The 55,612-nt window shown below is 46.0% G+C and overlaps 2 protein-coding genes across 3 annotated transcripts; both read right to left on the bottom strand.

Moving 5' to 3' along the window:
• Positions 1–12,790: 12,790 nt before the first annotated feature.
• LOC116438417 (urea transporter 2-like) lies at positions 12,791–30,211 on the bottom strand. 2 transcript variants are annotated; one of them, XM_032097307.1, is made up of 9 exons: positions 30,046–30,211; positions 21,076–21,238; positions 20,172–20,361; positions 19,645–19,773; positions 18,363–18,555; positions 16,592–16,739; positions 15,860–15,994; positions 14,858–14,907; positions 12,791–13,839 (listed from the first exon to the last, which is right to left on the bottom strand). In XM_032097307.1, the coding sequence occupies exons 1-9, from the start codon at positions 30,169–30,171 to the stop codon at positions 13,663–13,665; spliced, it is 1,311 nt and encodes a 436-aa protein (XP_031953198.1). In that variant the 5' UTR covers positions 30,172–30,211; the 3' UTR covers positions 12,791–13,662. The 2 variants fall into 2 exon arrangements, with proteins under 2 accessions (XP_031953198.1, XP_031953199.1); XM_032097308.1 differs by lacking the exon at positions 30,046–30,211 and adding an exon at positions 27,257–27,375.
• Positions 30,212–40,381: 10,170 nt separating this feature from the next.
• On the bottom strand, positions 40,382–52,318 carry LOC116438418 (urea transporter 2-like). The gene is made up of 8 exons (XM_032097309.1): positions 52,137–52,318; positions 50,032–50,221; positions 49,482–49,610; positions 46,977–47,169; positions 45,229–45,376; positions 43,625–43,759; positions 42,318–42,367; positions 40,382–41,060 (listed from the first exon to the last, which is right to left on the bottom strand). Exons 1-8 carry the CDS (start codon positions 52,300–52,302, stop codon positions 40,791–40,793), a joined length of 1,281 nt encoding a protein of 426 aa, XP_031953200.1. The 5' UTR covers positions 52,303–52,318; the 3' UTR covers positions 40,382–40,790.
• Positions 52,319–55,612: the final 3,294 nt, after the last annotated feature.

Raw genomic sequence — 55,612 nt, 5'->3', positions numbered from 1 at the left:
GTAGCCTGGTGGTCTCTGCTTTGCCCATACTAAGACAGGTCAGAGCCATTAAGGGGATGATCCTGGGGCCGAGTTAATGCTGGTGCTCACCTCCTCCAGACTGGTCCTGGTCCGGAGCCCAGCCAGCAGTGTAGATACACCTGCTCTAACCACTGCTTCACGCTGACGAGCCTGAGGTGGCCGCAGCAGAGAGACCTTTGACTCACAAGGGATCTGTACCAACTTGCTTAATGACAGCTGTGGAACGTTTTAGGACTGCCAACACTCCTCAGACCCCTGCCAGCTTACCAGCCACTGAGTGTCCTCTCCTGGCCTGGCCATTCTGTCACCCAGAGGGTCTGGCCTGGTCTCTGTGTGACGCTGGGATTAGCCTGAGCCAGGGGCTGAGCAAGCTGGCAGGACAGATACGCTGCACATCCCTCTAGACTAATCCAAATCATGTGTCTGATTAAAGGCACTTGAAATGCCACCAGAACAGAAGTCCCTGCCCACCCTTCCTGCTGAAAGAGAGCCTTTGGAGATTTTTGTGCTCTGTCTTTCCCTGCTGAATGGGCACAGCTGGTGATTTAAGAGGTTTATGCTCCTCTGGTTGTAGATTCCATAGCTCTTCCCTTGGATGAGAGCTGCTCTCCTTTGGGAGGGAGCGTGGGCTGGTTTTATCCACCAGGCCACACAATATCTGAAGCACATCCTGAACTTTCCCTTGACAGGACACTCTTGGTCAGTGAAGGGGTGGGTCTGGTGCATGGTCTGAGCTTTGATCACTTGTGTACTGCCTTGCTTCACAGGCTCTAAACAGATTCAAAAGCACTTAGAATGAGATCTGTGGTGATGAATGTGGGCACCTGTCTAGGATGTGCCTCTGGAGAATAACTTTACACCTCTTGCTGTCACTCACTCATTCAGACCCTGCCTTGCCTGAGATCCTGTGCCCTTTAGAGTGACATTTATTGTGGCATCTTCTCTGAGAAATGTTCCGTCCTGTTGTCCTTTGTCCTTCCTAATCTGTGGTAGCCTGTAGTGTTTTCACTGATTTAAAGGCAAAATTTAATCAGAATGTTGTCACGGTTTTTGGTTGGTTGTTGTTCCTTAGTTTGTGGGATTTTTTGTTGGGTTTGGGGTTTTTTTGGAACTTTGGTGGTTAAATCTGGGCTGTTCAGCCATTTCCCCTTGCTGGTGAACTTCAGCTGAATTTCTCCACTTGGCATTACCTGTTGCTGTGTGGCTCCACAAGTGCTTTGACTGCTCCTCAGCATCTGTAAGCATCATCCACAGGTTTTCCACCTTGCAAGGCTACCTCACCATCATCTCTACTCTTAAAATATGACCCAGCATGTGTTTGAAACTAATAAAGGCCAGCGGACACCACTGCATCCGCTAATCTGTTCTGCTGTGTAATTTCTAGCATAGCATAGAGAGTTTTCATCCTTTTTCTCCTGAACTGAATTCCAAACCTTGGATCTGACCTGGGTGTTGAGTTAGCACGTGCGGTAGGAAGGAGTGAGGAAAGGCACAGCTCCCACAGCCCCTGCACTGGGCAAGTGTGGGAGGAAAGCTGCAGGCCTGAAGCCAAGCTGTTGAGATAACAAATGAGGCAAGGCTGAGTGACCACTCTTCCCTAGGGACTGTGTCCAGAGGCAATATTCATTGACAGCCTTGGCCTGATTGTCCCTGGATCGTCTATGCTGCTGTTAAATCTGCAGCTGAGTTATAAGCAGAGGCAAGAGTATTTTAATGGCATTGTAGAGACTTGTGCCTTTAAGGAGACCACTACAAATAATTTTTGTAGGTAGCACATGACCTGGGGGAAGAGTAAGCAGTGTTCTGAACTACTATTGAAGCAGGAGACCTTGACTGGAATTCTTGGCAGAGCCTGTCAGTGCAAGATCAGCTCCTTTCTAGCTGGGACAGGAATTAGATGAGGGAGATGCAGGCATCAACTTCCCTTGCCCTGGTGGAGTTATTTGCCTCTGGCAGAGCCAAGAGAAGGAGTAATTTTTGCCCCATGGCAGGGGTTCCCCAGAAAGCAGTTTGATGGTGGGATTCTCTTGCAGTTTAACTTTCCTTGGGGTTGTTCTTAGAGTTTGGTTTTCTCAGTGGGTGTGATTTTCTGACTGATACAGGCAGCAGGGCTACAGAGGACATACTAAATCAAAATCACAGAAATATGGATTCACAGAATCAGAGTTACTTCTTTACTTTAGCCTCAGGAAACATTTCTGGTAGAAAATGGAAATTTTAGAGGGAGTAGATGGCAAAATGTGGGTAAGTGTCCAAATCCAGCTGTTTCTGTGTTGCTGGTACTGGTATCTGCTGGGTCAGGATGTCCCAGAAGTTGAAGTGACATGTGAATTGTAGCATGTAACAATGCATATATAGACTCAGAGAATGAGTTGGGTTAGGGTAGAAGGGACCCTAAAGATCACCTAGTTCCAACCTGCCTGCCAGGTATGGGGACACCTTCCACTAGTCTAGGTTGCTCCAAGCCCAATCCAAACTGGCCTGGAGCCCTTCCAGGGAGGGGGCAGCCACAGCTTATCTGGGTAACCTATGTCAGTCAGTACCTCACCACCCTCACAGGGAAGAATTTTTTCCTAAACCTACTCTTTTTCAGTTTGAAGACAACTTTTCATTTTTTCTTTTGCTTCCTCTGGTCTCTGATGGCACAGAAGTGTTCCCAAAAAGCCGGTGCTAACCCTTTCAGGCCAGTGTAACCTTTACTTAATTGCACGACTGACACAACCTCATGTAGCTCTTGAGATACAGAGTGAGATAAGGCCCCTGCCTAGGGGAGCTCGCTCTCATTAACAGTGATGGATGATGGCATTGACTCCTGGGATTAAGATCACACGCTGATAAGGTAGAAGAGAAGTGCTGTGGGGAGTGCATTGTTCATATCAGCTCTCACCTCATGCGGGTTGGAGCAAACAATAGATAACTTACATTCCTCAATACTCCTAGCTCACAACCGTGTGTGCACGTGGGCTGTTGGCTCCCTGGCAGCAGCTTGCTGGAAGCCCTGTGTTCTTGTCCAGGCAGGATTGGAAAGGGAAGCTTCACCAGAGGAGGGAAGACGCTTGACACAGAGGTGGCAAAATGAGGGAAGCTGAGGAAGCGTGGTGGGAAAGTGGGGTGAAGGAGAGGGTGCAGCCTGGGGCTGGAGGTGATGCTGCAGTGTCAGGGAACAGCAGAGCCTGGGAGCTGAGGGCAGGATGGACCCTTGCAGGAGGATGCTTCAGAGAATATCTTGAGCTGGGAGGGACCCACCAGGATCATTGAGTCCAGCCCTGCACAGACACCCCAGAAATCCCCTCTGTGCATCCCTGGCAGCGCTGTCCAAATGCTCCTGGAGCTCTGGGAGCCTCGAGGCTGTGCCCATTCCCTGGGGAGCCTGGGCAGTGCCCAGCACCCTCTGGGGGAAGAACCTTTCCCTGACATCCAACCTAAACCTTGCTGGCACAGCTCCAACTGTTCCCTGGGTCCTGTCCCTGCTCACAGAGAGCAGAGATCAGTGCCTGCCATTTCCATATAGTGATTTCTCTGCTCTCTGGTCCTGAGCCCCCTTTATGGATTGTGACCTTTGTGAAGAGACTGCCTTAAAGCACAGCAGGATGGAGCCAAGGCACCAGCGCGATGAAATTTTGTCACGCTGCAGGGTAGATAAAATACTGGTAGTCTGAAGCTGGGGTCAGGCAAAGCAGGTGGTGAAGGGACTGTGCTGGTTAGGAGTGGACATGATGGATGGAAAGAGCAGTTAATGGCACTTCTTGGCAGACAGGGCAGGCAGGTTTCTCACAACGCTCTGCTTCTCATGTGACATCCTCAGAGACCTTGGTGCAGTTAACCAGAGAGGCTCTGCAGTCCCTGGAGGAAAACTCTTCCTGGGGTTTCCACAATCCAGTGGGTTGGGTGTGGGCTTACCCTGGGGAGCTGGAAAATCCCTCTGCCATGTTGCAGTATGTCCTTAAGCATGCAAACAGTTAAAAACATGCGAACCTGGATTGCCCATGTTGTATTTCCCACCACATGAGACGGGAAAGGAGGTTTCTCTTTCCATTGGGGAGCTGGGTGACTAAGGCCATCCACAGGCAGGCTTTTAAGGAGTAGAATGCAGGTCATGGCATCATAGAATAGTTTGGGTTGGAAAGAACCTTTAAAGCTCATCCAGTCCCACACCCTGCCATGGGCAAGGACACCTTCCACTGTCCCAGGCTGCTCCAAGCCCTGTCCAACCTGGCCTTGGACACTGCCAGGGTTGGGGCAGACACAGCTTCTCTGGGCAACCCATGCCAGTATGGTCATAGAGAGAAATTTTGATTAAGCCCATGTTGATGAAACAGAGCCAAGTTCTTGTAAAAAAAGGGCATTGCTTTGTAACAGATAATCATACTGTGGAAAGATTAGCCCATGATTTAGCAAGGAGAGGAAGAACAGACATGTACATCCTCTGAGGTGCAATCATTCATTTGTCTGTCAGGTTCAGTTATTTTGAATAGTCAGGGCTTTTGCCCTTTTTTCTCTGAGTATATAAACAATTCTGAGTTATCTTTTGAATGCTTTTGGATAAGTTCCCAGGAGAACTTAAATCTTGGATGGATTTGTAACATGCCTGTAGGCAGCTGTCTTCTCCTGTACTCAGGTTTGTGGTTACCCCTCCTGTGACCAGTGGAAAATTTGGTTATGTGTACATGGGGAGCACAGGAGCAGCCCCACATGTCTGAGGTCAGACTCTTTGGGTGCTTTTTTTTTTGTTGCTTCCTCACAGCTTCATCTAAAAGCGCACATTTCTGCAAGACTTACAAATAACCATCCCTCTTTGGAAGGAAAATGGAACAAAGGAATGGGCAAAAATTGCTGGCACGATTATCATCATCACAAATGGGGCTTCTGTTGCTTCCTTAGGTTTATTACCTAAACCTTGCATACAAGTTAGGAGGCTCCTCTGGGACAAGCATTGTTGTATGGACAATGTGACTCTCCTGCACGGAGTTCTTGTGGACATTCCTCCTCAGCTATTTGGGCTTCAAAATTCCCTGGCCTGCCACATGCTCTAGCTTGAAGGGTGGCACTGGTTTTGCCTGGATGGTGTATGTGAGCCTGGTGGATTCCCTGCAGAATTCCCACCCTGGGAGGCAGTGACGTGCTTGCAGCTGAGATTTCCAGCACTGTGAAGGACCTGATGGATGGTTTGATTTGCTGTGAAGGACCATCCCACAAAGTATCAGTAGAGTTTAGGCTGCAGCTGTGCAGATTGCATCCCTCGTGTGTAATTCCTCCTTTGACACTTGCTGATGCTGAAGATGAGAGACAACTCCCGCTTTCAGGAGGTTTGAGTCGGGGGGAAAATGTTCTTCTGGAATTTTCACTGAAGTCAAAATATGAAACAATGAACACTTCTGTAATAAAGAAAAAAGCCTTTGATACTCAGTGGGGAAAGCTTGGATGTCTCAGTCTCACTCAGCCTGTGTCTCTTGCACGTTAGATGTAACTCATTTCTGTGACACCTCCCTCGCTGCTTCTCAGCACATCTGCCAACACCTCAGGGACAAGCACAGATCTCCTTTTCTGCTCTGTTCCTGCTATTCTGCTCTTATTCCCCGGTAGGGCTTTCAGTTCACAATGTAAAATCATAGAATCATTAAGGCTGGAAAAGAACTCTGAGATCATAGAGTTCAACCCTTAACCTGAATTAGCACTGAATTCACCTCTAAACCATGTCCCCGAGTGCCACATGCCTTTTGAACACTTCCAGCGATGGAGAGTCCACCACTGCCCTGAGCAGCCTGTTCCAGTGCCCTACCGTCCTTTCTGTGAAGAAAATTTTCGCAGTATGCAGGCTAAACCTCCCCTGGCACAACCTGAGGCCATGTCAAACATCTCTCATTTGGTTTATTAGGGGCATTTGCCCTTTCAAAACTATTCTATTTCCTCTCTCTAGCTTGAATCAGCATTCACCTTTGTCTGAGTAAAATAAAAAACTGTAACATGTCAAATTCATCTCAAAGTTGTACCTCTGCAACTCATGTTTTGGCTATGTGTAATCTTCTGCTCTCTTATTTAAATCCCGCTATGTTTTGGTCTTTTGTTACACTTCTGTGTGGATCCTTTCTTTCTTGAATCCATTTTTGGGGTATTCTCCAGTTAAATGAGTGTAATCTGAAAGTGTCTTCTGAATCATGAGATTGAAATGTATGAGATGACATGTAATCTGCCCTTTCTGAATGCCTCAGTGATACTTTTGTTGATTTCCCAGATCTTTGGGGAATGCTGATCCTGCACCTGGATGGAGCAAGTTGCTGGTGCTGTGGAGCCTTTTGACAGGATACATGTTTTTCATCATTCTCCTTCCCACAGAAATGTAATTCTGTGCCTTTAAGTATTTCAGGAGAGAAAGGAATGGTATGTACTTTCCAACAAGATGCTGAGGGCAGCAGGGGTGGAGTGAACTCCAGTGAGGGTCCTGCTCATGGATGCCTGCGGAGGGACAATGCTGTGGTAGGGACGTGGGTGCAAGGAGTCACTGAATAAGCTCTGGTAGGAACTGGAGGGTGTTGTGGTTAAAGAATGCAAAGGACTAGCGAGTTTGAAATGTTTAGTGGTTCTGGAGAAGATAGAATGTTTTCCCAGAGGGCTTGGTGGCCATGTCCATCACCAGCAATGCACTGCAAGCAAACCAGGATTGGGGAAATGGAAAAGGGAATGATGGCTCATTCATGATGCGATAGCCAAAAAGAGGAGGTATTTCTTGGGGCAAAGAACAGAAATTCAATATCCCCCAGGGGGTTTGTTTGTTCTGTGGATAGAACTTTGGTTTATTCATGTAGCAAGCTTGCTCACTGCTCAAAGTGCCTGGCAGAAAAGCTACATAGAGGTGCCTCTTGTTGCTAAGCCACCACCACAGGACACCTGCTGGTGAGTGGGATTTCTCCCTGTGGGGAGGGAGAGTTTGTGTTTTAAGGTATTTTTTGTGTGGGCAGGGCTGAGCCATCCACACAGTTTGGATAAAGGTGAGCTGAAGATAAGTGAGGTGTTGGGTTATGCTGAAGTGAATTGGAGAGGTGTGCCAGTGGAGTTATCTTCCTGGGTTCTCATATCCAAGCTGCTGCTTTTTGCACAGGGAGGGGCTGTATCTTCCTCTGGCTGAGAGGAAAGCCAGGACATTTCAGACAGTGGGATGTGGCCAAGCGTCCTGCATTTGCTTCCACTTGCTGTAGGTGTTCTCTGTCATGTGAGTAGAGGAAAGCAACAAAGAGCAAAGGGAAGATGTGGATGACCTGGGAATGTGTAGTGAAAAATATATCACAATTCCAGATACAGGAAGTGTTCTTATTTTCTTGTTCTGCAGACAAAAGAGGGTTTGTGGGGAGACAGATGTAACACCAGCCACTACTTTTGTGGTCTCTTTGCCGTTACTAACAAAACCTCATCTGTCCTTTTTACCCACACAGAAGGTGATCAACATCAGGATGTCTAATGAGGTGAATAACCGGTTCATGAGGGCTGCCAGATGAGATGAAAGCATTTCTGTACACCAGCAGTGAAGACGCCTTGCACAGATACCTCTTGGCTGCTTGCTGAGAGCCCTGTTTTGGTTTTAGCATCTCAACACAAACAAATCCATCCCAGAATGGTTTGGGTTGGATTAGATCTTAAAGTTCATCTTGTTCAACCCCATGCTATGGGCAGGGACTCTATCCACTATCCCATGTTGCTCCAAGCCCCATCCAGCCTGGCCTTGGACACTGCCGGGGATCCAGGGGCAGCCCCAGCTGCTCTGGGCACCCTGTGCCAGGGCCTGCCCACCCTCACAGACAGCAATTCCTTCCCAATATCCCATCCAGCCCTGCCCTCTGGCACTGGGAAGCCATTCCCTGTGTCCTGTCCCTCCATGCCTTGTCCCCAGTCCCTCTGCAGCTCTCCTGGAGCCCCTTTAGGCCCTGCCAGGGGCTCTGAGCTCTCCCTGGAGCCTTCTCTTGTGCAGCTGAACACCCGCAGCTGTCCCAGGCTGGCTGCAGAGCAGAGGGGCTCCAGCCCTGCAGCATCTCCATGGTCTCCTCTGGACCTGCACTTTCCTACAGAGTGTCCCACTCTCCCCCATCAAAACTATACACTACAATGAGTTTTGTAGCTGCTTCATGACTGGGGCACCAGGACTGTTTGCTGGAAAATTCCACTTGAAAAAATTCTTTCTTTTCCTTCCCAGGAAAGGAAAAGGGGCACGCTTTTCCCAGAAGTATTTCTCTAAGTGTTCTAATTAGCAAATCTGATCCTTAACCTCCCACTGATCTCAGCCTTATCCGATTAAACTGATGACCAATCCAAGAATGTTTAATTTAAAGTGAAGGGATTTGTAGTTAGTCAGTTTCCTAAGCCCATGGCTCCTGTCCATTTTCTTCTAATCTATATATTTTCATGAGAGGCAAAAGGGAAAAAAATACAGAATTCCTAAAAAAGTGTTTGCAGTTGAACTCCCATTTATGCATCTGTGCATACGTAGTTTTATTTTACTCAAAAAATTACTGTTGATGACGTCACTGGTCCTAAAAGTAGAAGCAATTGCTCCAGTATTCCAAGTCCAGCTGAGCTGTATTTTCCCTCATAGGTGCTTCTGTTTGCTGACAGGATTGATTTTGTTGCTACCTTCTAAGAGTTTGAATTTGTTGTGAGAAATCCTCATGCCAATGATCTTACAGGTATATTCCAACCTAAATGGTGAGCGCTATGAAACTGAGGGTTTTTTTTTTTTTTATTTTGCTTTGAGGAAACAGCCTCAAGATATACCAGGGGAGCTTTAAGTTGGATATTAAGGGAAAATTTCTTCACTCAAAGGGCTGTCCAGCCCTGGCACAGCTGCCCAGGGCAGTGTGGGAGTTCCCATCCCCGGAGGGATTTAAAAGCCGTGTGGATGTGGCACCTGGGGACATGGGGCAGTGGTGGCCTTGGCAGTGCTGGGGGGAGCCTGATGATATTTTCAAAGCTAAACCATTCTGTGATTTTATTCTATGATTCTGCTATGCACTGGAGTGCAATAGCAAGTCTAGGAGGTCTCAAGCTCAAGGTAACTAATTTAACCTTCACAGCCCCTTTGCAAGTAAAGCACCTCTGGGGACTTAAAATGGTCCTTCTGACCCACATCCCTGAAATATTAAGGCTTCCAACTCCTGTTTAAACAGTTTCTGTTTCAATACATGTGAACTTAATTGCCATGGTCTATCTGTGCCTCTTGAGAACAAGGAGAGTGAGGGCCTTAAGTCACTGAGGTGTATTTGCTTTGAGTTATACTGTTTCCTCATCTCATTCCAAATCTGGAAAAAGCTCAACTGCTGGTAACAAACTAGGCCTTACCACCTGAAGGCAGTTTTCCATGTCAAGACAAAGAGAAAGCCTCAGAAAGGTGTTAACTTGTGCCTAACAATTCACTTGTCACGGAGTCCTTGCACTCTGAGGGAGAGGGAAAGAATTAAGCAATAATCAAGCAATAATCTTTTCAATGCACAGCTCTGCTTCCTCATGGGTAGCATCTTTCTTAGCAGGTGAAGTATTCGCAACTATGGCCAAATTCTGTGTTAATTCCTTCACACTAAGTGTCAAGATCCAAAAGATTAGATAATTATCAACAGCAGCATTCTTTATACAGTTTATATTTTGTGTGGAACATGGTAAAACCAAACAGAACTTGCAGCAGTCCTGGAGGATCAGATAAAGGACATTGCATTGTTGCATTTCCTCATATTTGAGCTCTTGACATGAAATTGGGACTCTTGGGGAGAATTATGCACATCAGACACCATCAACAAGAGTGATTCAGGAAGTGGCAGTTGGGCAGTTCGTTTGAATTAGACTTTTGGATAAAATGTGACTCCAAGCAGATGTTTCCAGGTGGCTAGGGCTTGGTTTTGTTTTGTTTTTTTTTTCCTTAAATTTTACTTTTTATTTATTTATGTTTTTGTTTATTTTTTTAATGAATTTTTTCTTGTGAATTATTTTTAATAGTATTTGCTTATTTTATATATACAAATATGTATTTCTTGTCAGAATTTTAAGCACAGTGACATCTCTTTGCTGGCACTGGGAAGGAGGTAGTCCAGGAAAATACCCCAAGATTTCTGCCCAGCGTAAGTGTTTCTTATGAGTCTGGCATCACATGTGTATCAGAAACAGGAGTGAAAAAAGAGTGCTTGAAAAAAAAATAGGTGATCTGAATAGCATTTATTTGATGTAAAGACAAAAAAAAAAAAAAAGAGAAAGGTTTCAGTAATGAGATAAATTAGTTCTGTTAGCAAAGACAGTGTTTTGAACGATAATGGGAAAAAGCATAATATGCGTGTTCTGACTGACTTACATGTCAAATCTCCAAATAGCTGTTAACATGGGAAGAATAAATTCTCCAGATAGTGTAAAATGTAGAATTAATTCTGAACGATGTGCAAAATCTTTCTAAATGGCTGGGACATGGCCTTAATCTTTGGTTGTTTTTCAGTTCTGTGCATATGATTTCTTTATGGTACTGCCAAAATGTCCCTGTTGCTCAGCAACAGCAGGCTGGAATACCACCAGTCAGAGGAAATCTGCTGATTTACACTGGACATAAATTATGTTCTCTTATTCGGGTGCACATTTTGACATGAGTGAAAGCGGCCTTTGTAGATTTGCCTCTCCGGGCATGGTCCTGGGTGGGAGATCTCAGTTCAGACATTAAAATACCCTTTTACATTATGTTTTGGTAAAGCATAGAAACAGAGAATGGTTTGGGTTGTGCTGGACACCTAAAGGTCATCAGTCCAACACCCTACAATGAGCAGGGACATCTTCCACTACACCAAGTGGCTCAGAGACCTGTCCAACTGGACCCTGACTTTTTCCAGGGATGGAGCATCCATCATATCTCTGGGAAACCTGTGCCAGTGCCTCACCACCCTACCCATAAAAAGTTTCTTCTTTTTATCTGGTCAGAATTGATCCTCTTTTAGTTTAAAACCATTGCCCCTTTTCCCATCGCAACAGGCCCTGATAAAAAGTTTGTCCACATCTTTCTTAAAGAGATCTTTAAGTACTGAGAAGCCACAATAAGATCTGCCCAAAGCCTTCTCTTGTGCAGGCTCTCCCAGCCTGGCTCCAGAGCAGAGGGACTCCAGACCCCAGGGCATCTCTATGGCCCTCTGGTCCTGCTCCAGGTATGTTCTAGATAGAACACGACCTCATCTAACCCCAGTCTGGGGGCCTGTCCAGCATCTCCCTAGGAATGAATCACTGCCTGGTCTGGAGGAGGATTTTGTAGCTCTGCTTACAGCTCTGTTGGCCCAGTGCTATGCCTTGGGCTGATCCTGCCTCCTGTGCAGAACTTGCACCTTGTTTAAGAAGGTTTGATGCAGCAAAATGCCAAAAGACCGAGAGAGCTGGAGGTGTTCATCCTGGAGAAGAGAAGGCTCTGAGGAGACCTTAGAGCCCCTGCCAGTGCCTAAATGGGCTCCAAGAGAGCTGGAAGAGGATTTTGGCTAAGCCTCAAATGGCAGGACAGGGGGAATGGCTTTACACCAACAGAGGGCAGGGTTAGATGGGGTGTTAGGAAGGAATTCTTCCCTGTGAGAGTGGTGAGGCCCTGGCACAGGTTTCCCAGAGCAGCTGTGGCTGCCCCTGGATCCCTGGAAGTGTCCAAGGCCAGGTTGGACAGGGCTTGGAGCAATGTGGGATAGCGGGAGGTGTCCCTGCCCATGGCAGGGAGGTGTAACAAGGACCCTTTCAACCCAAATAATTTTGTTATTCTATGATTCTGTGATAAGCACAAAGAGCAGAACTTAAAAGTTTCCTATGCATCCCACACACACTGATTTAAAAATTTTGTTTTCCTATGTCTTCTACACTACTTGTCTAAGAGGTAACCTATCTTTGGGAGAACTTAATGATAACAAATAGAGAGGAACTTATACCGAACTCAAAAAAGTATGAATGTTTGTTTGAGAAATTAACCCCACAGAATATTATGTAGATATTTATTAAGTAAATCATGGAAATGCTACATTTTACAAGTGAGTGTCAGTCATACAGAAATACTGTTGAACATCTGAAAACCTAAAACTTCACCAGAAGATACTGCCAACAGTTCATCACAAATATTTTACACTCAGAACTTTGTGATGTATGCAAAAATACATGGTTTGGGGGCTTTTTTCCCTTCCCAAACTCAAAAATAATGTTAGATTTTATTTCACCTGCTACAAGAAAAACAGGTTTCGATTTGCTTTTCCTGGAGTGATGTCACTGCGTGTAGGCTCCTGTCAGCTGAACGACCTGAGCATATGCAATATTTTTGGTGAAGGTATCAGCTTCAACATGAGACAGAGTATGTCAGTGAGCCAGGCAGAAAGGTGGCACAGTTAATGCCTGTTGAGGTGATCAGCACTGCTGGGTGCAAGGCCAGCTTCCCCCTTCCCTACCTGCGTACCCTGGGAGCCTGGACAGAGGCGGCACATGGCTGGTGTCCTGCAGAGCTCTGCTGGAGTGGTCCTCAAACATCCCCTTCCCACTGTGAGGCAGAGAGAAATGGCAGAGCAGCAGCTTCACAGAATCACAGAATTGATGCCAAGGCCACCACTAACTCATGTCCCCAAGTGCCACAATCTCAAGGCCTTTAAAACCCTCCAGGGAGGTGGACTCCAGTGCTGCCCCAAACAGCCTGTTTCTAGGCTTGATAACAATTCCTATGAAGATATTATCCGTAATATCCAATTTAAACCTCCCCTGGCACAACTTGAGGCTGTTTCCTCTCATCCTGTCCCTGTTCTCTGGGAGCAGAGTCTGAGCCCCCCCGGCTGCCCCCTCCTGTCAGGGAGTTGTGCAGAGCCACAGGGTCCCCCCTGAGCCTCCTGAGCTTTAACAGCAGGCTGGGACAGTACAGCATTTTGCTGTTTGATATTCGTGGGCTGAGGGAGGCAGTGTAGGGAGAAAGGTTAAGAACAGCTCAAATTAGTTCTATCTGTGCATTGACTGAACAGACCCATTTTATTGCATAGAAAAGGGGCAGCAATGACTCTCTTGCTGTCCCCTCCTTTGCTAACCCATCACCAAGTTCAAGTATTAAGAGAAATCATGAGATTAAGACAAAAATCACAAAAATCATGTCCGTCTTATGTTTGATGATTGCTAATGAACATCTCTCTCCACGGGGTTTCAGAGGCCCTCCAGGTAGAATCCTTCACAATCTATTTTTTACTTGGCAAAGGGTGCTCTTTATTCCATTTCTCTGCTACAGTGAAACTCTCTAAGATGCTTTGCTGTCATAAGCTAGTTTTAGCCATTAATTTGAAGTCCCCTCAGATGCTGAAAGATGCTCTTTATTTCTTTACGTCTGATTGCTGTGTCTTCAATTTCACAGAGATTTTTCTTTTCCGCTTATAAGTCATTTTTCCTGCTGCTTATAATTCAAGTGTCTTTTCAGACATGTGTGCTTTAAAATCACTACAGATTGATCTTGGGAAAGATCTTTCCAGCAAAGCACAGTCCTACCTAATAGAAATCTTCTTAATAGAACAAACAGATGCGGTGGAAAAAGTCTCTCCACGCAGAAGGTGGTGTTGGACTTTGTAGCACACAAATCACAGTCTGTTGGGGAAATACCTCGTGCTCTTGCCTTAAAATCTGCTGAGTATCTCTATTCTTGTGTCTCTATGCCTCACAGCAAGACCTCTCATGTTTCTTCATCATCAGATAATAAGCTCGGTTGGCTTCTGGGTAGGTGACTTTGGAGAGTGGCAGCTTTTGGATTGCAGAGTGGTTTGTGGTCATTAGCAGGAATGTCAGCGCAGACAAGCAAAAGGGCCAGGTTCCTGATGGCACCCCAAACTGCAAAGAAAATAACAAACCACCTATTTACTACATGTCTTTGGTTTATTTGAGTAACATTCAGAGCCAGCCACTTTGGAACAGGGTTTCTGAAGCAAGTCTAGACTCGGTTTTACATTGAGTCTTTCCTTAGGGAGACTGAGTTTCTTTATGAGGTCTCAACATTGTGCACTAGCCTGCAACATCTACCAGCTCTGGCGAGAGGGCTGCCTGCCCTTCGTGCATCTGCCATGGTCTTGGGCGGACATGAGGTAGGAATGGGTGGAGATGAGACAGGAGAGTGGATACTGGAAACATTCAGCTTTTCCCTGGGCTTTTATACTGACTGACTTCTGGCAATTGGGAGAATAAGTTAACCCAAATTTAATGTTTCTTTACACATGTGCAGGGCCCTTTTTTCCAATTGCTTCAGGCACAAAGTAAATCTCTGAAAGAAGGGAGATGTTGTAGCAGTCTGCCAGTGCCTAAAGCGGGTCCAGGAGCTGGAGAGGGACTTTCGGCAAGGGCCTGGACAGGATAAGGGAGAATGGCTCTCCTCTTCTAGAGGGCAGGGTTAGCTGGGATTTGGGGAAGAAATTATTGGCTCTGAGGGTGGTGAGGCCCTGGCACAGGCTGCTCAGAGAAGCTGTGGCTGCTCCATCCCTGGAAATGTTCAAGGATAGATGAGGCTTGGAAAAACCCAGTCTAGAGGAAGGTGTCCCTGCCCATGGCAGGGGTAGAACTGGATGAGCTTTAATGTGCCTTTCAACCCAATCTATTCCATGATTTTGTGATCTCATAAGTGTCTAGAGCTGAGCTGTGGAAGTTCATTCAAACTCTGAGGATGGAAAGTGGTACATGATGATTCCAAGTGGCCTGTTCCAGTGGGAATCACACCAACCTGCTGGGCAGAGAGTAACCCCTCTCCCAGACTGTTTCTGCCTTTGCCTGAATTTTTCTCCATGTCTTGGTGTTTTGTCTGGCAAGCCAGGGAAAAATTCAGCGTTGGAAACCAGCCCTTAGCTGATACACTACTTACCACAGACAACATGTGGGTCACTGCTGCTCCCAGGTAGGCACTGAAGAGAGCTGTGAAAAAGAAAGGTAGTTCCTGGTGAGTTCTGTTGCTCATGGAGTAGAACAGCAAGGGCAAACATCCCTCATTCTGCCTTGGGTAGCTCAACCAATGACTATGACCCTTGTCTGGACAGTACCCTGCTAAACCCTTTCCTTAACACTGTGTCCCCTCCAACCTGGAGCTTATGGAAAGGGCAAAACAAACAAACAAGCAAGCAAACAGAAAGAACTGGAGTGATGACAAATGTGCTATGGTATCACAGGCTTTTGAAAAATGCACTGACATGGAAAATACGTAGCTTGATGGATAGGGTTAAATAGGAAAATAACCCTTCCACCCTCATCTGTCCTGCCTCCAGGGCTTGAAGGTAGGTCAATGACATACAGAGCTAAATCTTTCTTATATGAGCACTGAATCAGCAATAGCTTCACTCCCAGCTCACTCTGATATTGAAATTTCATATGGAATTGCCTTATAAATAATTCTTCCGTCCTGCTGTGTTGCCCAGCTCATGCCTTTGATCCATTTGAAGAGAATGGGGAATGTGTACTGTCTAACTACAGCTGCGGACAGATCTTGAGCTCCACTCTTCTGAAAGATTAGGCATGTCCTTCTTCAAAGAAGGAATTTGAGCTGGTATCTATGGCTGGAAGAAACCAGCGTGATTAATCCAGCAATGAATGAACAAACACAATTAATGACTCAAAACAAAGCATCTGATTTCAAAGACCTTAGTTAACACACATCCACTGATCACAGCTCTTGCTTCAAACATAGCTCTTGGCCGAAAATGAAAGCACAGGGTATGTTAAAGCCATGGCTTCAACATCCAGCTTCACCACTCGTCAGCCTCACGTACATCCATCTGCCTGCCTGGAGGTGCTCATCTGGCTCCAGCCCACCTCTGCTGCAAAGGCATCCTGTCTCACTTCAAGGGGAGATGAAAACCTGCCGGATACCTACCACAGGCCATGGCCAGGAGGTGTGTCTGCCAGGTAAGGGCCAAGAACATGCCCCCGATGGCAGCGCAGGACAGGGAACTGTTGTAGCCCCACAGCCCCGAGTAGATTTGGCTAAACGGTGTTGCTAAGCTCAGCCCTGGAAAATAAAGTCAGAGATGTGTCGTTCCTCAGCCAGAGAGATAGAATCGATGGAGAAGTGGCATGAACACAGATTTTCAAGGGTTCTAGCCATCATTTGTAGATGGAGTTGCTGTTTGTAGTCAAGTTGCTACAGTCTAAGGGCTAAGTCATTTTAATTTAGCAGAGTCATGGCAGAATTTCCCTGTTGCTCCTGAGCTGAATTTAGTGATGACTTCAACAAAACATATATGGGACTATGTGTGAATCTTAAGGCCCTGAGGCCTGCACATTCAGGATGATGGCTCTGACTTCCATTGATCTGCCCCTAAAACCACCAGGATACACCCAGAAATTAAGTATTTCATGGTAAAAATTCATCTCAGCACAAAAGACACTAATTTGTTCTGAAGGTTTCTGCCATCATAAAACAGGGTAAGAGAATGGGGAAGTCAATCAAAAGAATTCTTAAAACAGAAGGCTGAATATATTTTGTTTTCAAGCAGCCATTCTCCAATGGGTGAAATACTTGTGATTTTAAGTGCTCCACTTATTGTAGCTCCTGTTTTATTGTCCATGCTTTTATATAAATCTGTGACACAAGCCAAATCATTACCTGCCATCATCCCCACTGCTGAGCCGATCACTGCATGGACACAAATGAGTGGAGAGGAGATAAATAAACCAATCAGGAACATTCCCCCAGCCCAGGGGTTGTCACAACCATAAACCTGACCCACGCCGACTGGAATCGATTGCAGGAGCTGTAGAAATTAAAAAAACAAACCAAACAAGACAATTTGTTATCAGATTTGCAACCTTTTTTTTTTTTTTTTAACTTGTTTTTCTTGGCCAGGCTCATATTTGGCATTTGTTGGATGCAGTCTTTCTTTCTAAGTGGAGCATTTGGACACGTCTCGGGAGACAGCAGGGCATTTCCACTGGGTTTCCCCTTCAATGAAAATGAGTCATGGCTTGTTCCCTAGCCCTGAGCTCCTCTGTCAGGTTTTTGCTCTAAGATCAAGAGTAAATATTTTGTGAAAGGGTTTAATCATCCTCTTTACATGTGCTGCTGACTTGACCATTTTTACATATCCATATGGACCTTGACAGGGAATCTAGGGGATGGTTCCCTTGGGATCCACTAGGAATATGAGCAGGAGTTGCTGGGCTGGTGGGACAGAACCCAGATTGGTCACAGCTTAGAGGTGGTTTTGAGGCACTATTCTGTATATAGTCCCCATAAAATTATGCACCACGGCAAATGTTCTTTGAGAAATGTCACTTGTGGGTTTCCATTGAGTGTCAATTAACTTCCTTTTCTTAACCACTTCCTGGGAACCTCTTAAAATAATCAGCTGTACCTTAGAAGAAAATAGTTACTCTGGTATCTGTATTGTTTATGGTGTAATGCAGGAAAAGAAAATATTTCTTTGGAAAGGTCCCACTTAAATATAAATTAAAAATATGTCAATGAGTATTTGTACCCAAGCTTATAACCATTCTATCATAGTAATATCTTCTTGCTCATGTCTAATCAGAAAAATGCAATTTTATAAACAGCTTATATCTGAAAAATTAATATTACCCTGTGAGTTAACTGGAATTCTCAGCACAACCTTAGCTGTGGGGAGATGATTAGTATATGCATAGAAATAGAAATGGGTAATTAGATTCAAGAGAGTTTGAAGATTATGATATATACACTTAGATCCAACTGCAAATGAAAAGATCCTCATTTTCAAGCTATCAAAAGTGTTAATTCCTAGAGTAAACCCTTATACTTTGGATAATACCCATCTTCTATATCAAATTTTGTATTGCCAGGCCATAATGCACTCACAAAGGAGGTGGACTTATTGGAGTGAGTCCAGAGGAGACCATGGAGATGCTGCAGGGCTGGAGCCCCTCTGCTCTGCAGCCAGCCTGGGACAGCTGCGGGTGTTCAGCTGCACAAGAGAAGGCTCCAGGGAGAGCTCAGAGCCCCTGGCAGGGCCTAAAGGGGCTCCAGGAGAGCTGCAGAGGGACTGGGGACAAGGCATGGAGGGACAGGACACAGGGAATGGCTTCCCAGTGCCAGAGGGCAGGGCTGGATGGGATATTGGGAAGGAATTGCTGTCTGTGAGGGTGGGCAGGCCCTGGCACAGGGTGCCCAGAGCAGCTGTGGCTGCCCCTGGATCCCTGGCAGTGTCCAAGGCCAGGTTGGACAGGGCTTGGAGCAACGTGGGATAGGGGAAGGTGTCTCTGCCCATGGCAGGGGGTGGGACTGGAAGGTCGTTTAAGGTCCCATCCAACCCAAGCCATAGGAATTTATAAAGGCAGATAATACATTTCTATAGTGTTTTTAATTGTAAGTGAAGGAGACTGTTATCCTGAAGACATCCTACCAATGTGATTTCAGCATCTGCCCAGGTGATATTCGGTGCTGCCGTGGCAGGATGAATGACAGTTGTAGGGAAGAAGAGGTTGTGTGGTCCTGAAGCAGCCAGATAGAGGGTCAAGGCCAAGTTGAAAGGCAAGGTGAGAACAGGCAGGTCCCACTTAGAGAAAACTGCACTTAAAGCGCTGGTGAAAATAGGGCTGAAAGAAGAACAAAATGGTCTCACTAGAAGCTTGTCAGGTAGGCAAAAATCACACCAGAACCACATCCAGCCCTAAACCCATCTCCAGAAAATTTGGTCTATTTAAAATAAACAAAAAAACCCGCTCCCCTCCTCATAACTGTTTAATTTTCTCAGTCTGACTAATCAAATCAGAGATTAGAAAGGGTCACTCCATAAATTTCCTACCCCCTCTAAAGGCAGTTATCAATGTACAAATTCCTGTCATGTTATGTCAATATATATGGTGAATTTGGTGAGCATGAAGGAGACAGGATCCAGCACTTTAAAGGAGTTATTCCCCCACTCAGTCCTAGTGTTTACCTTTTTCTTTTTAGCACCTGAAGTGGACTGAGACTAGGACACCCATGCTGGGTCTGAGTGAGCTGTGAATGTGCCTGTGTGCCCTTGCTAGAGCTTGTGGATCAGCAGTAAAAGCTGACATCAAAGGGACTGTAACACCACATGAACCTCAGGCAGACAAATTACACGTGTGGTTTTAGCAATCTTCAGATAGACATTTTGGGGTCAAAGATCAGGTTTCAACATTTTTTTCTGTCCAAATACCTAGCAGATTATGGTGCCATATATATGAGTAAAATATTAGTAGTTGTTTGTTTTGATTAGCGTCAACCATCATGTCTAGGGACCACCGAACTGTTTCTGTGCCTGGAGAAGTAAATTTTCATGACATTTTTATATGGTGACTTAAATAGATGAAGCTCTTGTGGTTGATGATGGTAGGAAATGGTGAAAATAATGTTCCTCTTGAAACAGAAATGAATTGATGCATCACAGCAATATGACTCACATTTAGAATATTGAATTACGCATGATCAGCCATTGATTTTTGTTTTCCCCACTGGATTATTTGTGATTATGTGGGTATTTTTATTTGTTTCTGGATTACATCTGAGTTTAAAAGTGTAAATAATGATGCAGATTTAGCAGTGCATATGTGTTAGTTTTGTTCCCTTTCCATTGCTGCCTGCACAGAAATGCAACAGCTCAGTCTCACTTGTGGGGACTCTGGGGCTGGAAGGAGAAGCAGAGGAGACATCTGACTTACCAGGTCATGGACACCAGTGTCACTGGCAGGAGGAGCCACCAGTTGTAGTCATCATCAGCAGAGAAGACGGCCATCAGCAATCCCACCAGGACCCCGTTGTACCCATACAGGCCTGCTGCTATGGCTGATCTGTGTGGAGGGAACAGCTGTCTTGAAATCTTCTCCCCTGAGGATGCTGTGCTCACATCAGCCCTCCCTCCCCACCCAGCTGTGGCTCTGTGTGGGGATGACCTGCTGGGACATGTGATTTTGCACGCTTGGGTTAGCACTTCCCCCTTCTGCAGGTTTATCCACTGTCCCTCTGCACCAGGTGTGGCTGCTGGGAGGATCTGTCTGGTCCTACCAGACCAGATACACAAAATCATAGAAGATTTGGGCTGGAAAGGACCTTAAAGATCACCTTGTTCCAACCCTCTGCTGTGGGCACGGATGCCTTCCACTAAATTCAAGCTTTTCATTCACATCACACATCTAACACATAAATCAGCACTGAAGTGGCTGCTCGAGGTGGAAAAGGATGGACTTACCTGTCCTGACTGAGAATAAGTGCTGTTAAAGTTGAGACAACTGTTCCCACACATCCTGTGAGTGTCCACCATGGGTTCTGCAGCAGGAGGCCAGCAAGGATGACCAGCCCACTGAGGGGATTGTTGACAAACATCACCTGGGATATCCCACGCAGAACCCAGTCAAGGAGCTGGATCATGAGAGGTTTGTCTGGGAAAGATCAAATTAAGTAGTAAAACAAGCCCCCTAAATTCTGCAGATGGTACTGATTTGGGATGTATTTTTGAAACTCAGGGAGAGTTTTGGCAGTGGGACTTGGCACCATGACTGAAGCAATGAATCAACGAGACTGTAAAACCTGACAGGGATTTATTATGGTCTGCACTGAAGTCTTACAGCTGGAAAACTGAGATGAACAGCGAGGTTGCCAGAACCCTGTGTTATAAAGTATCCTGGACCAGATTCATATGAACCAGCTAATTTATGATGTCTGTGGCTCAGATGGCAAATAGTGTGTGTATCCCACTGCTGATTTATTACAGGGACCAAACACACCTACCTATGTGTAATTTAACTTCAGAGTGGCATTAGGCTTGACAGAAACTGCTCAGCTGAAAGGACCTGGAGTGTTATGAAGAATGGCAGAGCACAGAATAACCATCCAGGGCTATGTTCTGTGGGACTAAACTCGCTTTGTACATGGCATGTTGGGAGGTAAATGTCATCTCAGACATCCCCAAGATTTAAACAGTATGTGGATCTCTGCACAAAGCTGATTTCTTCCCCTACAAAATGGACATAAATCAGGGTAGAGGTATTTTCTGTACTACTCTAACTTGAATCACATCCCTGAGAAGTTACTACTCCTTTCATGTACTTTTTATTTGGAATCTGATGTCATTAGTCACGATGAAGTAGGTTTACCTTTTAGCCAGGTTCCAAAATCCTTCATGTCTCCAGTGAGGTAACCCACAGCTCTGCAGAAACTCTTCCCACCTTTGCTCAGTGGATTCTGCTTCACTGGCATTCTTTCCCCCTTGGTTTCTATCTTGACATCAACACAGTTTTCCATGCTGATCTTCTGAACCTTTGGTAAAATGAAAGGGGAAAAAAAAAGAAAGCTCATCACAATGTCTCTTTTTGGTCTGATCTTTACCACATAACTGCTCACCATGTGCTACTTTGGAGCCAGAAAGAGGAAAATCCTTACTCTGAACACCTAATTCTTATGTCTCCATGGGTACATTCCCTCTTCACATGCTCTGTCCTCCCAGATTTCCATGCAGTTATAAGAAGATGTTTCATTTATTAAGTTTCTCTGCTGCTTAACCCATATTTCCAGCTTGAACTTATCCATCAGGCATCAATATTAGGCACCTAAATTCAGTTTCATAATCACCTATTGGGACCAGTTCAACCTTTCTTGTGAGCATGGGCTTAGCCTGGGGTTGTCCACGGTGCCCTATTCCATTACTCACATGCATTCATACATTTCTTTTTCTCATTTGAGCTGTACTTTTAACTGCCCAATCTTTAGAAGTACCCAGCATTGATTCAAGAGTTTAATGCCCAAATTCACAGTTCTTGCTTTCCATTCTGCCTTAGTCATGTCACCTTCTTTTCTGCTGGGACAAGATAGGGGACCACATGTTGGAACATGCGTAGTAAGAAACCCTCAGGGACTAATGAAAAGAACACTTACTGAATTTAGCAGGTGCTATAAAAAGTTTAAATAAGGTAGGGGACTGTTATAGGCCCAGCAAAGGTGTTTAGGCCTAGATAAGGTGTTTGGGGTGCAGGGCTGGGAGATGGGGTGCCCTTTGGGACACACGTCCCTTGGATAAGGAGCTGCCGGAATACCTTTGGCACCTCATACAGCCTAGAAAGGATTATTCAGGCACGTGGATCAGAGGCTTACACCTAACAGTAAAAAACAGTGTCTACAGCCAAATCAGTGTTTGTCTAAGAACCAATTCTAAATAGGAAGTCAGCAAATTAATAAAAAACCCTGTTCCTGCAGCATACTCTGTTTACTGAACTAATTCTTGGTAATTATCCAGCAAACACCAGACAAAGTGTGTTGTTGTGTGAATACAGAACCAGAGGTGCTTCAGGTTTCACTGGTGAATAGCAGCTTGTGCAAGAAGCAGTGAATTTAGGTTGGGAGCTGATAGTCTAAATAGGATGATACAGACACAGAGATCTTGTGTTAGTCCTTGACTCACTCAAAACTTTACTAAAAAACCTCGTGGGCAGCTGGGGGAGAGAACCCATAGTTCAGAAACACAGGTGCTGAGAACTTAAGCTGCTTCACCCCTGGGCATTGCACTTCCAGACCCTCCAGTGTGGTTAATCAGCTCTGGGTCTGTGTAGGGGAATGCCTGGTTAATGCACATCCTGGCCAGTTTCTCACTCTTATGTTACTGGAGGGCTGGTGGTGACCTTACAGGAAGCAGTAAATATTGGCATAAATAAGAAATGGACATTTTCTACCTTCTGGAAGAGCCCAGCTAATACAAGGACAGGTTTCATATGAGAGGTTGATTAGAGGACCAGTATATACAGAAAAGTGTTGAGTTTGGCTTTTGTAGGACATGAAGGTAAGGATTTTAAGGAAGGCAAGAAAAGAAAAGAGAGAAGAGAGAAGAGAGAAGAGAGAAGAGAGAAGAGAAAAGAGAAAAGAGAAAAGAGAGAAGAGAGAAGAGAGAAGAGAGAAGAGAGAAGAGAGAAGAGAGAAGAGAGAAGAGAGAAGAGAGAAGAGAGAAGAGAGAAGAGAGAAGAGAAAAGAGAGAAGAGAAAAGAGAGAAGAGAAAAGAGAGAAGAGAAAAGAGAGAAGAGAAAAGAGAGAAGAGAGGAGAGAAGAGAGAAGAGAGAAGAGAAAAGAAAAGAGAGAAGAGAGAAGAGAAAAGAGAAAAGAGAAAAGAGAAAGAGAAAAGAAAAAAGAGAAAAGAAGAAAGAGAAAAGAAAAAAGAGAAAAGAAAAAAGAGAAAAGAAAAAAGAGAAAAAAAAGAGAAAAGAAAAAAGAGAAAAGAAAAAAGAGAAAAGAAAAAAGAGAAAAGAAAAAAGAGAAAAGAAAAAAGAGAAAAGAAAAAAGAGAAAAGAAAAAAGAGAAAAGAAAAAAGAGAAAAGGAGGAAAGAGCATTGCTGGGGATGGTGTCTTGATGCAGGAAGGCTTTTTTTGGCTCTGTTATAATTCATTATCTTAATTCATTAACCTTTACTTTTTTCATACTTTATTCTGGAATAAGTGAGTTGGATGTACATTCAATTAAATCAAAATTTCCAGCCAAGATAAATGCTCTCCATTTGGTGTAAGTGCATTTACATTTTCCTTTTAAAGGATCTCCCTCTTTATGTAACTTGGGCTTTTGCTGTTGCTAACATGTAAAATGAAGTGCTGCTGCACAGCAGAGTGTTGCTGTGTGACCCATGCTGGCGTTCCCTGGGTGTTTCCCTGCACACTGAGCGAGGAGCTGTTTGCACTCAGGAGTCTGCAGAACAGGGTGTAATGTGCACGTGAAGTGCTGGAGTCACAGCCCAGTCCACTTGCACAGTGGAGGAAAAAATTGATGAATCTGAGGGCCTGAACTCACCAAAACTTGATGTATTGCTTTGCCATTAAAGGCAGTTAAGTGCATGCTTAGGGCAGTGATGCAAGTGTGAGCTGGCCGTGCTCCTCTGCTCTGGGTTTCCATGGGCAGAAATGAAGCCAGCTCACCGCAGTTGGCACGGCAAAAAGACCAGGTGATCTGGTGAGTCACTTGCACTAACCTGTCTCAAACCTGATACTCAATGAATGCCCCGTGTACCAGAGTATTCAGAGTCACAAAGACTGCGGGGTGATCGTGGTTACCTTCTGCCCAGCAGTGCTGCTCAAACTCGTGTTCATTATGTCACAGAATCATAGAATACTTTGTGCTGGAAGGGACCTTTAAAGCTCATCTAGCCCAACCCCCAAGCAGTCCCATTTGATCTAGGGATGTGTCTCTCTGGAGAGGAACCACTGGGAATTCGTCAGCTCTGTAGTACATGTAGCGAGGACAGGACAAGGGACAATGGCTTCAAACTGACAGAGGGCAGGGTTAGATTAGGTATTAGGAAGAAATTTTTCCCTGTCAGGGTGGTGAAGCCCTGTCAGAGATTGCCCAGAGAAGCTGTGGTTGAACCGTCCCTGGAAGTGTCCAAGGCCAGGCTGGACGGGGCTTGGAACCACCTGGGATAGTGGAAGGTGTCCCTGCCCATAGCAGGGGGTGGGACTGGATGAGCTTTAAAGATTCCTTCCAACCCAAACCATTCTGTGATCATTTATGCTAAGGGAGAATGAAATCAGTATTGAACAACCTCCTCACCTGCAGAGCAGCTGGCTGGAAATGAGTGTAGGCCAAGAGAACCTTTGGTTTTGGATGGGGTCTTCATGACACAGTAAAGACCCAGATCCAGCCCCACTGGTTTCATGGCCTCTCTGAATCCCATCCCAGGCACTGTGAGGGGGCTACATCCTGTGTGAGGGGACTGTGTTGTCACCACAGCCCTGAGGCTTTTCCCACCTGTTCAGAAATGCAAAGTATGAAGGACTTGTGTCGCTGTTGTCTCCAGGGACAGTGATAATCACCACGTGGAATTCCAGGAATTATTTCATTAATTATCCCCTCATTTATATAATTTGGTTCGCAGTAGAGAAATGACATTATTGGGTGCTTGACCCTACACCTCCCAGAGTGATTGGCTGAATGCTACGATGCCTATTTCAAAATATTTTCTTCAGTAAACCAAAACAAGATCGTGCAGGTGCAAGAGAAAGAGTTAGTTTACAGAACCGTCTTTCACTGTTTCTCAGCTAAAGCATGAGAAAGGAAAACTTCACAAAATGCTTCAGCAGTGGGAAAATTCCTCTGCTCCTGCTTTTTAGCATCCACAGACTTGCACTACTGCTACTGAGATGCCTGATGAGAGTGTAAAGAAGTAGTGAAGCACTTGGAAACCGGCACCAGCATAATAGCTTTTAGGCATTTTTAGTGATTTTACAAAGCAGTACCTACCATTTATATGCTCAGATTAATGATTTGTTAACACATTACATTGTTTCAGGGCATAGGTGATAGCAGGTATTTAAGAAAGGAGAGAATACAAAAGGTGTCTTATCTCAGAACTGTGGAGATGCTCAGAGAATCTTAACACAGCGAAGTCTGAATATTAATGCAGACTGAAGTGTACATGTTCTGATGGGGATTCCATGTGTGCTGGTCTGCAGCAGGTCTTTTGAAGACCTGCTATTAAAGTTGTGCAAACACATAATTTTCACTGAAAGTGTTATTTTTTCTTAGTGCACAAAGGAAGGAAATGGAAATAATTGCAGAAGGAGTGTTCTGCTGGAACAGACTGCTTGGCTCCCGCAGGGGGGCAGGTTTGGTAGGTTTTTTTTTTCATTCCTGATTTCTACTAGTCTGGGAAAAAGTTTTTTTTTAAAGACTAAGTCCGGTTCTCAGACAGACAGCTTGGAACACACTGCCTCATCTCATGTAAGCTCTGGAGAGGTGTTCCAGTCTTGTAGCGCAAGCTCTCAGTAGTGGTTGGTGTGCAACTGGTGAGATACAGGAGCAGCAGCAGAACCCAGGCAGAGCCAGTCTGAATGCACTTTTCGTCTCAGTGGTGCAAGTGCAAGTGATTTGTAGTGTGCTGTGAGTGCAGAGAAACTACTTAAAACTATTTCCATGGGAAGTGAGAGCTTCCCATGAAACAAAAGAGAACACATAAAAGATGATTCTCTTTTACAAAGATTAAATCATCGCAGGGCCGAGATGTTAATCTATCCTGTTTTTTTAATCATCTTTTCAGAGTTAATAAATGTCCTGTAGCAAAGTACTGACGTTATGCAACCCCGTGTCTCCCTAAATCAATTTTCCTTCCACTTGTGTGCACTTCCTCCCTGTCACGCCATACCCACGCATCTCAGTCATGCCTTGTTAAAGCTGCCGTGGAGCAGGCTCCGTGCTGGGGCTGCACTCCTGCAGCATCTGACCCTGCAAATACTCCTCTATTCACCTGCTGAAGAGGGAAAAGCCTGGCCACACCTTCGTTTTGTGTTGTGCATGGTAAGAACAATGTTGTGCTTGCAGCTGGGAGAGGGACAGTGTCTTTAATTTGGCTAATTAATACTCCCAGGTAATGGGTGCTTCCAAGCTGGACACTGGGCTTTTACCTGTGAAAATGCAGCAAATTTATCTAGTGCTTTCTCTTCTTTCTGGAATTTTCCTCTCTCCCTGCCAAAATTCAGGTTTCTCTGAGGGTTTAATTTATGGTGAGGTATTTGTTTGTCCAAGGACCCGAGGACCTGCTACCGCACAATTGCAGCCATTGTCTCTTGCATTCTCTGAATTGTTGCTGTGAAGTCTGCGGGCAGCCAAGCTCTGTGTGCAGCCTGTTTTTAGAGGAATTCCTGCATCCAAGCACAATAGCAGGAAAGGGCCAGACTCTCAGCAGCTCTAATTCCAGCATAGCCCGTGTAATGTTACTAGGGGTGTAGTAAAGCTGGATTAATATTGTGTTAGGCATAGGAGCACAAGCATGCACAAGCACAATCCTCGAAACAGGTTATAATGCACTTGACCCCCACTGGAAAAAAAGAGTTCAGGTTCTCCCATAGAAGATATATTTCAAAGTATTAGTTCAAAAGAAAGCTTACCCCTCAGATTTAAATATTCATTAAGCCCATATGCAATTCAGTTTTCAGAGATCTGTTTCCCGGGGCAGAGAAATACAGAGACACTATCACATCAACTCTGTATTTTTACTCTCTGGGCATTTTCATTTGGCAGAATGGAAAGGCAGTAAAAGGAAATGTTAAAGAGTTCTGGCTATTTCTTTTTCTCTTTTTCTTTTCTCCTTCTCCTCCAAGGTTCAGCAGCCTGGGCTAAGCAGTACTATTAAATCCTCACCCCGCTAGAAGGTTGTTGATAACTGATATTCTTGTTCCCCTCCTGAGCTTCAGATGTTCTCCTTCAGCAGGATTGCTCAAATGCTGCTTGCCAGGTGTTTTGAGGGAGAGGAAAGACCCAAGTAAGTCAGTAACATCGTGCATTAGAAGGAAAGAACAGAGTGCTCTTACCTCTCTGATGAGCTCAGGAGTAGCTGTAGGTTTGCTGGCTAGGACAGAAGTAGGGAAAAAGAAAATGTCCCACCAGCTTATATAGGCTAGCATGGCTCCTGTCCTGATATTACTGATTTGTTTCTCCTCCCACTTGGAGAGCTCCAAGTGAATGTTAAGAAGGTTCCCCTTTGAATTCTCCACCTTTCCTCTTGCTCTCTCCTGGGTCTCTTGCCAACAGTCTATCCAAATGTCCTCTTCCCTGATGTGGTTTTCTAAAAATTATTTTATTTTATTTATTTTTTAAAATTAATTCTCCTTTAACTCTGCCTTATCTCCTCCTCTACCACTTAAAAGGACTGAGGGCTTTAAAATGGACTTTCAGTGTACCTGAGCTTGACCTCTCCAGCATTATCCTCCTTATCCAGCACAACTTAGCATCTTTCCCTATCAAAATTCTGACCTGGGAATGTACAACACAGCATTTTGTGTTCAGCAGCCTGTCAAGTTTTCCTGTTTCTGGGTAGTTTTCAGAAGCAATAGTCTGTTAATGAAATGCAGTGAAAGACCTGGTGATCTTCCATTGTTTAATTGATTTTTATCAATTAGTTGAGAAATTCAAGGGGTATTTTTCTTTCTTTTCCTTTTTTAATTTTTTTTTTTTAACCTGTCCTCCCTACCCTGCTGGAGGAATCTGAAATATCAGAAGTGTGGCATATTTGAGAGGTTTATAAGGCTGTGAAAGTGCTGCAAAAGGCAGAGAAGAGGCTGGAGAGGGTAGTCTTGAAGAGTAACATAGGAGAAAGGGCAGAGAAGGAGCTGGTGAACTTAAGGGACCTTTTAGGCTAATTTAAGCCATAGTAAATTTAGGACTCTTTCCCAGTGATGGCTGAGAGAAGCAACCTTGCAAATTGAGCTGGGTGCTGGAGAGAATGATTTATTGTTGAACCAGAACCCATCTAAACTTTATGGCTTTGCCTCCTCCTGCCCTGTGGAAACAGTCTCAGCATGCACATGAGCTGGAGTGACTTTATTCTCACTGTGCTCATTCCCAGGGTGCATCTCTTTTGATGGAGATGTTTTTAACAGCAGACTGCAATTTTTTCTCCCCTAAGAGGAGGGCATCTGATACAAGCTGTCAGCTCAGCATTGCTGCAAGAGCCAGTCTTCCTCTGATCAAATAGGCAGCAGCTCTTGTGAGTGAACCAGACACTGCCATCCTATTCCTTTGCACCCAGTAGAACATGAAATTTTGCAGGGGAAGCTGCTTCACATGTGCAGTCCACATATTTTCCCCTTACAATTAATTTCTCCTTGGGTTGCCTTTGGTTTCTTACTGGCGAGATGAACCCTTGCATGTACAGAGAAGGGAAATGCGTTGGGTAATTTGGATGGGAGAGCCTCACAGGAGGTCTGTTCAGACTGAGTTTTAAGCTTCACACCTCTCATGTTTCAGGGATGCCCAGGCCTGGCTTCAAGCTGTTTAAAGCAACATCTTTTCAGCTCTCCCTCCAAGGGGTGCAGCACAGAGTGCAGACGGGGCTCACTCCTGGGCTGTGCTGCTTCCACCTGTGGAGCTGTGGGGTATTTCTTTCCTCCAGGGAATCACAGATTCACAGAATATCCTGAGTTGGAAGGGACCCACAAAGGTCATTGAATCCAGCTCTTAAGTAAATGGAATACAGGGAATGAACCCACAACTTCAGTGATATTGGCACCATGCTCTGACCAACTGAGCTAATATCAGGGTCACAGAATCCCAGAATGGTTTGGGGTGGAAGAGACCTTTAAGCCCATCTCATTCCACCCCCTGCCATGGGCAGGGACACCTTCCACTACCCAGGTTGCTCCAAGCCCCGTCCATCCTGGCCTGGAGCACTGCCAGGGATGGGGCAGCCACAGGCAGGGCCTGTGCCAGGGCCTCGCCACCCTCACAGGGAACAATTTCTTCATAATATCTGAACTCAACTGCTCTCTGTCAGCATGAAGCCACTCCCATCTGTCCAGTCACCACATGTCCTGGTACAAAGGAACCAGATTCAGGACCTCTCTGTCTGATTCTTGTGCCTTAATGGAGTATTTGACGGGTTGGAGTGACACAAAAAAGGCACTGGCTGGCAGGTCAGTGATGGATGTCTTGGAGAGGTGTATTGTTTAGATTATCAGGGCTGGTTAATAAGTAACAGGATCACAGTCTGCTGATGCCTGCGTGGGAATGAGGTCCCTGGCAGCAGCCTGCTCTGGGCTAGAGGCAGAGCAGGGAAGATCTCCAGTGCCATGTGACGAAATCACTGGATCCCAGGTGCAGCCAGCTCCTGGAGAGGAAGGATGAAAGAATACCTGCCTGCAGCTGTGTGCCCTAGGCAAAGCACTCCTGGTTGCCTGAGGACTGAGATTCCCTCTGTATAGGATTGATGTGGAAAGGTGGGAATGATAGAAAACCTCCCAGGTGTAACTCAGTGCCAATTCCGGTGCCCATCACTAACGTCCAGGGTGGGCCACTCAAGGATGTAGGTATCCTTTGGGGTTCAAGGTGGGAAGACTGGAGCAGCAATGGCCATTCCTAGGCGAAAGGATTGCGATGTGCCATGTGCTTGTCACATAGCTGTCACCTATCACCTGCCTGGGAGTGGGCCACCAGCTCTGGGTGACCATGTAAATGTGTGCAAATTGAGCATGCCGGTAGCACAGAGGACTAGAGAGCTGCCTCTTGATTTTAGGCATGTGCGAAGACCGCTTGGTGCTGAGGACAAGGCAGCTGGTGTTGGTGTCTGGCAGCTAAGCTTAGGAGGTCTAAATCTGTGACTTACCTCATCAGTTCTCTGCTGGCAAAGCTGTTGAATGTTTCTTCTTCTGTGCTCTGAGGGAAGGTGTCTCTGAGAACATCCCTTGGACCAAGCCCAGTGCTTGCCATGGTCAGAGCAGGGGCTGGTCATTGGATCTCAACCAGACGCAGCACCAGAAAAATGCTGAATGATCCCTGACTGGTTTAGCTTGCCGGGCAGGAGCTGTCTGGCTGCATTAGGTGGGTACAGAGCTTGAACTGGTCAGCTGTGCCCGGAAAGATTCTAATGGCCCTAATTCAGCTTCACACACTTTGGCTTCACTCCTCTCTCAAGGCTCAGTGGCCTTGAAGAATTAAAATTACTTGGTAGCAGATTGCCTTTAACTGCTGTTTTTGTCTGTGCTTCTTGACTCAGGTTTTACCAATGGGACTAGGTCTGCTCAGGGAGCTACATCAGCTCTTGGACTCCAACAAGTGCTTTAAAATGGTGTAAATCCGTGTGTGGAGCTTTGCAGATTGCTAAACCCTGAGTCCTGGTCTGCCTTTGCTAGACTGGGTGTGAATATGTGATATGTGACCAGAGTTGTGAGTGAACGGGAGGGATCCCCTCCCTGGCAATTTTGACAACATTCCTCCTAATGGTGCCCAGGGAGATACTGGCTATCTTGCTTCAAGGACACCTTGCTGGACTGTGGTCACCTTGGTGACCACCAGGACCCTCCAGGCCTCTTCTGTCATGCTGCTTTCCAGCTGGATGTCCACCAGCATGTATGGATGGAACTGTTCCTCCCCAGGTGTAGGACTCTGCACTTCTTCTGAAACTTCAAGGGGTTCTTGTCAGCCCATATTTTCCAGCCTACTGAGGACCCTCTGGATGCCAACACAGCCTTCTAGTATACCCAACACTACTCCCAGATTTGTGCCTTCCCCAAATTTGCTGAGAGTGCACCCTGCTCCGACATCCTGGTTATTAATTAGGAAGTTAAACTTATTACACCTGGGTTACCCCAATAATTACTGGCCTCTACTTGTAATTTGTGCCAGTGATTATAACCCTTTGAGCCCAATCATTCAGCCAATTTTCAGTCCAACTTGCTGCCCACTTATCTAGCCCATACTTCATTAACTTGTCTGTGAGGATGTTATGGAAGAGAATGTCAAAATGAGGTGATGCTCCAAATCGGCTACAGTGAGGTAAGGGACCTTTGCAGCTCATCTGGGCTGAATATGATCAAACCTAATGTTTCACTTCCAGAATTATTGCCAGTCTGTGGCTCCTCTGGAGGTGTGTGGAGAGCTGGCAGTGGTAATAGAAGTATGGCAGGAGTGGGAGAGATCCACACAGTGCATTGAGGGTGAGTGGTGCTCAGCCCAGGTCCTGGCTGAGGACACAGCTCCTCTGGCCAACTATGGACTGACCTGTCCCACAGCCAGAGTACCTGGAGGAGCAAGGCTGCCCCCATCAGCGTCCGTGGCCACATTGCTTTTTATCTCGTTCCTACGAGCGAGTGAAGAGTGGAAAAATCTGTTTCAACACAGAGCACCACAGGGTCTGTCACAATCTTGGACTTGTTTGCTGAGGGAAATAGTTTTGGGTGCATACAGGGTGGCTCAACAGCCGAGTTGGTATGGGCAGCTTCTATCCCTGCATTTTGGCCCGTAAAATTCTCTAGAGAAAGCTGCTGTTTGGCATTCCTCTGAGTGGCAGTGGGACGGGGTTGGGTGAGTGGCTGGAGCAGAGCACTGGCTTCTCCGGTGTCCGTCTCCCTCTCGTGGTGTGACTCCAGCACAGCCACATGTGCAGCTTTGGAAATCGCAGCGGATCTCCCGTTTCAGAGGGCTCACAAGCAGCAGTTCCCTGGCCCGGGCACAGCCCAAACTCCTTGTGCTTTGAACCTATCTGCTCTTGGTGATGTATGCTCCCAAAATTGTCCTAATGCACTCACATCAGTGCCCTCTTCTGCCTGCTTTCTCTGGAGACCCACTGTCTTCTCTGTCCACCTTGACAAGCTCTCATGACTCACCTTCTCAGCCCGTGCAGCTCCAAGAGTGCATAAGTGATATCTGGAAACCAGCTTATTGATTAAGAGCAACAGTCTCTGTATCCTGGGAGAGGGTGAAGAGTGGGTTGTAGGTGTCTTACAGCTAGAGTAGTGTGGAAAAAAGCTCTGCTCTGTGATGGCAAGTAGGTGCCAGCTTCAGGCAGAGGTGCAGACTCTCTTCCTGCAGGCTGATGCTCTGAGTGCTGGGGTAGAAAACAACTCCTCTATTTCAGCTGCAAGTTTTTCAAGGTATTTGTTCAAAATGCTGCTACTAGTAGGAGTGGGGAATTGTTTGGAAAGGAACTAGTTAGCCAAGGCCAACACATGCAAAGGACCGGAGGTTCAGCAGCTTGGGGATGAGGACCTGACTCCTGGAACCATCCCATTCACCAAGGTAGAAGTGCCCATGGTGTCCAGCTCAGGAAATGTGTCTGAGGCTCCAGGAAAGCCAGGCAGCCATGTGTGTCATGAAACCCAGTGAAACACAGGTCAAAGAAAAGCCTAGTGCGTTGCTCTGGCAGGTTCCACTTGTTTGGTTTTGTGTCCCCTTCCCTTTTTCCAGCCAGCTGGATCATTTTTCCCACCAGCCATGGACATTTCTCTGGGCTGGCCTGGATGCCTGTGGAGATGAGATTGAGTCGCAAGCCCTGGGACTCAGGAGCTGAGAGAGAGAAAAGCTCTCTGGTTCCTGCACGAGTCTGAAGCCCAGGGCTGTTTGTTTTTCTGGTCATCTCTAGCGTGGCAGACTGAATCAGCCCTATTAGAATCACAGCATTACAGAATTGTTGTTCAGAGAAGACCTTTGAGATGATTGAGTCCAGCCATTATATTGAAACAATCTGAAATACTGGAGGGGTTTGGAAGCCCGAGGTTGACTGTATTGCTGTATTTCAGTAAAGATGGGAAAATGAAACTCAAATAATTCTAAGTTTCAACTTCAAACCCCTAACCTGTTCTCCTGGCTCCAAGGAAAAGCCCAAATTCAAAGAGGCTCCTTTTCCAAATCTACCTCAAGGCAGCAGGATCCCGTTAGAAATGCCAAAGCTGGTCAGACTTGCCTCTTTTTTATGACACAAGGCAAGGTGTTTTTCTGCTTCTTCATTCACTTTTTCAGTTTCAGAATCAATTCACTTAACTTCCCTGCATCTACTCTCAGCTTAATAAACTTCCCCACCTGTTGGGGTCCCTCCCCCGCTGTGTAGCCCTGGGAGAGGGGCCCTGAGGGCACAGACACGGGGCTTCCCTGTCCCTGCTCAGCCTCGTTCCCATTGGTTGGTTTGTGTTCCCTGCGCGGGCAGAAGGACCCTTGGTCCCGTGACTGGAACAGTTCCCCAGCAGAGCCCCAGCCATGCGGCTGGAGAAATAAACATCTCTGAAACAGCTATCAAGAATCTGTCTGTCCATATATATTTCCTTTCCACGGGACTCCTGGTTTGATATATGCGTGTTGCAGGATCCCCACTGCAACAAATGGTGGAGATTTGTGAGCAGAACGATCCCCGATCCCTAAGTGACTGATTTGTGTGAGTAAACCCTGGAAACTTTGGATTCCTCTTCTTGGTTTTGTTTTGCTATTCCGTATCTAAACTATGGAGGAACCGTGGGAAGACTCTTGGCTCTCAGAGCCACATATGGACATTTATCTTAAACTTAAAATGATTCTTGAACAACGATTTGTAAATTTTAGCTTGATTCAAGCTCAAAAAGAACTGAAACACTTCCTGGCATGGTTGTTTAAGAACTTTTTCTATGTTTCTTGGGATTTAATTCTTACGAAGGGCTTTTGGAAAACCGTTTGGACACAGTTAATACTGGAGTCAAAATATATGCCGATGGAAGAATATTTTCGTGAATATTATTTAGTTACCGAGACTGTTGAGCAATGTCAGCTGTGTCCTGGCGAAGGGAAGCCTGGTGCAGGGACCGTGCGGCCCAGGCCACGTGCACCGAGCGCTCTGCGAGCAGCAGCGAGGCAGTTCCCGCGCGCGGGCGGAGCCACGCGAGCCGCAGTGTCGGTGGCGGAGCGAGGCGCGGCGGGAGCAGCGGGACCCGGCGGTGCCTGCACGGCCCTGCGCAACGCGTGGTGGAGTGAGCCCCGTGAACGCCCGACCGAGAGGGGCGGCGCGCGGGCAGCGGCGGGCGGCGGTGCCGGTGGAGCGGAGCCGCGCCCAGCTGAAACGCGCGCTGGAGCAGGGCACGGGGGGGTCATCGCTCGGGGACCCGGCCGAGATGTGGGTACAGCACCTGGCAGCGGCAGCGAAGCTGCGACCAGAGGAGGCGACGCACGGAGAACTGAGCGGCGCGGCCCGGCCCGGCCCACGCAGCCCTGAACGCGACCCCGGGAAGAGCGCGCAGGCACCAGCAGCCCTGACAATTCCAACACGGGAGCGACCGAAGGAGAGAGCAAAGACGCAGCGAGACAGAAAACAGCAGCCACTCGGAAAAAGGAAAAGATCATAGTAGCTAAGACCTTAGGGATAGTAAAATGGTATAATGTTAAGCAAAATTATGGTTTTATAACAAGGTGTGACAACCAGCAAGACATATTCGTGCATAGAACTGCTATTAAAAAGAATAACCCTGAAAAATGCATCCCAAGCTTGGGAGATGGAGAGGTGATGGAATTCAAAATTATACGAGGTAGAAAAGGGTTACAAGCATCGCAGGTCACTGGGCTTGATGGTGTTACTGTAAAAGGCAGTATATATGCAAAAAATCGTAGTCATGTTAGACAATATCTCCATTGTAAACCCCCCCTACAGTCTCCCTTTCCTAATCCCACCTTTCCCTTTTACCCTATGTCTTATTACCTCCAGTGTATTCCCAATCCGTTTTTTCACCCATGGTTTCCCTCACAAAACCATGCATTTGCAAATTGTTTCCCCACAAATCCCTTTCCAATGCCGAGTGGGGGATGAAAAAGGGGAGGGAAGAAGTTAAACCCTCTCCTGCCTCAGTTTCCCCACAAAGCATGCTCAGAGAGTTCTGTCTCCCTTCTGTCAGCCCTAAGATGTTCCACAGAATCTGTTTGGACATTTAAAGACTCAGGAGGGTGGCTTGTTTTGTTTTGAAACTGTTCTTGTTATGTTTATCCAGTTGTTTTCATTCTCCTTTTATTAAAATAAAACGGGTGAGGTGTTGGGGTCCCTCCCCTGCCGTGTAGCCCTGGGAGAGGGGCCCTGAGGGCACAGACACGGGGTTTCCCTGCCCCTGCTCAGCCTCGTTCCCATTGGTTGGTTTGTGTTCCCTGCGCGGGCAGAAGGACCCTTGGTCCCGTGACTGGAACAGTTCCTCGGCAGAGCTCCGGCCATGCGGCTGGAGAAATAAACATCTCTGAAACATCTAGCAAGAATCTGTCTGTCCATATATATTTCCTTTCCACGGGACTCCTGGTTTGATATATGCGTGTTGCAGGATCCCCACTGCAACACCCACCCTTTCTTCTTCCCTTGCCCTGATGGTAGGGCTGTGAGTCTCACCCAGGGCACGGCTGCTTCCAAGGAAATAATCCGTTCTCACAAGCCTGTATGTTGTAGGAGATGAATGTGTTAGGCCTTAACATAGAGCAGAATATTATAATTGTTCCAACAAGAAACTTCCAGCCTATAAATCCCAGCGATTACTACTTTCTTGCCAAGTATTTCTTAATAGAAGTGGAAGATGCTTTACATAGCATGGGTTGCTGATCAACAAGAGAAAGAGGACTGGTAGCATCAAGAAATGAAGCACCAGACGGTAGAAACAACTGGAAATTAATAGTCAGTGCAATGGATAGAGGGAGAGTTACCCTGGCTGTGGGTGGTTATGGAATTTTGCAAGCAGTACTGTGGAGCGACATTTTCATGCACAAGCACAAACAGGTATAAATCCCTTTGCAGTAGAGATGCATATTTGGGGGTAGGCAAAAGAAAAAAAAAAAGTCATATCTGTCGAATAGCTCAGTTTCTGCCAAGGGAAAATGCCCTAAACATGATTTAATTTGCACAAGTGAATTAAGTTTGCTTGGCTGCAGTAAGAAACCATCTCTGGCTGACAGTTTGTCGTCACCTCTGACTTTTTTGTTTTCTCCAAAGATGGGAAGTCTCTACCTGATTTCTGGCTGAGTAGTTCTGCAGAGCAGAGATTTTTGGATGATAGAGCAACAGAGCTGTCAGCACTTGGATGAAATGAAGGAAGTAGGGAAAAGCAATGTCAGGTGCAGGATGGGGTGTGCAGGGAGAGAAAGACTCCAGACCATCCTAAGCTGCACAGGTCAAGGAGGCCTCTGTCCCTCTGCTTTTGCCTTTTGCAATTCAGTGTACAGCACAGTTTAATTTGCAGGTGCTGGGATGTGCTGAACAGCCCCAACACCTGTGCATTTTGGGTGGTGGTGCAGTTGGATTTTTTTGGAAGGGCTTCTGCACTCACTTGGTGCTTCAACCCTGATGTGCTGTGTGAAGATGCACATTTTGGGAGCAGGGATTTGGGTCTGCGTCAACTCTCTATGCAAAACGCTGCCCCTGGAGATGGATGTGAGGATGCAGTTCCATGAGACCTTAGGCTATTAAATGCCTTGAGGTAACTGAGTGCACTAAACAGCTGCTGAGTGAGACGTCAGATACCCAAACTCACTGCCAGGTAAAATGCAAGTGGAAGAAACCTTTGCTTCCCACAGAGCCATCCCAGGTCTTTTTATCCCACCACTGGGATGTGTGAATTCCAGCTGTGGCAACAGCTGTAGGAGCTTGTAAAAGACCCCCTGAGAACTGTAAAATCAACTGCAATCAAGGGCTTGTTTCCTGTTTGAACTCCTTCCTTCTCCCAAATTAAAACTGATGTGGAGGAAGAGGGAGTGAGGGAGCAGCATTCAGTAAACAGGTCTCCCTCTCAGAGTGGTGGTATTTCTGTGACCCTGGAAAATGTGATCTACAAAGAACCGAAATCATTCTACAGTGCTGGGCAATATGTCTGTCATTGCAGACTGGAGATGTCTGGCATGGACAGCCAGAGCACAGACCAACTCCCCAGCAGCTGGATATTTTAAGGAATTTTCTTATTTGGACAAGTTTGAGAGTTTTGGGTTTTTCAGCTTGTAGAGAGGCCCTGTGTTGCTGGAGTGCCCCTCTGGAACACAGAGCCCTTCCTGGTATTTTCTGGTGCCTGCTGGGCTGCTGGCTGGCTCCCTGTGCCAGCAGCCTAGGGGCTAGGATGGGACGCACACTCTCCCTGTGTCTGATGATTGCAGGCTCCTACCTGCACTGAATACTGGCAGGTATGGGAAGAAGAGATGTTGTGTTGCAGAAAAAAAGACTATTTTTATTTTAAGCTTACAGCAGTGTTGAACAGGGAGTAGGGCCCAGGCTCTGCTGCAAAGCAGCACTGGTTTCTTGAGAGTAGATAAGAGCAAGGAAATCTGTTCATCAGGCTTTAACCCACCATGCTTTGCCTGGCCTGTGCAATGCTGCAGCCACTTCTCCCCATTACTGTTTGGAAGCACAGCACTGGGTTTTCCAGGTCTGCAGCTTTGGGCGTCCTCCCTGCTGTCACCACCTCCTGTTGTGGTCTCCACCTGTGCTGCTCTTCCCGTCTGCTCTTCATCCCTGTGGTATGTGAGGAGGTGGTTGTGTCTCAAAAAAGACCAGATGATGGAAACCGATTTTAGACTGGATATCAGGAAAAACATCATTGTGGAAAGGGCTGTCAAACACTGACAGGCTGCCCGAGGCAGTGATGGAGCCCCTGTCCTTGGGGGGATTTAAAATCCGTGTGGATGTGGCCCATGGGAGCATGGGTTAGTGTCAGGTTCAGCAGTGCTTGGGGAATGGTTGGTCTTGAGGATCTTAGAGGGCTCTTCCAGTCTAAAGGATTCTGTGATTCTATGAATCAGGAGGGAAACTTCATGCTCCAGCAGCTAGGATGCTCCAGTGCAGGTTCTCTGCTACAAACAATGTCCATGGGAAAAGCAAATCCCTTCCCTCCATGTTCCCTCCTGCAACTTTGCTAATTGTTCATGAAGAGTCACTAAGTGGTAAGTCATCCTGGAACCACCAATACCCAAGCCAGCACATCCAAAGGACTTGCCCCAGCTTTTCCTGTATGAGTTCTGTGACTGATCTTGTCAACAGAAGCACTGAAGTCTACAGAAGAGCAAAGATGCATTTTTTTTTATTTTATGGGGTATGAAGCAAACACAAGAGTAAGAAAAATTATATTTGGAGCAATAAGGTAAGCATTTTTCTTGGAACCACATAGTGCATATACTATTTTTTAGACCGAGCACCAGTTATAACAGAATTGTCTTTGTTCACTGGCGAGCTCTCTTACGGATCCTTCACTTTGCTTAATCTGTTCTGCTTTTTAATTTTTGAAGGCAAATTTTTAGGAGGTTGGTTCTTTCATGTGCTATGGCTAGGCCAGGTGTTGGTTTGTACAGGAACATTTATTTAACACTATTTAAGGTGGAGGTGAGGTGGGTTGAGTGGCAGCTCTAACTACAGAAGAGGCTTTTTTTTTTCTCCTTTAATGGTCATATTTATTTTATGTTAGATCTCTGGGAGCTGTCTCAAAATTATTAGTCCCACTGAAAACTATACATTTTATCTCTCTTAATGAAAATTTTTATAGAACTCTATAGGTATCAGGCTGCTGGACTACCACTGATAGCTTCAGTTAGTGCTTTTATTGTCTGCTGCTCCCTTGCAGGAGACACTTGATTTGTCTTGCCTGTTTTCAAGAATTATTAGTACTGGCTATAGTTACTCAAATTCTTTGATTAGCTAGAGACTTAAAAAAGCTGTTTATACTCTATTTTTTATGGAAGGCTTCAACTCTAGAAATTGCTTTACTAATTGATTTCAGGATGGATTTTCTTGTGGCTGAGGAATTAATGCTTGCAGTGGCACTTACATGACAAATCCTTTCCAATAGCCATATTGTGCCTGGGCTTCACTTTTGTTTTTAGGAAAACAAATGTGTTGGGCATAACTAACTGCAGTTGGGGTTTTTCTTCACATATATGACTCTAGCATTATTTTGCAGTAGTTTTTGCAGTAACTTTCTATTGCTGCTATTCAAATATTTCTCTAACGCTGGACTGTGCATGAGCTAAATTAAACTGCATGAATAGGCTCTTCTAGTTTCTATGTGCTTCATATTTCATTGACTGCTGTAGAAGGTCTTCAGGCAGTTGTGTGTTACCTCTTGTGTTGTTCTGCCTTTCTTTGGCTCTCTACAGCAGCAGCAACAGGGGGATGTCCCTGATCTTGCAGTTTGTAGTGACCATGAGAGACTGTTTCACTTGCTAGCGTTGGTTTGCTAAAGTCATGGCTCAAAGGGTGTCTTGGCAGACAGAGGAGGAAGTAGGACCTAAATTTTTCCAGAGTTCCTGGAATGGCCTCACCTGTTTAACAGAAACCAATCTGAACATAAACAACACCATGTTTTTTGTCTCCCAGGATGAATTCAATCTTGGATGCTGCTCCTAGGGGACATTTAGAGGGGCAGGCAGATGCTGCTGCTGCTGGATTTTTGGTGATAAAGGCACAAATAATTCCATGAGCAGCACACAGGCTCACCTTTTAAAAAAGTGGGGTTTGGAGCTGGGATCCCGCCTGCTCAAAAATGCTCACATGCATCTGCAAAACAGCCCTACATCACGAGGCAGAGAGGACAGTGTCTGAGTGTTTGTGGTTGCACAGTCCCTTTGGATTTTAAATCTTCACATCCCTTGGGTCTGTGATTTCAAACTGACGACATACAACAACTTTAGATTGAGGAAGCCTTTCCGTCAGGCTTCCTTCACAGAGGTTTTGGAAAAGGTTCCTGATAAAATCCTCCTTGGAGCAGTTGGAACTTCCCTGTTGTAAGGGCTTGGAGGAAGCATAAAGTGGCAGTGGAAACCTTTCACTTGTTAATTTCTCATGGTTGAATGGAAAGTATCTGCCCCTCTAGGAAAGGGAGAGAAAAAACTGCCACCAGCAGTAAACATTTATCCCATTCTTTACATGAAGTTTTCCTGTTTCCCACTGGATGTGTGTAGGGATTCAGACTTGCTATCCTGCAATCAGCAGGAGAGAGAAATCTTCTATTTGTAAGACAGAAAATTATTCAAGGAGAAGAAGAATGTTTGATCGCTGCTAGCTAGTCACTCTTCTAGTCTGATTAAAGCATATGTATTCATTGCCTTGGCACTTAATGAGGAGCCAGGAGATGGCACTGAAAGTGCTACAGGATGTGCTCTGTAAGAGTATTTACCTGTGCGTGTTGTAGCTGTAAAGTGGTATTAAAAGGGTTAGATACTGATGGCACACAAGAAAGGAAGAGAACAGTCTGTTTATTTCACTTTCAAATACACATTTTCTTAATTTGAAGTGCAGCTCTTGACTTAGTTCTTACATTATTTATTATTATTAGACACCAATGCCTTCTCAGCATATTTATTTTGTTAAATTACACCTCTGAAATTAAATGCCTCTCATCAGCTTTAATGTTCTTCTGCCTATTCTTATAATTATCATTGATAAGAGGTGACTTTCAAGTTAACAGCCAGTGGATTGATAAGGCAGCTGTTATTATGTTACCTGAGTGCTTTTTGGAAAGCTTAGCTCAAGGGCAAACCATGATTTCTCCAGTGTGGAATGCTGAATCCCCAGCCTGCAGATGGCTGGCAAAAGTGGTCTTTGTGGCTGTGCTGTGCCTGGGTGACGTTTGACAAGCTGCCCCCAAATTGCACAGTTGTGTGTACCTGAAATCAGTGAGCGTGGCGGCTCTTGGGGGTGCACAGGGGGGTGCCCCCAGTGCTTATTTTTGAGCTGTCAGAAGGTTTCTGCTCCTTTCGCTTCTGCTCTTCCCTCCTGCTCTCCGAGGCCCTTCTCTTCATCTTCAGGTAGTAGATCCGGTTGGCTTCTGGGTGGGTGACTTTGCAGAGGGGCATTCTGTAGATGGCCGGGTTTTCTAAGCTGATCAGCAGGAAGAGGAGCGCAGAGAGGCAGAAAGGCCAGGTGCAGACTGGCAGCCCGAGCTGGGAGGGGACAGAACAGACACAGGGGTGCACTTTGGTACCACTTTTTGGTCTCTCTGCTTACATCTGCCTGCGGCTAAATTCTTGCGTTTGGAACGCTGGGAGGGTCTGTGTTTTCCCTGAAGGCACAGTGGCTACCACATGTCAGTTCAGCTGCCCACACAGAGGTCTGTAGCTCACCTGGGGTGTGTTGGGGCTGCACAAAGCATCTGACACTGCAGACCTCAGCCCTGTAAGAGGTGCAGCTTCAATTTTGGTGCTGAATGGAACCTGGCACCAATGCTGAAGCAACTGAATCAGGCTTCAGAGCTCTGGTGACTGCAATGAAAGCCAAGACACCCAGCTCACACGCAGACACTTGAATTCTCTAATAAAAGAGCCAAATTCTACCCTCTCTGCTCTGTGAAATGTCATGTATTGAGGGTATTATTCATGAATATTCACTCTGCCCAATGATTATATGTCACTGGCATCACATCCAACCCTCAGCCCTCTCTGTTCCCCCACCTCTTGATCTGAATTGAGGTCTGCCAAAAGCAAGATCGCAGGGATAAAAAGTGGATGTCCTTCCTGATGCCTCCCAAAAGCAGGTGTGCTTAAAGCAGCCCATATGCAGGGACCTACACGGTACTGAGAGGGTGCCAGATGAAAACATTTAGTGCATGGAGCTGCTAGTTCTAATCCTTTTTTTCTTTTAAGTTAGAAAATCAATTTAATTATAATATGGTTTTGTTTTAATCTCTCAGATCTTAAAGAAGAAACAAAGCCTGGCATTTCTGTCTTCACTCCTTTCTTGATTTGTCCAAATATAATAACTTTGTACTTAAGAGAACAGTCTCCCCCTCATTTTAGTTCTCATACCCAGTTCAAACTTCAGTAATATCTGTGGGCAGGGTTGGAGAAAGACTTTGAAAGAAGAAAATGAAAATTTAGATCATTTGGAATTGCTGAAAGATAATTTTCAACTAAGTATTTAATCTCAAACCATATGCTGTTGCTGTAACTCACATATACATGCACAACCCTGTTGCGGATAATATGCTCCAAGGGTCTTTGAAATCTTATTATCAGATATAAAGTCTTGAGGGACACAATTGAGAGTTTGCACAGCTGGCTGCAGCATTCTCATTTCAGTGTTGTCAAAGATGACATGAAGAATTTTGAGGCATTTCCTTAACATTATATCGGAATGAATCAAAATGCAGTTAAAACAAATAAATAAAAGAAACCAAGTAAAACACAAAACCCCATACTTACCACAGAGAGGGCATTAGCAAGAGCTGCTCCGGAGTAGGCACAAAATAAAGCTGAAAAGAGAAGACCAAAGAGAGCTCAGGATGAAAAAAATGTTGCTCAATTCTCCGAAGAAAATATAAAAAATAGCTACATTGTCCAAATGCACAGCAAAATATCCTCCCAGCTACCTGGTGTGAGGGTCACTGCTAGAATTCAACAATTAGTTGAAATGTCCCAAGAGAAAATGGCCTCAAGATGCACCAGGGGAGGTTTATGTTGAATATTAGGGAAAAATTTATTCACACAAAGGGTTGTCCAGGCCTGGCTGGACCTGCCCAGGGCAGTGGTGAAGTTCCCATCTTTGGAGGGCTTAGCAGCTGTGTGGACGTGGCACCTGGGGACATAGGTTAGTGGTGGCCTTGGCAGGGCTGGAGGCATGGTTGGACTTGATGATTTTAGAGGTATTTTCCAACCCAAATGATTCTGTGGCTACATTTCACCCTCTCTGCTCTGTAGAGATGGGTGGGGAATGAAGAACATGGTTTTGTCAAGAGCAAGTGATGGTGGCATTTCTCTAATCTTTAATTTCTATTTCTATTATTTGGCATGACCTGACCCACATGCAGTGGGAATTGCAGAAATTCTTCAGTAGAACTGGACTTTCAGAAATTCTCTGTCCTATGGCTTCACACCACAGCCAGTTAGCAGGGGGACTCCTTGCCCCTGGATGCCAGGGATGGCTGAACAGGAGGCGAGGTCAGGTACCCAAAGACTAAGTCAGAGAAGGAAAAGCTACTGAGAAATCCAGAAACTGTCCTCAGGACACTGAGATAAAGATAACTGGAGCCTGGGTAAATCTTCACAGGAATGTCTTAAATGGCAAATTTCTTCTCTTAAACTCTTCCCATAGTGCCTGGTTTGGGCTCCTGTTGGAGGTGGGGTTGTCAGGTGGGTGGATTTTAAACTGGCCTGATGCAACAGCTCCCTTCTTATGACCCACTTCCTCCAGTGATACATATAATTATGAAAAGGCTGCTTCTGTGAAACTGTTGAGTTGCTAATTTGTTAAACATGCTCATGGATTAGCTTGTGTTCATCTCACAATCAGTGCTTCCACCCTTTCTAGATGTTTCCATGCTATCAGGCTCTAACACTCTTCTCTCTGTACTCGCACAGTCAAGCCCAACGCTGATGCCACCAGAGAAACAACTCTTGCACAGTACCTGCTCTTGGGATAGACAGAGCGATGGTTGACTCTAAACCTGCACTCCTCATAAGCTGCCTGGCTGCACAAATTTTTGCCTTCCCTTTATGTAAGGGATACTCACCACAGGCAAGTGACAGCAAATGGGTCTGCCAGGTCAGGGCGTAGAACATGCCCCCGACGGCGATGCAGGCCAGGGTGCAGTTGTAGTTGTGTAAGCCAAGGTAGATGCTGTCAAACGGGGATGCAATGCTCAGGGCTGCGAGACAAAGGGCAAGGCTGTGAGGTCAGGCGTGAGAGGTACCTGCAGGAGGAGTCTGTCATCTCTTCCTCATAACATCAATGGGTTTATCTGTGCTCACACATGCACATGAGCACAGGAGGTTGAAGGAGGCTCATTATTTTGGAGCTCTGATAATGTCCCTGCAGTGGAATTTGGCCCAGTCTCAAAGGTTTCATTCAGACAAAACTTTCTGTGTATTCACCGAGTGTGATGTATCCACACACACAGGTGGAGGATCCACCCAGAATCCAGGCAGGACCTGGGTGTCCTCCTTGCAGAAAGCTGTGCTCACACACTTGTTTAAACCTCATACATACCCTGATTTTGAATATCAGAGGCACAACTTCATGCCTTTGTGGGAACAAGCAGAGTTTTCCATCTCTTCCTAGTGACCTTTGTGAGGTATGGTCTAGTTACTGGAGGTGGTCACTTCATCTGTGCAGTGGAAATTCTCCACGGGGATGGGAGCTGAGGGTCTGCTTCAAATCTGACCTCTCAGAAACTTCTGCAGGATTTCTTATGGGATTCAGGAGTAACAGTGAAAAGGAGAGTTCAACATGTAGTGCACCGGCCACCTTCCTGACAGTTGTAAGATTAATGCATTTCCTGCTATATTGTCCTCATCTGTTCTCTGTTTTATTACCATGCTTGTCCCCAGAAACTTCCCCCTGACCTTTCCCTTCTAGACTGAATGTCACACCTCTACAAGACCTGCCATATGCTCTTAGTCATACAAATTGTGGACAGTCTTGTTTAAAAACACAAATACAAGACAGCTCACATCTTGTAAAGAGTGCTTCAGAGCACAGAGCACTTGTTGGATCACTGCCTTTTCCAAGGAGTCAGACTACACTTATTCCATCATCTGTTCTTATTAAAATCAGCCACTTAAGTGGCATTAATGTTTTCCAACCTCTAGGGTCTGATTCAAGTCTCTTAATATTGTTTCTCTCTGGTTAGTGGAGAGACAGGATATTTTTAGTGGCCTTCATTTAGGTATTTTGAGAAATCCACAGCAGGATTGAGCAAACTGCATCCCAGAAAAGTCTTTCTTTTCCTCGGCTGATTAGTTCTGAGGCAGACCTTTGCTTGTGGTGGTAATTTAAACAATTGTGGTGGCAAGAGATCACTTCTGAAACTCTTTCTCTATGTTTTCCTGTGATCTCTATGGGATTCATCACACCCAGTGGCTGAAGGGTTAAGCAAGGTGGAACAAGCCACTTTCCTGAGAGACAAATCTAATAACAAATGCAAAGTTTAAAGAAAACCTGCTTCTGTTCTTGCCTTCACTGTGCTGCGTGACCTTTAGAAAGAGCTTTCAAATTTAGAGTGTTTGAAAAATGACAGTCTTGTCCCAGCTACTGCCAAGACTGTAAAGTCTGAGCAGAATCTGGCTTGGCTCAAGATACCTTAGCTGCAAAAATGATTTGGTCAGTATTTCTTACCTGCAAACATCCCCACAGCTGATCCAATTGCAGCATGTAAACAAATCAGTGGGGAGGAGATGAGCAGAGCCACAAGGAAAATGCCTCCAGTCCAGGGGTTTCCACAACCATACACTTGACCAACACCAACTGGGATGGATTGTAAGAGCTGCAGCAGGTGGCAGAAAAGGGCTTGTTATTGTCTGTCTGTGCCCTGAGGGACACAGCAGTTTTTTGTCCAGGCTATTGGCTGAAAAGGGAAGGAAGGAACCCTGGCTCTGAGTTGGACTCTGGGTAAGTCATAGAGTTATAGAATGGTTTAGGTTAGAAGGGACCTTAGAGATCATCTCATTCCACCCCCTGCCATGGGCAGGGACACCTTCCACTAGACCAGGTGCCTCCAAGCTCCCTCCAACCTGGGCTTGGACACTTCCAGGGATCCAGGGGCAGCCACAGCTTTTCTGGGAAACCTGTGCCAGGGCCTCACCACCCCCAGAGGGAAGAGTTTTTTCCTAATATCTAATCTAAACTTACTCTCTTTGAAATTGAAGCCAATTCTCCTTGGAGGGAATGGCTTCAAATGTCCCTCCAGGCTCTTGTAAATAGTCTCCCTCCATCTTTCCTATACAATCTCTCCTGGTATTGGAAGGCCTTAGTCAGGTCACTCCAAAGCCTTCTCTTTTTCCAGGCAGAATAAACCCAATTCCCTCAGCCTTTTCTTATACAAGATATGCTCCAGCCCTCTGATCACCTTGGTGCCTCCTCTGGGTTGGCTGCAGCAGCTCCAGGTCCTTGTGCTGTTGTTCCCCAGGGCTGGGGCAGCTCTGCAGGTGGGGTCTCACCTGAGCGGGGCAGAGGGGCAGAATCCCCCCTGCCCTGCTGCCCACGCTGGGGATCAGCCCAGGGCACGGGGGGTTCAGGGGCAGGGCAGGTCCAGCTCTCCCCCACGGCACCCCCAGGTCCTTCTCCTGGGGCTGCTCCCTCTGCTTATCCCAGCCTGGATTGATCCTGGGTGTTACCCTGACCCAGGTGCAGCTCCAGCACTTGGCCTTGTTAAACCTCAGAGGTTCCCATGGGCCACTTCCCCAGCCTGTCCAGGTCCCTCTGGATGTCACCTCATCCTCCAGGTGTCAGCTGCACCTCTCAGCCTGGTGTCATCTGCAAATTTGCTGAGGGTGCCCTTGATGCCTTTGTGTCATTAATGAAGATATTCAATAACACTGGTGCCCATATGGAGCCCTGAGGGGCACCACCTGTCCCTGATGTCCACTGGGACTCTGAGCCACTGACCACAACCCTCTGGATCAGTTACCCTTGCTCTCCTTTGGGAAGGTGACCCTCCAGAGAGCTAGACCTAGACATGAGGGGACTGGGTATAAATGAGTTTCTGGCACTTTGAAATCCTGATGTTTCCTCTGAATTTTCATATTGCCACTGACTGTGCTGCTGATGCTTCTTCAACCATATCTGGACAGCAGGAGGGCATATCCAGATGTGTTCTGGATGTATACTCAAGACTCGTTTTGGGACAACCCAAGTTTGATTGGAATGAGAGGCTAAGGTTTTCTGTTCCCTAAGGCTCCACCAACTTTTCTGCTGGATCAGCAAGGGATTCTGTGGCACTGCTCTCTTTGCACAGAACCAAGCCATGTATTTCTGTGAGTTGCTCCTGACACCTTCTGACCCACGGGAAAGTGTCATCCAGAGGTGAACGCCTTCCTGCTCACTTTTTCAGTGAAATACCATAAACTTGTAGGTGTGAAGCTTACCAGTGGCACGTTGATGGCAGACCAGGTGATATTGGGCACTGCAGCTACAGGCTTGATGAGGGTTGTGGGGAAGAAGGGGTTGTAGTGTCCTGTGGCTGCCAGGTACAGGGTCACCACAATGTTGAAGGGCAGAGTGAGAACAGGAAGGTCCCATTTGCTGAAGATGGATCCCAGAGCACTGGACAGGACTGGGCTGAGAACAGGAGAAGAAATACAATTGTAATTTGTTCATCTCAATTTATAGTGGTGAAACATGGTCACAAAATGGTAATTTTGGCAATTAAAAGCCAATACTGTTCCTTTTAGCAACTCCAGGTGGTGAATCCCTTAATATGCGTCAAACAAAGCGTTATAGAAAGCTGTTCATCTTTCTGAAAAAAATACTCTCACATCCATGCATGCATCCAATACAATGTTTGAGCATGGACAGAGACAGGCAATCTGACTTCCTATTCAGCTGAAAATTTGAACAAGAAACAGAAAAGGAGATTTTGGGAATGTCACATGAAGAACTGTGGAGAACTTTAGATGGTCTAAAAAAGCTGCTGTCTTGAGGAGGCAAGAGGGAGTTGGAAATTACCCAATTTGCCTTTTTTGTTTGTTTGTTTGTTTGTTTTGTTTTTTTTTTTAAACAGTTTGAAAGGTATGAGGGGATGGCTCTGGAAGAGAAATAGAGCAGAAGAGGTGATCAAAGGGGATGGAAAATCTTCCATTAAGAAGGGTGGAAATATTTACTATGTTAGACACTAATTTTGGGGACTATGAGGCCCAACAGAGTATAAGATGGAGCCACCACTGTAGCAGAGCTGGGAAAGGTGTTGGTACCAAACATCACTCAGACCTTGACTGATGTCATTTTGTGCTGCCCAGGTACCATCCAAAATCATACAGCATTTCCTGAAAACTGAGACTTGTTTTTAAAAAGCTTGATTGAATATTTTTAGCATCTAAAGTACTTGGGGTGACACTCAACCTAGAGTCAGAACACAAAAACCATGTAAACCTTGAAATACCATGACCTTTTCCAAAGTTCTTGTCTGTAGAACCTGGGGTAGAAACTTTGCCTGACCTTCTTGGGGCATTTCCACACTGCCTGATTTCCACTTGAAGTGTGTGTCCTACATGGAGGACTTTATGGGAGCATGTTGGCAAGGTGATATCTGATTTTCTTGGGGCCCAGAAAGCTCAAGGAAGAGAAGAACTGGCCAGTCCTTGGTGGAAATGGCCTGTGTTCTTCTTCCAGCTGAGCTCTTCCAAAAGAGGTGAGCTAAATAGCTCTTACGGTCAGCTCCAAGTGGCAGTGAACATTACAGTTTATAAAAAATCAATTTAAAGACTTTAATTTTTCAAGGAGCTGCATGTGAGCCCTAGAAGGTCATTAAGCTGGTTATAATAAAAAAACACCCCACCCAAATTATTTGACATTTCAAAAGCAACATCTTGTGTCCTGCTGTATAGATACTATCAGTGGGAAAAATGCTTTGTTCTCCCTGTGTAATCTCAGATGAAGCCTATTCTTTTTTTGACAAGTTTGGTTCCCAATGGGGTTTACAGATTTCCTTGCTTGCAGCTGCAGGGAAAAAAAAAAATCAGTACTTCAGTGAAAATGGTGTCCTAATTTCTGTGCTGAAATACAAAGCTTCTGTCACACATCTTGTCAGGAAAAAAGGAAACAGTTAAATAAATGCTGACTTCTAAAGCTGAAATTCAAAGTATCAGTTAAAAAATCACTGAAGTGTCTGATTTTAAAATATTTCAGCTCTACCCTCAAGTCTTGTGAACTAAACAATGAAGAAAATTTTAAACAAAAAGCCTCAAGGAATTCTGGCAGATAAGACAATCCAAACATTCTCGCAACGTGTCCTGGGTTTTGAGAGATTGTTACAAGATGACCTTTGCTGAGAATGACTAAAGAAATGAAATATAAAACAAATCTGATCTTAAAAGCAGTGAAAATCCAATAATGGCTTGCATCTTACTGCTTACAGTGATTAAAATGTTACTATTAAATTAATTTCAGTTAAGGCTGTTAAATAGATTCTGCAGTGCTGTTCTGATCCATATTTAAAAATGGCAAAATTTAATCCTGGAAGGACATAGCCTGTCCTTTGGAGCTACTTGGAGGAATTAAATTTGCTCATGACCGGTTGCATATCTGAGAAGGGGAATATTGAATTCAGGATGAGCACAGGGTTGATTTAGGGCCTGGATGAGGAAGAAGCATTGTGGTGTTGGGTGCAATGACCTCCAACCCGTGTATGTCGTGCTTCTGAGGGCCATTTTCAGAGGACTGGGGTGGGGCTGCTTTGCCTGTTTGCTATAATCAGTGTTTCTGTGCCCTCAACTCCTACCACAGCCCCCAAGAGTTCTGTGTGTTGACGAACACAACTCTCCAGTGCCATCAAGCCTGGAGTTACTGGTGTAGGGCAGAGGGGGCCTCAGTGTGTCTGAGCTGTTTGTAGCCAGACCCATCCTTTGAGAACTAGGAGGAGCAGTGGCACTTACCAGGCCATTGATATCACTGCCACAGGGGAGAGAAGCCACCAGTAGTAATCCCCTTTGTCAGAGTAGACGGCCATGAGCAGCCCCACCAGGATCCCGTTGTAGCCGTGCAGCCCAGCTGCGATGGATGACCTGTGATGGAAGCAATTGCAAGGTAGAAAGCTCTGCTGAGGGTGGCCCATCACTGGGACCCACTGAAATGCAATTTTAAGTGTCCTGCCCCTGGTGAAGGGATGAAAAAACAGTGCAATTACTGATGTACTGCCTTGCAGTGGTGTGTGGAAGGGGAAAATTTGGGGACTGCTGGATGATGATGGTCTAGGGGCGTCCTTGTGGCTCAAAGGACCTGCACGGTTGTGACAATGGCTATCAAAGAGAGAGAACTGTCTGTTTTCAGGAAGACAGACAGACACAGGGACAGGCCAGCTCTTCTTGAGCCACAGCTCTGCCCTCACCTGAGTCTTCTAACAAGAATCAGTGACCCATCAGTGGGCTCCAGATATCACAGCCATCAATTTTTGTTAAGTGCACGAAGACACATGGTGCCACCTACCTGTCCTGACTGAGGGCCAGCGCAGTTAAGGTGGACACAGTGGTTCCAGTGCAGCCTGTGAGCATCCACCAGGGGTTCTGGACGAAAAGTCCCACTAAAATGATCAGCCCGCTGAAAGGGTTGTTGACAAACATCACCTGAGAGGTCCCTCGCAAGATCCAGTCCACCAGCTGAACCATTAAGGGCTTGTCTGGAGGACATCAAAGGAAAACACTGTTAAAAAGGCATCATTTTAGCAAAGAACAACCTCTGCAGCCCCTTTCTGGGCACAGAGCAGAGGTGATGTGTTAACAGTTCTATAAAACAAGGCTCTGATTAGTTGTTGTCTCATATTTTGTATCTGGCACTTGAGAATTAATAGGGATGGACTGGGCACTGCTGTAAAATTCATGGAGGGACAGAAAAACAGGTGATTTATTTGTGGTGGTCAGAGAACAGTCAAAGGATTACTTTCATGGTAGATCACTTTAGGTTCTGCTATAAATCTAATAAGGAGACAGATTCTTTTTGGTGTATAATTCAAATGCAGAGAAGAACTCTGAAACTACTTTGTACATATATAGGAAAATAAGAAAAGGAAAAAATTTTGCTGTTTTAGGAAGAAGATCAGCAACCCTGAACATGGAGGTATGGTGGATATAGGAGATGGGGTCAAAAGTGTCTAAGAAGTATTTCAGGAGCTAAAGAACCTAAATTAGGAAACAGTAATTATAGCTTGGACTGTACTCAGGGCAAAGAGGCATTTCCAGAGGACAAAGAGTTATTGCTCTTTAGAGAAGGTTATTGAACCTGGGCAGAGCAAACAGACACCAAGCACAGATACCTCAGGTGAGTGCAGGGGGAAGATGGGATGAGGCCACTGCAATAACTTTTTGAAGCTGGTTCTCCTTCTGCAAATTGACTTGAATTTTTCTTCTGCCTCTCCTCAGGGAAAACTGCAACCATTTCTGAACCACTGTCTGTTATTAAAGGATGGTACAAAGAGAATGGACGGGAAAGGGGAGCTGCTTGCATGTGCAAGATATTCAGATGTTCGTGCAATGTGCATATGCAACTTTTATCTTCTTCAAGATTTGAAATTAATTGTGTTAATTAGATTGTTCATTAGATGCAGCATAAGGTACGAGGGTTCTTTCTGAATATGGGCAATGACTTATTCCTAAGAACTCCTTCCAGGCAGCATTAAGGAGGAGGAACGAGGAGGAGGAGGATGAGGAAGGGGCTCCTTAGAGTAAAATGACCAGGCTTGTCTGAATTAATTTTATTTAGTATTTGGTGTTGAGGTATTATTATTTATATATTTATTAGTATTTGGTGCTGATGCAACAGGCATCAGCAATACACTTAGTTTCAGACACAAGTATTATCTGCAAAAACTCAAATATAACCAGAGGACAGTGGCCAAAGCTTTCCAGAACATGGAGTAAGAAAAGCTGTCTACAAAGCGCGGACGACTGGAGTAAAGAGAAAGGAGGAGATATTCTCCTGTGTCTGGGGATCACACTGGCCTGGAGCTGTACTGCTAACAACCCTAGCCTTGACAGAGGGCCCACAGCCTTACACAGCCTCTCAAACCCTCGCTGCCAGTAATTGGACTGTCTGCTCATGCATTGTTCCTGTCTGGACAGTGAACCTTTGAGATCAGTCTTGGCATCTGTTTTATGGCTTTGTAACACCCACAGTGCTTATTACTCCCCCAAGGCTGGGAACTCAAGAGTCTCTGCCTCTATCAGGAGGCAATTCCCCATCATCAGCCCACATGTGGATGAGAGGCAGTGGCTGATCCAAGGCAGTTACAGATGAGATTCATCCCCCACTTCTGATGTGTGATTCTGAGCATCGCCATGTGACGTGATAATAATGACATGTAACTGATTAAGTGTGAAAGACATCCTAGGGCTGTGCCAAATTTTGCATGCAGCCATGGTGATGACCAGAGGGTGTAGTGAGGTATTCTTTCTGAGAGTGAGATAATTAAAAGGCCAGAGTTTGCAATGAGCTTGGACCATGGTCTGCCTCAGGGGTTGAAACACGCTTCACTGGGAGTACTGTTGGAAATATGGATATCCCCAGCCAGAGACCTCCAAACACCTCCTTCTGCTTACTTTTCATCCACTCTCCATATTCCTTCATTTCTCCTGTGAGATACCCAAAGCCATGGTGGATCCAGTTTCCACCTCTCCACGGCAAGTCCTGGGCTCTTGGCATCTCTTTCTCGTAGAGCTCCCTCTCACTGTGATGTTCAGTCACAACGATCTCACCGAGGTCCATCCTCTTTTGGGTGATGGTAAAGGATGACTGTAAATCACAGAGACAAAGTCTTAGAAAAGCCTTTTGGGTTGGGGCCTGACAACCTTGTGAACCCAGTGATATGTTTTATCAAAGATGAGATGTTTATGGAGAAGGGATCTGACAGATCCACAGCTGGGAGTGGTGTGTGCTGCAGTGGTGATGGGGACCAGGCAGTACCCTGCTGCTGCCAAGGAGCTACAGGGGGAAAGAGGGATGTGGCATGGGTGCCTTGCAGCACCCCACCCTCACTCCAGCTCCTGATACAGCCCGTGGCAAGCTGCTGGTTGGACAAGGGACCTGACATCTGCCAAAAAACTGAGTAGTACCTGTGTGATGACCATGCTTGCCTGAGTGTACCTACAGTGGCAGGTGCTGAGAAGGGAGCCTGCTGATACCTGTCCAGCAGTGAGCTGGAGGGAAGCAATGCAAATTGCCAGGACAGCAGCAGAGAGTAGTGGACAAGAAAGTACAAGAGGAGAGGCTGAACTGTGTGTCCTTTTTAATGTTTTGAATTGGTGCTTTTGTATATCACCGGAAACCTGTGATGCTCCTCATTCCACATCTGCCTTTGATAGACCATCAAGAGCAGCCTGGGGTAGCATCAAAGCTTTGCACAGAAATCAGCATCCACATGTGGCTTTTGACAAAGGTAAGAACACTGGCTCAGGGCTGCGTGCTCCTTAGTTAGCAGGTGAATATTCAGCAGGAGTATGGGTTTATTAATCTTCCAATTATACTTGCAGGGCCTTGCTCATTAAAAAGTCTATTACCACATAAACCCTAAAGAGAAAATACACAAATACACTGCACTGCAGCCTGGTGAGATACACTGCAGGTCACACCATCAAAATTTCATCCCCGCTGCCTGAGGGAGCCTGGCATCAGCTGTGTGTTTTGCTCTGGTGATTTTGATATAGTGTGGCTGGGTTTCTTCTAGGTGTTGCCCCAAAGTGGGCTGTGCTGTGAAGGGCTTGCCCCCTGTTTAGTGGAATATAGGCACCATCTTCTGGTGGGAGCCTGTTTTTGGGTAGCTCAGACAGGCTGGTTCTCAGCGTTGGAGCCTGCAGCAGCAGCAGGAAGGGATGCTTGGCTGCAGGAAAGGCTGCTTTGCAGAGAGGGACACTGATGGGCAGATGGCAAAAGTATCAGTGGCCCTGGATGCTCTCAGAAGAAGGTCCTTGAGCACCAAAAGCTGCTTTCCCTCCGCCCCTGGTAGCACGATGCTGAGCGCAGCCCTGCACACGCGTTGCGCGGCGCCTGTTCCCCAATGCTCTGGCTCTCTCTGCCGGCAGCTCGTCCCCACGGCAGCGAGAGCCTTTGGGATGTCCTTCAGCATCGACGTCAGCCTGAGGAGGGCTGCACCGGCAAGAGAGGCTGTGTGGAACCGTATTAACAAAACCCAAGCATCACTCATTTGTTTGAGCCTAAGGGAGGAGGATTATAGAAGATAGAAAATGGTCTAAAACAACAGCAACAACTTGTGGTTATGCAAGGAATAGACACCTACAAACCTTGAATCAGATAATCAGGGAATGGTTTGGGTTGGAAGCAACCTAAAAGCCCATCTCATTCCACCCCCTACCATGGGCAGGTGTCCTTCCACTATCCCAGGTTGCTCCAACCTGGCCTTGGACACTTCCAGGGATGGGGAAGCCAGGGCTTCTCTGGGCAACCTTTGCCACAGTCTCACAGCCAAGACTTTCTTCGTTATATCTAACCTAAATCTCCCATGTTTTAGTTTAAAATCATTCCCCCTTGTCCTGTCCCTCCATGCCTTGTCCCCAGTCCCTCTGCAGCTCTCCTGGAGCCCCTTTAGGCCCTGCCAGGGGCTCTGAGCTCTCCCTGGAGCCTTCTCTTGTGCAGCTGAACACCCGCAGCTGTCCCAGGCTGGCTGCAGAGCAGAGGGGCTCCAGCCCTTGCCCAGGGGTGCTTCATGGCATTGTAAACAGGGAGGTTTTGAGGTTTTGAAAAGCTGTGCTCAGTGCAGGAACAAGCAAGGAGCAAAAGAAGAGAGAGGGAGTGGTTTTATTATCCCTCTTTATTCTTTTGATTGGTTATCTGATTCCGGCCAGAGCTGAGTCCAGTCCCTGTTTTCATTTTGAGGCAGCCTTGGTAACAGCCATTTTTTGGCTTTTCCTTGTGGCAAGCCAGGAAGACTTTGGTGTAGGGAACATTGATCTAGAGTTCCTCTTCTCCTCCTGTGTGTCCTCTAGGCTGAGGGAATTTGCAGTGGTTAGATATTGGGAATTTACATCCCCCTGAGGTAAGAAGTGCCCAGGTCCTACTGGAAAACCAGATATTTCTGCCTGGATGTATCCCATGAGCACTGGGGCTTTGTAAGGTAATTTCCTTGGGTGTAGCTCTGGGCACCTTCAGCTGGAAGTCAGGCCATCTCAGCCCATAGCTGCCAACAGAAAGCTCCTGGTATTCCCATGGACAGCCTGGGTGCTGCAGTGAGGGTACCCAATAATTTTTGGGAGGGACATGGGGTCTGAAATCAAGAGCAGAAGCAGGGAAGAGGCTCTAAAGCAGTGCCAGGCCAGCACCTGGCTGTCCTGAAGGGTGCTTTTCTCCAGAGGTTAATGGTCATATTTAGCAATTGATCTGGTAACAGAGATAACCCTCTGGTGAGCACTGTGCTGGAATCACCATCCCCAGAAGTGATCAAAAGCTGTGTGAATGTGGCACTTGGGCACGTGGGTTGGTGGTGGCCTTGGCAGTGCTGGGTTATTCTTGGACTTGCTGGTCTTAGATGGCTTTTCCGACCTAAACAAGTCTATGATTCTGTCTACTTTGTTTATTTGCTCATGTTCTCCCTGGAGTGTTTCCAAAGGATTTCAAGGGGTGAGGTGGGCTCAGAGAGCTGCACTGGATCCATGTAAAGGAGACTGGGACATCTCTTGTGGTCTTGAAGTCTTAGGGATGCCTCAAAAAAGAAGGGTGAGTGGTCCCTTTGCTGTGAACAGCAACCACCATGAGCTGTGCAGTACAGCTGTTAGCAGCAGGGAGAATTAATGCCAAGAGGTTGTGTCTAAGTCATCACAGCACATGAAAACTTATGCTCATTTTAAACCCCACCAGGAAAAATTACTTGTGGGTTTTACAAAGCAGAAACATGACTTCAGAGCTTCTAAACCCTGTACTTAACAGGACTGCACAGCTCAATTACCTCTGAAACTGAGATGTGGGACCTGTGTATTTTTAAAATTCTTGTCTTGCTCACATCATTTAACTGTCAGGGGTTAAGGGCAATATTGTCATATTAGACCCCTTTCCAGTCAATTCCTCT

The sequence above is a fragment of the Corvus moneduloides genome, chromosome Z (assembly GCF_009650955.1).
Source record: "Corvus moneduloides isolate bCorMon1 chromosome Z, bCorMon1.pri, whole genome shotgun sequence".
Taxonomy (NCBI): domain Eukaryota; kingdom Metazoa; phylum Chordata; class Aves; order Passeriformes; family Corvidae; genus Corvus; species Corvus moneduloides.
Note: the sequence above shows the minus strand (reverse complement) of the source record. Positions and strands in the feature narration are given on the sequence as shown.

Coding starts and splice junctions, on each gene's coding strand:
- LOC116438418 (XM_032097309.1), bottom strand. CDS start 52,302: ATGGACCTCGGTGAGATCGTTGTGACTGAACATCACAGTGAGAGGGAG. Junction 50,222..52,136: donor ATATGGAGAGTGGATGAAAA/GTAAGCAGAAGG, acceptor GATGTCCTCCAG/ACAAGCCCTTAATGGTTCAG. Junction 45,377..46,976: donor CTGCCATCAACGTGCCACTG/GTAAGCTTCACA, acceptor CACCTGCTGCAG/CTCTTACAATCCATCCCAGT.
- LOC116438417 (XM_032097307.1), bottom strand. CDS start 30,171: ATGACCAGCCCCTGCTCTGACCATGGCAAGCACTGGGCTTGGTCCAAG. Junction 16,740..18,362: donor CAGATGCTGAAATCACATTG/GTAGGATGTCTT, acceptor TAATTTCTACAG/CTCCTGCAATCGATTCCAGT. Junction 13,840..14,857: donor TGACCCACATGTTGTCTGTG/GTAAGTAGTGTA, acceptor TTTTCTTTGCAG/TTTGGGGTGCCATCAGGAAC.